This window comes from Phodopus roborovskii, unplaced genomic scaffold (genome assembly GCF_943737965.1).
Source record: "Phodopus roborovskii unplaced genomic scaffold, PHOROB, whole genome shotgun sequence".
NCBI classification, from domain to species: Eukaryota; Metazoa; Chordata; class Mammalia; order Rodentia; family Cricetidae; genus Phodopus; species Phodopus roborovskii.
Genome location: NW_026126409.1, coordinates 21308093 through 21369025, shown reverse-complemented (window position 1 = coordinate 21369025; position 60933 = coordinate 21308093). Strand labels below are relative to the sequence as shown.

The 60933-nt window shown below is 41.1% G+C and overlaps 1 protein-coding gene across 1 annotated transcript; it reads right to left on the bottom strand.

Annotated features, from left to right (window-relative positions):
* Window positions 1-5779: 5779 nt before the first annotated feature.
* Window positions 5780-59788, bottom strand: Kcnu1 (potassium calcium-activated channel subfamily U member 1). The gene is made up of 29 exons (XM_051182081.1): window positions 59574-59788; window positions 57479-57598; window positions 55232-55293; window positions 54118-54208; window positions 52757-52868; window positions 51695-51770; window positions 48884-48959; window positions 48240-48410; window positions 46678-46769; window positions 45657-45767; window positions 42749-42854; window positions 40250-40332; window positions 37314-37383; window positions 36563-36715; window positions 34182-34294; window positions 33546-33614; window positions 31450-31539; window positions 31171-31327; window positions 29031-29229; window positions 26236-26353; window positions 22499-22625; window positions 20404-20628; window positions 16986-17172; window positions 15050-15124; window positions 13351-13490; window positions 10255-10449; window positions 8304-8420; window positions 6558-6595; window positions 5780-6104 (listed from the first exon to the last, which is right to left on the bottom strand). The coding sequence occupies exons 1-29, from the start codon at window positions 59766-59768 to the stop codon at window positions 5780-5782; spliced, it is 3693 nt and encodes a 1230-aa protein (XP_051038038.1). The 5' UTR covers window positions 59769-59788.
* Between the last annotated feature and the right edge of the window lie 1145 nt (window positions 59789-60933).

Genomic DNA, 60933 nt, shown 5'->3' with positions numbered 1-60933 from the left:
TTCCTTTGGTGTCTGTTGTGATGTTTCACTGTTTGTTTCTGAGTCCGTTAATTTGGGTCATCTCTTTCTTTCAGCTAGTTGGGCCAAGAATCTGTCAACCTTATCTTCTCAAAGAACTAGCTCTTAGGTTAGTGATTCTTTGCATCGGTTTTTGTCTGTTTGTTTTGTTTTTTGTTTTTTTTCATTGGATTGATTTATGACTTTTATTATTTCTCAGAATTTCCTGTGTTTGGATTTGGTTTGTTCTTGTTTTTTCCAACTTTTAAAGTTACATTATTAAGCCACTTATTTAATCAGGCTCTGATTTTTTTAATGTAGGCACATAGAGCTATAAATTTTCCTCATAGGACTGATTTCAATGTGTCCCAAAAGTTTGGTGTTGTGTTTTCATTTTCGTTTAACTCCTGGAATTACTGTTATTATTTTTCTTGATTTCTTCTCTGACCCATTCATCATTTAGTAATGAGATGTCTCATCTCCACGAATATGTGTATTTACTAGAAGTTTGTTAGTTGTAAATTTTAAGTTTTATTACATTGTAGTAAGATTAGACAGAAGGCGGCATCTCAATCTTTTTGAGTTTGTAATATCTGTTTCATGTCTCATGATGTTATTTTAGAAAAGTTGCCATGTGCTGCTGGATAGAATGTGTATTCTTTTTGCATTTGTATAGAATATTCTGGAGATATCTCTTTAAATACAACTGATGTATGCCACTGCTATGAGGACCAGTCCCCTAAAGTCAATTGCCATCTGCTACTCCTCTAACATGACCACCACTAAGATGTATGGTGTCCATTAATTATGGTGTTTCTCCGTTATTTGTTGTCTGGGTGACCTGCCTATTGAAGAAAGTAGGGTACTGAAGTCACTACTACTAATGGATTGATGCTAATCTGTGTCTTTAATTTCAATAGTAGATTTGTTATGAAATTGGATGCCCCAAGTTTGGTGCAGATTTATTTAAAATAGCAATGCTGGGACTGGAGAGGTAGCTTTTAAAAGTACGTGTTGCTCTTACAAAGGTCCTGGATTTAGTTCCCAGCTTCCACAAAGTGGATCACAAACCTCTGTATTCCAGTCCCATGGGATCTCTAAACCTCTTCTGACCTTAGAGGGCACTAGGCACATACATGGTGCACATCCATGTATGCAGGCAAAACACTCATATACATAAAAAAATCTAAAATTAAAATTTAAAAAATTAATTTGAAAAAGAGTTATGTTTTCTTAGTTAACTGACCCCTTGATTAGAATGAAGTGTCCCCATTTATCTCTTCTTATTGTTTTTATAGTTTATTTTGCCAGGTATTAGGATAGAGACATCTGCTTACTTCTTGGATCCACTTGATTGGAGTATTTTTGTCCATCCTTTTACTCTGATCTTTAAAACTAAGATGTCTTGAAAGCAGTAGATAGGTTGGTTTTGTTTCTTGATCCATTCAGTCAGTCTGTCCTTTGGTTGGAGAATTGAGGCTATTGAAATATTAGTTGTGATCATCATGCTATGGATTTTTGGTGTTGTATTCTCAGTGGTACTTTGTGTTTTAATAATTAAGCTTCCTATTTCTTTCCAAGGTCTCTTTACTATGTTAACTCCTCTCTTCATCCAGAAATAATGCTTTCTGATTTTTCCTTAGGTTTGGTTTGTTGGATATAATTTGTTTAGGCTGTTTATATCATAGAAAGTTTTTCTTTCTCCTTCAAACATGCGAGATAGTTTTGCTGGGTATATTATTCTATGTTTGCTATCATAGTTTGTGTACTTCTTGTATGTGAATGGGTGTGTGTATAGCTTTTCTTTCCATATCTGACCATGTGGCTGGATGGCTGGCCTCTTTTCTTGCTCCTTCATCTCCTCTCCCAGATTTTTCCTATGTATTGTCTCTGCCTACTAACCCTGCCTATCCATTCTCTTGCCTTGCTATTGACTATTAAGCTCTTTATTAGACCAATCAGGTATTTTAGACAGGAAAAGTAACACAGCGTCACAGAGTTAAGCAAATGCAACATAAAAGAATGCACTATATCTTTGTATCATTAAACAAATGTTCAATTGCATAAACAAATGTAACACATCTTAAAATAATATTCCACAACAGATGTGTCTTTCCTTGGCTTGGGGAAGTTTTCTTCTATGATCATATTGAAGAGCTGGTCTATGCCATTAACTTGGGGTTCTTCTCTCTTATCTATGCCTGAAATTCAAAGGCTTGTCTCTCTTCCTTCCTTCCCTTTCTTTCTTCTCTCTGTCTCCCTCGCTCTCTGTTTCTTTCTGTGTGTCCTATGTATCCTGTGTGTTTCTTACTTGTGATTTTTTTTCCATATTCCTTGCTTATTTGGTCTAGATCTCCACTTCTATTTTTGAGACCTGATATCTATTTCTGCTTGATTCATTATACTTGTAAGGCTTTCCTTTGAGTTTTCTATTGGGTTTTTCAATTGTCTTCATTTCGGTTTGAGTTGTCTTCAGTATTTCTACCTCTTTATTGAATTGCTTTTTCACGTACTGGATTGTCTTTGTCATTTTCATCAGTCTTTCTGTTTGTGTTTCCTTGGGCATCGCTTAGGCATTTATTTTCCTTTAGCTTTTTCTCCTTATTTCATTGAGCTGTTTCTTTGTGACTTCTTTAAATTCTTTGACTTGAAGACTTTTATAATTGTTCTTTTAATTTCTGTATCCTGGAGGTCAGTTCACATTGGCAAGCATTTCTACAGGAATGATTGTTATGTTTTAGAAAGAATATTCTGGCTTTCATACTGTTATTTCTGCAATGAGATCTTGCCTGTGAAATTCCGTTGTTAGTTTTGAGTTTGTAATCAATGGAGCGGGGAAGGGGAGATGAGAGGATGTGGGGGTGATTTTGGTCTAGAGATGGCTTGGGTGGAATGAAATCGGGTGGGCAGAGGGGACTCTGGTGGTACCTGGCATGTGCTTCCTGTTCTAAACCAGGAGTGTGGGGGCAGATATATGTGGAGAGCTTGGATATGACATTGGAGAGTCCTATGGGATGACACATGGTAGGAATGATACTGGCCTATGTCAGTGGTTTGAAAGAAAATGGTCCCCAAAGGGAATGGCACTATTAGGGGGTGTGGCTCATTGAAGTAGGTGTGCCTTTGTTGGAGGATGTGTGTCACTGGGAGGGCAGCCTTTGAGATCTCCAATGCTCAAGATACAGCCCAGTGTGACAGACCACTTCCTGTTGTCTATGAATCAAGATGTAAGAACTCTCAGCTCCTTCCCTAGCACCATGTCTAGCACCTGCGTGCTGCCTTGCTTCCCACCATGATGATAATGGACTGAGCCTCTGAAACTGTGAGTGAGCCAATTAAATAATTTCCTTTATAAGAGTTTCTGTGGTCACGGTGCCTTTCTGCAGCACTAGAAACCCTAAGACACTCACCCTAGAACTCCCTTAAAGGGAAGGCAAGGGAGGCCAGACCAGGTTGGAGAACTGGTTGTGGTACTCAGGCTAAATATGGTAGATTTTAGAAAATACCTGGATGAAGAGGTCAGGGGTGCTCCAGGGCTAGATACAAGAGGAGGATATGGGATGTCTGGTGGATATGGAGTGGGGTGGAGGAGATGACTCAAAAGGTCCTGTGGGTAGTGCAGGTCCTGGTGGAAGCCTAGATGTTGGGTACCTTGCAGAAGGTGGTGATGGAGCTAAGCTGGAGTACGGGATGTGGGACTCTGACAAAGGATAGAGGCCCCCTGCTGCAAGGTGCTAGTGGCCAGCCTGTGCAAGGGGACTGTTTGTGGGAGCTGGGTTAGATCCAGTAGGATATAGAAAAAAGTGTTGGGGGATGGGAATACTCACCAGCTAGTCCTCAGACAAAGATGTGGAAAGTGTGGGCATGGAGTGGAATGGAAGAGATGGAACAAAGGGTTCTGTCCGTGGGGAACATTTTAAACTTTGTGTCATGGTTTCTGATTTAGGGGGTTGAAACATTGCCTATTTGAAGCTACTGGGATTCACACAGAAGCAGTGTGTCCTGCTTAAGTTTTTGTTTGCTTGTTTGTTTTGTCAGTTTGATACAAGCTAGAGTCATGTGGGAAGAGGGGACCTCAATTGAGAGGATGCCTCCTTCAGACTGGCCTGCAGTGGGTCTGTGGGGGCAGTTTCTTGCTCAGTGATTGATGTGAAAAGATCCAGCCCAATATGAGCACTGTCAGTCTTGACCAGATGGTCCTGAGAGGTGTAAGAAAGCAGTCTTAGTGAGCAAGACTTGGGAGCAAGCCAGTAAGCAGCAGTCCTCTGTGACCTCTGCATCAGCTCCTGCCTCCAGGTCTCTCCTGCCTTGACTTCCCTCCTTGATGAACATAATCTATAAGCCAAAGTAAATCTGTTCTTCCCTGAGTTGCTTTTGGTCCTGCTGTCTATCACAGCAGTAGAAATCTTGATAGGACTTAAATGATGGGCAGGCACCTAGGGGTACTGCTGAGTTTGTTCTGTGGGGCAGACAAAGAACTATACATCCTGGAAAGTAGATCCATTTAGATAGAAAGTCAAGTGACAGAGAAGACCGGTGACAGAGAGATGGCTCAAGATCTGTGGTGGGGGACAGGAAAGTTGCAGCTGTCTCAAAGTACAAGGAGCAGAAATCATGAGCATCCCTGACAAAAAGGATGGTTACAGAGCCGAGGACAGCTGACATAGGAAGGAAATATAGACTGAGGCAGAACTTAGAACACCAGCCACAGAGAGAAAAAAAAACAAAATTTATGTCATTAGAGCAGAAAAACATCAAGGGGGCATGGGAGGGCCCAGAGGTAAGAGTATGCCTAGGTTCTGGGTGAGACTTTATTATTATTATTATTATTATTATTATTATTATTATTATTATTATTATTATTATTATTACATACAATATATTTTGATCATGCTTTCCCCTCCATTAACTCCTCCTAGAACTTCTTTCCTCCTTCCCCAGCCAAATTTATTTTATTCCTCTTTCTTTTAATAAAACAAAACTCAAAAATGAAAATCAGAACAAACAACCAAAAAAAAAATTCAGTAAGACAAAAAATGCCAAAACAAACCAAGTGTCTTCCGGCTACAACAAGACCAGTTGTCATGGGCTCACAGACACTGTGGCAGCATATGGAAGACCTGCACGGGTTCAAGCTCTATGGAGATGCAGTGCTAAGAGAGGGGAGTGCACTTGGGCTCTCAACCCCAATGAAGAAGCATCTGTAAGTGATGCCCTGTGACAAAGGGAAAACGAGTTTGCACCAATGGAGTCTCGCTGGGTATATTAACCAGACTGCAGGGCAGGCCCCATGTTCAGGAATAGTTGACCAACACAAAATGGATAGGACCTTTTATATTCTCCCTGGCCTTAGCGGTTTGAAACAGCTGTAAAGCCCAGGAGCAAGGAGTGGTCCTTCTAAAAAGAACCCATCCCTCTCACTCATGTCTGCATAAATTCTGCAGATTCCCTGCTTCAACATGGTGCCAGAATTTCCCTAATACTTGTTTTAATAAACATCTGCCTTGTCCATGGCATGTACCTAGGTCTTATTCATAGACAAGTTAGCTCTGGTTCCTATCAGCCATCTTTCCATGAGGAGGACTTCTTAATTCAGCTCAAAGGAACCCATGTCTTGCTCAAGAGAAAGACAGCAGTGGACTTTCCTTTATTGCCATTTGTCATGTGCATCTTTATTCAGCACACCAGATCCAGTGGGATAAGATGGTCTGTTCCACAGCAGCATGAGCTTTCCAACTCATCAACCACTCAGCAATGGGCACAAAACAGCACACGTCTGTTCTTATCTTCCTTGATCACTGGTAGCAAATGGCTCCAAAGGATAGACTCGGGAGTTGGAGCGTCGAGATGGGTTCTCTACCCCTGTGCTGACTTCGGGATGATGCTGTATGCTCTGATGTGTCTCTGGGGACCCTGACATCACATCTGTAATGCCATCGAGAATTTGAGTTGAAACATTTTCTGTTTTGTAACAGGTGGTGCTAAATGGGATGGCGCAAAACACGAGATCTGAAGGCAGCAGGTGGCACTCATTAGCTGGCCTGGTAATTACAAACCTGTAGGGAGGGCCAAAGACAAATTCTGAAACCACCATTTGGACAGTGTGGCTACAAGCAATGCCCCAAAGCAAGATGACTTTTTTTTTTTTTTTTTTTTTTTTTTTTTTTATCTTTCTGTCATTAACACACTGTAACAGGAGGGGTCCTAGAAGTCGCTCTTCACTTCTCTACAGCACACCCACTTGGGTATGGCATCCCAGCTCTCTGGGAGCAGCTATTGTCATTATTTGAGAGAGAAACAAGAGTGTGTCTGGGGGAGCTCACCTCTATTGGCTTATCTGGCTCTGGGTTTACCTGTTTTTAGAATACACAGACCAATATCTTCAGTTAGCACAGTCCTGAGCACTGGGGCATGAGCCAGGAAGTCAGGTCAATGCTAGACATGTGCCTCACATGTGCAAGGCCCTGGGTCCCTCCCCTAGAACTGTAAACACACAAGTTTGCTTGCTACAACATGCCAGGGTCCAAGATATTTCCATATAGATTTATATCTATCTTAACCTGATGTGTCTGTCACAAAGTTTTACACAGAATGCAGCCTGACCAAAGAATAAATGAATTTGACACCTAAATTTCTATTAAAAATAAATCCAAAACAACACCCACACTCTGGGGTTCCATGAGAAGACTTTTTAGGAAAGCAAGGCACCTCAATAAGATGTCAAGTTCAGAGGAAACCTCAAGCGGTATGAATTAATAATAGAATGTAGGTAGGTTGACCTTGTGTGACTTTCATCTGCCCTTCTTAACAGCTGCCCCTCGTCTTAAATATGCAGGCTTGGCCTCACTTCAGCCAATAATCTACTCATCATCATTTCCCATGGGTCCTGTGGGGCCCTGATTGGCTCTAATTAACATTTGGTACAATCACACATTCCTTTTAGAGGAAAGATACCATTCCCTTCCTTGAGGACCTCTCTAATATATGCTGCACATCTTCCAAAACCCATACTCTACAGATTTTCCAGACCTGTTGGGGCAGGGTGTAGAGCTGAGGGAGAGTGGGGCAGGGGAACATGTTTTACATAGAAATTATGTACTTTCTGGTGCAAAACTCAGAGCCCTGCTCCTCCCCACTGACCTAAAAGTGAGTGTTTTAAAGCCAGTTAGCCCTCCCTACTAATCTGTCAGTGTCACCTATAGAAGTCTGTGTTTACTTAGGTAAATGAGTCTCTACACAACCTCCGCCATCCTTTCTCTCCCACTCTTACTCTGGGTACATCTCCTCTCTATTCACCATTTCCAGTCCTCATCCTTTGACTCTACAGTCTATCACTGTTCCCTGTATCCAATGACAACCTTGCTTTCACACCACCCAGCAGCCCATCTGAACTTTTACCTCTTCTCAAATCTGCATCACCCTTCTGTCTTCTGTCTGCACTGTCTGACTCCTCCCATCTCCTCTCTGCACTGTGTGACTCCTCTCATCTCTTCTGTCTGCACTGGCTATATTTACACTAAGAAATGTTCATGCTAAGAACCCACACACAGCTACCCTTACCTTATCTTGTTCATTTACCCCTTGTCTTGCTAATATAATGTTCTTCCTTCTCTTCTTCCTCTCCTCCCCATCTTTCTCCTTGAGTCTGCTATTTTGAGTAATTTTATTTGTTCCCTGACTGGAATGGGTTCCATCAATATATTTCTACTCTTCAATTTTTTTTTTTCATTTCTCCCTGGCTACTAACTGCTTTCATTCCCATGGTGATAGTCCTGGCATGGAGCTGCATGATTGTGCTGTTCTAGATTGCACCCTGTCTTTTTCCTTTGATCCAGACAGATATTCTCTCTTTATCACAGCTAGCAGAATGATCTCCTTTTAATACAACTGGAGTCTGAACACAGTACACTGATGACTTAAGAATACAAACCACCATGACTAGAAGGCAGCATCCATTAAACATTTCCCAGTGAATCCAGCAGGAAGCCAGGGAATCTCTCTGATGTAGCAGCAGCCTCATGGATGGAGGTACACCATACAAGAACTCTTATTTAAAGCTTATGCTTTAGCTTCCAATAGGGGCAGAATCTCTATTCTCCTTACAATGCCAGTGTTCATGGAATTCTGGTGACATGCTTCCCATTGTTTGGACCCAGTCTTATGTTTTTTTTTTTTTTTTGTCTTCCATATTCTTACATCAGTATCTAGCCCCCTGCTTCCTGCTGTACAATAACTGGTCTGGAGCTCTGGACTTGGCCTTGGTTCTCACACTTAAAAGGTAGCTAGCACTTTCCAAATCAGCATACTCCCCTTTTTTGTTCTGGGTTGCACTCCTCGTCATCCATCATACGGTATAAGCCAACACATAGGATCCCATAATTATCTAATGAGCCACAGAAGAGTTGTCCAAAGGTGGTTCTTGGCTGGGAAGAGAGCAGAGCAAGAGGGCTTTGTAAGCACAGTCGTAAGAACTTACTTGAGTGTTGTTTGCTGGCTCTTTGCTGCAGACACCTAGGAGACCTACCAGCCCTTCATGTGCTTATGATGGCAGTGAAAAGTGGACTGTCAGAGAAGTTTGTGATTAGTTACCCTTTATCGTTCTGGTTCCCTCAAGAGCTTGTGGTGGGTGTAGTGTGGCACATTCTCTTGCATTCCTTTACTGTGCTAGTTTTGGCCACCATTAAGATGAGCAGCAGGTTCAAAATTAATCATGAGGAACAGGTTCAAAAATTCAGTTTTAGGGTAAACTTTAGAGGATCTCAAGCATTCCTGCTCTAGAGCTATGGTCAATAAGGTCACAGTTCAAAGGCACTGGCAGATAGGTTAGAAGCATCTGGAAAGATGAGGTCAACAGCTGCTCAGTTATTTGCTTCCTTAGGGAAAGATCAAATTGAGGACAGAAACGCAGGACAACCTGCTGTTGCCTGGGAGATCCACAGTAGGTGCTCATAGCAGCTTTCTGGGCTTATCCCTTTCTAGGCAACTGCAGGTGAGGGTCCCAGAATCACATACATGCAGATGATATTTGCACCTGGAATTCACAAGCACAGAATACACAGGTCCTGCTCAGTTGGGCAGTATGTGTTGAGCCATGTGCAGCACAGAGGTCTACAGAGCAATGCCTTTGAAGGGCCCTGCTGATATCTACTGACTTTACAAAGGTGTCTCCTTGTTCATGTGCATCCTCACTATAACACTGAACAGGGGGATTTCAATCAAAATAAAAATAAAAAGCACAATACTGAGAAGTAGATGGCTTGTGACCAGAGTGCACTCTACTCCAGCTCCTAAGGAATGATGCCCCACTGGAAGATGCCCACGCACAGTGTTATCTTGTTATAGTCTGCCTTTTCCTGCTCTCTGGGCCAAGAAAGTGTCAGCATATTCTGTGAACCAGTGACATTGTTAGACCCAGATCCAGAGTTCTGCCTGACTACAGATGGGCCTGACCAGAATTCTGTAGCATTGCAGGCACTGAGGCAATAGTAAGAACTTGGAACACATTCCTTAGCTTGTCCACTGCTATAATATGGTTGAAACTGTAGTGGCCTCAGATGAGCCTCAGTTCTTTGATCTGTTAAATGGGTTTAGTTACTTAACTCATGTCATCCTTGGACAGATTAAACACAAAGGACTGAAATAGATACAGAGGAGATTTAGGGCTTCTTGGAAGATTGAGGTCAAGGGGACTACAAATGACAACAACCTTACTGTCGTATGACAAAGTGAAAGGGCAAGAGAGGCCATGTGTAAACGAGATGGGAGGAGGCCAAGCCCATCCTTCTATTGATAACCCTACTCCTGCTAGTGACATTTAGTTCATCATACCCCATCAATCTTTTAATGGCTCGACCTTCAACACTGTTGCATTAGGGACTGAGTTTCCAAAACAAGATCTATAGGGGACACTTTCAGATATAGTGTTGAGCCTCTCTGATGTTGCTTGCAGATTTAGCTGAAGGAAGGAGAAAACAGTTTCTTTCTCTACCTCTTGAGATTGTTGCAAAGAATAAACACAACTGATGAAAATGTACTGTGCACCAAAAGCAATACAGAGAAACCCTGTCTCAAAACCAAAAGAAAGAAAGAAAGAAAGGAAGGAAGAAAATGTACTGTGCAGAGACACTGTAGCTGTAACACTGTATTGCATTAGTTTTTACTAGTTATTATTTCTGTGTTAAGTCATCTATGATCCAAAGCAGCCTAGACCAGAGAGTTAAAGAAGTAGGAAATGCATTATAGTAACAGTAGACTCACCTTAATGTCTGATAGAATGGTTTGGTCTAAAGAGAGAAGTCCCAGCTTACACCGTGCCCTCCCAGACAAGACTGTGGCACAGCCTTCATGTATCCCATAGTACTTCTCCTTAATCAAACACTGTTCCATCTGAGCACTGATACCTCCTGTCACCAACATCTGAAGTAATTCCAGGACATGATAGTTGTAGAAGGCCTGGAAAACAAAAGCAAGTGTGAAGTCAGAAGGGCCAGTGCATGAATGGTAAAGGAGTTGGAACACAGAGATTAAGTAGGCATCACCACGTGATGCTGGGTTATTTTGCCACTATCAAATTGGGTGCAAGTTGGCACTTGGGTAGAGCTCTGGGTTAGTGAAAGCAAGGAGAAAAAAAAAAAAAAAAAAGAAAAAGAAAAAGAAAAAAAAAAAAAAAACGTGAGGTCTTGTTCTTATAGTGCAGACACTGAAAAGTGAATAACAGTGCTGATATCCCAGAACCCTCTCCCTCCCATAAGTGACCAGAGTAGTGTGTCAAGCCACAATACCCTAAGCATCATCAATGTACATTTTTAAAAGTATATATAATTAATGAGATAGATTTTTTTTTCCTTGAGGTCACACTGACATTTTTGTCATCTATTCCTGAGTTTTGGGAATGTGAATTTACTTACAATCCTTTGAATAATGACAGTGATGTCACTCATAAATGCACAGGGCTCCCATAGTTCTTTCCACCACAGTAACAATTATAAGTGCCAGATAAATAAGTAGATTTTTAGAATCTTTGGTGTATTAGTCACTGATCTGTTGCTATGAAGAGACACCGTGACCAAGGCAACTCTTATAAAAGAAAGCATTTAATTGTGGGCTTGCTTACAGTTTCAGAGGTTAGTTCATTATCATCGTGGTCAGCCGTTGTTGTCATGTGCTTTGGTGGCCATTCTGCCTGGGGTGAGAGAATCTCAAAGCAGTTTAATCCTCATTTCCCTGATGCCTGGGGATTTTAGAATTCTTGGCGATGCACTACAGAAAGCTGTCTGGTGAACACGACACCCACATTCCCAAGAGGTGCAGTGGATATTTTCTGGTTATTCAGTGAATATTTGTCATTGTTTTATGGGTGTTGGTTGCAAGTTGCAAGTGGTCATTGTCAGGGAGGTAACTTAACAAAGTAGGTCATATTCGGGGATCTTTTTCCAAAAAGGATTGGGGGTTATTTTAAAGGGTAGATTATTTAATTTACTTATAAACTAAAAATATAAAAATAAATAAGCTACTAGTCTCAAAAAAAAAAAAAAAGAATTCTTGGTGATACTCTTTGGTGTACTTTTTTTTTCTTTCCTTTTTTTTTTTTTTTTTAATTTTGGGTTTTTGTTTTGTTTTTTCAAGACAGTGTCTCTCTGTGTAGCTTTGGAGCCTGTCCTGGTACTTACTCTGCACATGAGGCTGGCCTCAAACTCACAGAGATCCATCTACCTATCTCTGCCTCCCCAGTGCTGGGATTAAAGGTGTGCGCCATCACCACCCAGCCCTAATATTTTTTTTCACTTCCCACATTTCTATTGGGTTTTTCTTTAAAAGTGTAACTTTTCTTATTAAATTTTCTTTCATCTGGCTGACTTTTTGTTCATCTTTCTGGCTCTGGTCTCCATGTTGCTTCACTCTCAAGGGCCTAAGGTTGGATTCATCTGTTATTTGTGTCCTCCTTAGAGTCACTGACCTAGTTCTCACCTGGACTTTTACCCATTTGAATGTTGGAGTTCCGCAGTCGATGAATTCTGATGTTTCAGAGGCTTCATGCTGCCTTGCTCTCCTATGTTATGTTGCAGTTTGTGCATTTTTGGTTCCGATGCCTTTCCTGTTTGTCTGGCTCCCCTCACCAAACAGCCTCCTAACCCTGGAAAGCTCAGCTCCAGCACAGTATTAAGAGTCACCTCAGAAAAGTAGCTGACTTGATTCCCTTCCATGCAAACATCCCTGGCGTGGCCAGAGATTAATGTTGCTTACCCTTCAGTAACGTAGTGACCTGCCAGCTCTTTTAGCAGTGTTCTAGTGGTAAGGTAGAGCTATTTGTCTGAGAGCTCAGTAGGGTTTATGAGATATTCACTGTGACTATGGGAAACCATGCTCTGCTAATGTGCTGACTGTCTTTGAGGCAACCACACAGTTCAGGAATGATGCCTTCCTTCTCTACATGGAATTACAGAAAGCAGAATGCTAACCAAGCTTTCCTCAGAGCCTTGTGCATTTGGATTTGCACATTGATATTTGGTCTTTTTTTTGCAACCATCTCTTGAAAAACCCTCAGTGGGAGAAGTCTGGGCAGTGGATTGCATGATTTCCCTTCAGGGGTTCCTACAGTCATTCACAAATGGCTGCACACAGATTATTTGGGTCTTAGGCAAGTTCAAATTAGGCACCTTATTCCTGTTTGGGACATTCTTCCTAAAGACTCTCAGTGGCATCCACTCTCTTCCAGGTAATGGCTTGCAAGCATCCCCCTCAGAATCCCTTCCCCTGGTCATAATTGAAACCCCTTCCCCCAAGCTTCATATTCTCCTGTCTCCCCTGACCTTTGCCCTGTATGCATTCTTCCTGTTGCTAGTTATCCATGTTTAAGTGTCTCTGCTGTGCCCCAGTACAGTGACCAGCACAGTGTAGGTGTTCACTATTTCAGAGTGGATTCTGCTTGTGGGAATCCTATGATGGATGCCAGGGGTCTGCTTACAGCCAAAGAACCACTGAACCATCACCAGGAACTTAAAATGGATCCCAAGAGAGGAGAAATACAGAGGGAGATTTGGCTTTGATCTGAACAAACCACATGCTCCTCCCAAGACTAAGCCTTTCCTCTTGAAAGTCCTGGGTCCCCTTATGGTGATGCCTATAGGAACTACAGAGCTGACACTTGGTCTGTCCAGCTGAATGCAAAGATCCAAGTTTGGTGTCCATTCCCCCAGGCATTTGGGATCCCCTTCCAGGACTGCAAGGTTGTAATCTTGAAAATGTGAAAATTTGAAAAGATGAAAAAATGCCTTTTTAGGAAATTAAAAAGGTGGAGTAGTGGTCCCTCTCTGTGGGGCTTGCTCTGGGGAACTTTGGCTCATCTGTACCTACCGTGGCCAGAAGAGAATACAAGAAGTTGCCTGAAAAAACTGTGCCCATGGAGAAAGAAGTACTGAGATGCAGGCTCGTTCCTTTGAGTGTCCCATCCAGTTCTCCAATCTGCTCAATGAAGTGGATGTTGGAGGGATTCTCTGTAAGACAAGATGAAAAGGCAAGGCCAGCACACTTGGAAAAATGGAAGAGCACTGCCTGCATTCCTAAACTCAATTCTCTCTGGCCCAACAGAGCTCTACCAGGGAGAATGCCCCATGGGCTTTGTGTCACTCTGTCTAGCTAGCCAGTAAAGTGCTTGCCACACATGCAGGAAGAGCTGTTGGAGCCTAGAATTTATGTTTAAAAAAAAAAAAAAGCCATGGCGCTGAAAAAATGGCTCAGCAGTTAAGAGCACTGGCTGCTCTTCCAGAGGACCTGGGTTCATAACTAGATCTATTGTTCCATGAGTACTATAAGACACTCAGAAGCCTGTTTTGTTTCTTTGGGTTTTTTTTTTTGAGGGGGGCAGGGTTTCTCTGTATAGCTTTACAGACCAGCTGGTCTTAAACTCAGAGATCCACCTGCCTCTGCCTCCTGAGTGCTGGGATTAAAGGTGTAAGCCACCACCACCTGGCTATTTTTTTTTTTTTTTGACTCAGACTAACATAGGAAAACAACAATTTCTCCCCAGTCTAAAAAAAGCTACATACATTTAACTGATTTATAGCCTCAAAATAATTTCAGACTAGATGGAATGTCTCCTGTAAATGGATCACAGGTTAACAGCTTTGCAGATGTGCATGACAGAGTTACAGGTGTCTGATCCAAGGTTATTAGCACAAAGCAACCTAAAATACTATGTGAGTTTCTCTTGCCAAGTCTGGCTGATAAAGACCTACTACTTCCTGTGCAAATTCCTCAGCTGCTTGTCTCACCAGGCACTATGCCCTTCCTACCTACCCCCCACTCCCATCTCAGGTCACAGCCTGTACACCAAGAACCTTGAAACCAGGCATTGCCCTGGCTACTCTCTCCCCTCAGATGTAGCTTTTGTGACCTTTTTAATTGAAAGGAGTTTGTTGTTGAACACACACACACACACACACGGTGAACAAAGGAGCTAGAGAAGTGGAGCTAGATGAAGAGCTGGAAATAAAAAGCCCATGACCCTCAGATTATGTATGTGAGACTTTTTCTTTGGGTAGACAGGACATTTTCCTAAGTCCCCGCTGCAACCCTGGGTGCAATTCTGGGAGCTGGACTCCCAAGAGCAAAGACTGAGGCTGCAGCAGGTAACTTGTAAGTTAATGTGACACTGGGTGTCTGTTTCCAGAAGGGCTTTGGCTGAACAAAGCCTGCCGTTCCTGCCGAGTGCTAGAATATGCCTTATGTCCTCCCCACCACTTTAATTTGCCATTTCTTCTAATTATATACTTAATCTTGAGAGTCAGAGATGATTAAAGGGAAGAAACAGTTAAGACATACATTAAACTTGCAGTCATCTAAGATTCAAGGTGGTTGCAAGTAGACTGCCAGGTGCTGGTTCAGATGCTTGAAACAGGCTTCTCCTGTTAGGAAAAGCCTCAAATAGCTCCAAAAGATTTCTGGAAACTATTCTGTTTCCTTAGTCCTCTGACTGTGGATTCTAGAAGGAACTTGAGGTGTCAACTATGCACAATAAAACTCCCTTGAATATTCCACTTACAAGGCAACTTACTCAGTTCAGTGAGAACGGGGATCTGCTGGTATCTTCTTTGACTATATTTATTGAAGGGAGATGTAGTACTTGCTTCTACAGACAATAAAGAGATGACAAGAACAAATAAACAGCTTGTAAAACTTGGCTGAAAATACAGTAACACTACATGACCCAATGTTTTAGCTCAACAAAATTTCTTTCTGGTCCATAGCTCAAGTTCATTTCTGTATTTAGAAAAAAAAAAAAAAAAAAAACCTATTATATTTGTCCCTTGATATCTACAGGGAGCTGAGTCCCTGTAAGTTCCAATCCTTGGAAACTCAAGACCTTCCTCTGAAAAAGCCAGTTATTTGTGTATCACTGATGTACATTCTCTCAAATACCTTACCATACCTCATATGGCTGATAATACCTAATACAATGTAATAATGACTATAATAATGTTTACAAAACAATGATGTAAGGTCTGTAAATGTTTAGCTGTTTGATATAGATGGCATTTCCGCTGGAATACCTTCTGTGTGTGGTTGGAAATGAATCCACAGATGCAGAAGCCACAGTACAGGAGGTTGACTGTATTTAATGTCTACTCTTTTAAGGGATGGTACATGGTGTGTATGTGTGTGTGTGCACATGTGTGTTGTGTGTATGTGTGCATGTGTCACAAAAGTTTCTGAGTAGTAGTGTTTTAAGTAATATCTGAGCCATTTGTAGCGCTTCTAGGAAACTACTAATGAGTCACTGCTACTGTTTCATGTGTGCTTCTGGAGACCCTGCAATGGGCTTCTGTCCCCTAATACTATCTGCCACTTCAAGGTCCTCTAGAGTATATGGCTTGTGTCTTCTTTCTGTTCCTCATAACCAAGCGGCACCCCACTCTGAGAACTCTGCCTCTACCTGGAACACCTTGGGAGCCTGTGAAGAATGATGTGGAGGAGGTAACAACCAGAGGCCTGCACTGTCTAGGTTTGCCAACTTTGTCCTTGCAGTATGGCCAGATAGCAATCAGCATGACTGAAAACCCTTCACGCTTCCCACAGACAGGTGCAGGAGGTGCTCTTGGGATCCTTAGGCAAGTCTCAATCTCTCAGGCTGACCTTTAGTGTGGAGCTGCCCTGTGCACTGAAAGCTGTTGAACAGACAGCATGTGTGACCTTACCAAGAGATGGCAGCATCTCTCCAGTTATGACAACCAAAACTGTCACCACTGACCTAGAGAAATACAATGAAGACTGTCTGCCATCAATTGATGCATCATGGGCCAACCTCCAGCCCTGATAGAGAACCTAATACATCAGAGAACATTGGCATCTTTCTGCTGAATTAATAAAAGGTAGAAAATCACTAGCTATAAAAAAGAAAAAACACCAAAAACCAAACAAAACGACGTTTGGCTGAGTGTGATGGACACACCTTTAACCTCAGCACTTAGGAGGCAGTGTCAGGTGTATCTCTGTGAGTTCAAAGCCACCCTGGTCTACATAGTGTGTTCCAGGACACAGTTGCGACCCTGTCTCAAAAAAAAAAAAAAAATAGAATCAATTTTTAAAATCTTTCTATTCTATAAAATAAGTTAATGTTTTAAAACAATAACTGAATAACATCTGTAAGAGTCAATGAGAATTGATTAATATCTCTTGTCATAATACTGAAGTTGTTATGCTTTCCAATGTTAGAAGCAAAATAAGGCTTCTTACATTTCAGTGCTTTTCTCTTTAAAATGGAGAACCAGTGTATATGAATTCTACCTTGAAGGTGGATATGTGTTTTCATATGACTTAGAATTCCAGAGGAAATAGCTGGGTTGTTCCTACCGTAATATTGTCAGAGCCAGAAAAACTGTGACATCTGTCCCAGTTCTCCTCCCTCTTCATAGAAAAGTTGCTTGGGGAGAATTTCATTAACTTCCTCACCCCACCCTCCCCAGGCTCGTCCCGTACGGGATTGTTCTGACCTGGCACAGGAGGCGTCTGGATAGGGTAGCTGACCCGGAGGGATTGGATGTTGAGGGTGGCCATGATAGTCTCAGTGTCCACCAGAATCTGGCTGCTCAGTGGCTTGGACGGGGAGGCTAAGATAGCACACATAGAGCACTGCTCTATGTTGACTGCATGCAGATCTCCAGTGTAGAGTGCGGATCCCTGGGGAGAGAATTCCACGTTGTGAAGGGATCTTCAGATGGGAGGGTATGAGATCACAATTCATGGTGGCCTGTGTGCAGGTTTTTAGCTAACGCCTCTACTGACTTGACTAACATGTCATTATCAGTTGTCTGATACATTGTCCTGATCAATAGTTAATATCTTACTATGAACTGGCTTCACAGATCCCTCTCAGAGAAAAGTTTGGATGAGACAAAGGGGAGTGAAGGGGAGCAAAAATCCATTTTGATAACTTAAGAGAAAAGAAAGCAAAAGGTAACCATGGTGATGAAAAAGTCAAAGAAAGGAGGCATCATGGAGCTAGAGGTTAATTCTACATCTCTCTCACCCCACTTGTGTTCTTCAAATAGCTGGTAATGTAACCCCACCTTTAGGAAGTTTGGGGTGTGTCCTAGTTAGCATTTCTATTGCTATGGTGAAACACCATGACCAAAAGCAACCTGGGGAGGAAAGGTTTTAATTCAGCTTAAACTTACACATCACAGTTCATCATAGAGGGAAGTCAAGGCAGGAACTAAGGTAGAGCAGGAACCCAGAGGCTGGAACAGCAGCAGAGGCCATGGAGGAGTGCTTCTTATTGGTTTACTCCTCAGGGCTTACACAACCAGCTTTTTTTTTTTTTTTTTTTTAATAGTACCCAGAAGTACCAGCTCAGGGGTAGTACTACCCACAGTGACTTGTGCCCTACCATTATCAATTATCAACCAAAAAAAAAAAAAAAAATGTACCACGGGCCAATCTGGTGGGTTTTTTCTCAGTTGAGGTCCCCTCTTCCCAAACGACTCTAGCTTGTGTGAAGATGATATAAAACTAGCCAGCACAACTGATCCCTTGTCAATTTGACACACAGACACCTCATTTTTTAACCCATAACCTTTCCTTTTTTGTTGATCTCCACAATCTCATATTAGTGTCGAACATAAAACATAAATAAATTTTAAAGTCCCACAGTCTTCAAAAAAATTTCAGTCTCTTTTTTAAAAATCTATAGTTTCTAGCAATGCTCAAAGCCTCTTCAAAATATGTAAAATCTTTCTAAATTATCAAAAGTCTCTTAACCCTATGAAATAAAAAAGTTAAGTACTTTCTTACTCCAAGAAGAATCATGATATAGACTCAGATCAAAATAAAACAAAGTCTAACAGTATACATTTCAGTCTCAGACTTCTGGGAGTCAATCACAATATTGTAGGCTCCAAAGTGCCTGCGAGAGCACACAGCGCATCGCATAGGCTCAGGCCAGCTCCATACCTCAGCTGCTCTTGTACTTGGTTGCTATCCCGGGTAATAGAATTTCCACTCTGGAATCTCCTATGGCAACTGGGTTGCACTTCTGCCAAGAGCCTCTCACAGGCTCACCTTTCTCTCTTACCCCTTCAATCCTGAATCTTCTGCTTCAACCGAGGTTATCACCTTCACTAACAGCCTCTCCTGGCCTCTCCCAGTGTCAACTATCAGGTGCTCTCCATGACTCCTTGACACCTCCAAACCAGTGCCATGAAGGAGGCGCTTTCACATTACCAAGTTCAGCTGCCAGCATAAGGTGCAGCCTTGAGCTCCTCAGCTTCTACATGCTGAGCCTAAGGAAGCCTTCCCAGACTTAGGATCCTCAATGATGCTGGTGTCTTCTTAACCACCACTCATTTCTTACCGCCAGCAAATCAGCATCAATTGTCCTAATAATAAAGCAAAAGTCTCACCTTATCGGTTCAAATCTCCTCCTAACCACAGCCCATTCTTCATCCCCACCTGACCAGAACCACAGATTCTTGAAGCTCAAGGTATTAAACAGTGCTCACTGAGTCTTTAAGGGACTCTCCACATTTCCTTCTGAAATCCACAAGCCTCCACTGTCTGCACTGCTCTCGGCATCATCTTCAAAGTTCAAACAACAATTCATTAAGCTCTCAACACTCCATGGCTTCTCCAGCCCAAAGCTCCAAGGCCCTTCCACAATCCTATCCAAAACTTGGTCAGGTCTATCACAGAAATACCCTGTGGAAGGGCTTAACATTGAGTATTCCCAACACCAGCTAAGCCTGGGGAGTGCAAAAGGTCTTCTCTCCTGCTGTGTAGAGTGAAGCAGGGAAGATGAGGCACAGAGGGCTTCATGGTGGCTTTTTAAAGAACAGCAAATTCAATTTGCTTTTTAGAGAATCAATAGCTCTTACACACTGTCAGTATTATTTCATTAAATATTCAAGTGCTTTGGTGCATTTCACAGTGCATATAATGGGCTTTTCATCCAAGAAAATGGTAGCATAGTATGGAGTATAAACCTATGAAAGTTAAATGTAAATAAAATGTCAGCTAGAATGCTACACACACTGTATTGTGTCTTAACCTGTTCTGCTTCTGTAACAGAATGCCACAGACTGGATACTTTATGAAGAAAAAAAATTCATTTCCCAAAATTCTACAGTTTAGGGAATCCAGGAGTGAAGGGGCATATCTATGAAGACCTTCCTGCTGCATCTTAGTGTGGTGGAGGGATGGGGACCTGGCAAGAGTACACACACTGGATAGAGCATGAGATGAACTTCCCCTTTCATCAGGAACCCACTCCCAGAGTAGCTAGCCCTGTTCTCATGGTAACAGCATTAACATTCACTGGAGCAGAGTCCTCATGCCTGATCACTTCCTCTAGGTCCCACCTCTCAGCACAGTCACAATGGAAAAATGGCATTTCAGCCACAGGTCCATTTCAGCAGGGTAGATGGAGCCCCTCCTCCCCATATCCTCCCTGTGAGGGCCCATGAGTGGCTGTGTGTTCCATGGAAGATGTGACCAGAAAAGACGAGAAAGCCAGAGCCCAAAGGCCCAGCCAGCACCAGCTTAGGTTTAATTAGTAAGGGAGGAGCAGACTGGAAAACACAGAAAAATTCTCATTTGTGCACAGCCCATATAATATACTGGTCTGAATACAAACTCAGGAGCCTTAATGTCTGGATTTAAATCTTACTCTTTCCACTCACCTGTTCTGTGATCTTAGACAAGCTACCTACTTGGAAACCCACTGTTCATCCACCTATGGTTCAGCATTTTTATAGCCTACCCCATATGATTATTTAGAGGAGTAAATGAAGTAATACAGGCAAACTGTTTAGCTGATCTCTGTCACACATCAGGTGCCTTGCAACTGCAAACTATAACTATCATCACTATTGTTACAAATCTAGTACCACATTATTGTCCTCATGTAATGCTTACAGGCATGATGTATATCTGGGGAAAGTTCCGGAGAAATCGCCATTCTCTCTGGAAGTATTCCAGAGCCCCGATAAACACAATGTCCTTCAGCTCATGCCGGGTATAGTTGCTGGCTCTCAAAGGCATCACAAAGTTCCGAAGCCCCACCAGGGCTGAGTGGGCATCTCCAAACACACATGCTACAATGTGGTTCCGAAACTCATGTTTTGGCTTGTCAGTTCGTTTCTAAGGAGATAATGCCAGACTCAGGTCAGTTTCACAAATAGTTAAGAGTTCTGAGATGAGCCCCTCCCCCAACTCTCTAGATGTCTCCCAAGCAGTACTTTTATAGTACTAATACAATCGTTCAACTGCTCATACAAAAATGGAACTTATATATAGCTGTCATGTAGTGTGTGTGTGTATTGAGATAAGATCTTATGGTGTAGCCTTGGCTGACCTAGAACTCATTATATAGACCAAGATGGCCTCCGATTCACAGAGATCTGCCTGTTAGTTTTCTTAAGTGCTGGGGTTAAAGGTGTGCACCACTACACCCCACCCAAAGACTTGAGAATGTTAAAGGAGGACACAGGAATGCTGGTAGAGATAGTTACAAGTATTTACATTTCACAGGAGTGAGCTCTACAGCCTATATCCATAAAAATTAGAATATTTCAAATGGACATACATAATAATAAGAATTAACACTTGCCACAGCTGCTTATTTGATGAAATCACTGGAGAAGACTCTTCAGGGATTACCTTCTGTGGGATATAAAACTACTTTTCTCCAGAACTGCTTAGAGACTGGCAACACGTGCTAACAAAATCATTAAATGGTTGTCTATTTAATCTGATCAGTTTTAACTCGAAGCCTCTAAGTAAATCTCATGCAACATCCCTACAGTCTAATAGTTGCTCTGCTGAGATGTTAGAAACAATATCCGTGGCAGAACGCATCTGTGAACACAGCTAGGGAAGCCATTTCCTCCAGCCCACTATGGTAAAACCTATCTCTCACTTAAGAAAAATGGTGGCTTCACAGAGTGCCCTTTGTTCAAAGTAGAGCAAAGTGAGCATCCTTCTGCAAGCAAAATCAAGTTCAAAGGCTCTGAGTTTCTGAAATCTGGACTTTTCATTCCTGAGGACAAAAATTTCAAAACCCTAAGCATTATAAAAACCAGAGCACCTTCTTAATTCAACAAGTGACTCAATGTTCACTTTGAGCTACAGACATTCTACAACCAGTATTTTAAGGGAAGTTCCAAGACTTCTTTGCATGCTTAAGAAACTCAATCTAACAAACCCCTCTCTCCCAATGCCCTCTTTGCCTGTCTTGAGTGTGTCAGTCTGGGTCCAGCGTTTCTTAAGATCTGCTTCCCGCTGAAAACACACTTGCCTTCCTGCTCAGCGGATATTTATCTCGCATGGGCAGAAACCCTGAAACAGTTGTTTGTAAGCTGATATGTCTCCTAGCTGATACACCAGCTCTGAGAAATTAATGATGCTGATCAAAAGAATGGTCGTGTTTTATAAATATTGGAACATATTCTGTCAGGATACTAACTGGCACTGAACCCAAAGGTAGGGTATAAGAGGAATGATATGTGTACTAAAATGCTTTTGAAAAGCAAGAAAATATTTGTTATTATTAAATGGTCATAGATGGGAAAATTATCTGCTTGAGAGAAGAGGAAGGGACAGAACTATAATGTCTACAAGACTTGGTTAACAGATACCTTTCTTAATGTGTTAAATGGAAGCATAAGGGAGTCAAATTTTAACCAATAAATTAGGGACATCTTTATTTTAAAAGAAAAGAATGCAGAGTTCTTGTAGATCGTTTATCTGGCAGCTTTAGGTCTGTTAGGTCTCTGGAAAGCATTGTTGAGGAGGATTATTCAGATAAGCTGCTCAGAGAAGGAGCTCATAGGTGATGTCACCTACATTTTAAATCCCAGCATGTTGCCCACAGTCTTTGTTACATGCCATATGGCTCATGGCCTGCGATGTGTATGGCTAATGTATCTTTCATTCCAAACTTGTGGTTTACAGAGCAGCTAGTGCTTCTTGTGACTCGCAGGTCATTCCTCACCCTGGTGTGGTCACCTACCAGAACCACCTTGTCCAAGGGCGTTGATTTGCACCAGTGAAACATGCCATTGCTGTCCAGCTGCTCATCATCATCCACTGTGTCATTTACCATGTTCCTGAGCAGACAGAAGGGAGAGTCAATCGTTCAGGGAGCTACTACGACAACACAGAGTTATTTGTTTTCACAGCTATATTTAAGAATGGGGAGAGCTGGTGAAACCAAATGGCTAAAACTACACTTAGGGGTTTTCTGTGGATCTGGCTTGCCCATAGCAAGTCAACCCTTTTTCATAGAACCCAGAAAAGAATCCATGAAGGCCCAGTCATGGCTGCATCTCACTATGCACCATCACATATGTGGTCTTCTCAAGTGTAAATCATGCCTTTTAGCAGGAATGTAACCATGGTGTATGCTGTCATGCACATGTAGGCATAATACCAAAAGCCAAGAATGTGCTCTTGAGAGATCAGGGATGTCATTTCTCACAACACTCTGGTTGGGATGGCTATCTGATGCACAGAGGCACCACATTTCTCCTGGGCTTGTCCATATCACGTTCTTCCCACCTTTTCAAACCCCTCTTCTCACATGACACTTTCTGGAGAACTCCATGCAATGTCTTCCTATGACTTTTCTGCTGGACCCTTCAGTGAGACCTGAGGAGATGCTTTCTCACTTGACCTTTGATTTATTCCTACATCTTGTTTATCCAAGGGTGTTGCTTATAGTGTGCTTTCTATATCCAGACATGATGCCTACATATCACAGATAGTTCTCTACAAACACCTATTTACCAACTATCTTTAAAGAGTGAAATACCCACATCCAAATGGTATTCTGTAGCTGTCTGGTTGTTGGAAACAGTAATATCAAACCTGAATGCCAGAAATGTCCCAGTACCTTTCCTTCATCTAACCCCAGCCCTTTCTCATTGGTTATATAATCCAGTTTCAGAAAAAGCATAGACTAGAAGGCAAGAAAGTTCCCACTGCCTTGAATTTCTCTTAGAAGATGACATCTTTTGGCATCTGAAGCATATGAAACCTTGCCCCACCTTATTACTCATTCAGACTCATTCACATATTTTCCCAAATATAAAACTACACCAAGTCTGATGACACAAGCCAGTAATCCCAGCTACTTGAGAGTCTAAGGTATTAGGACTATGAGGCCAACACCAGCCAGGAGAACTTAGTGAGAAACTGTCTCAAATGTGTTTCTTAAAACGGGGCCAGGAATATAGCTAAGTGGTAAAGCACACAAGACCCTGGGTTCCATCCCTGGTACCACAAAGGAAAACAATGTCTTATAACATGTCTTACTCAGGATTTCTATTGCTGCAGCAAAACACCGTGATCAAACAGCAGGTTGCCTTACACTTCAACACTGCTGTTCATCACTGAAGGAAGTCAGGACAGCAACTAAAACAGGGCAGAATCCTAGAAGAAGGAGCTGATTCAGAGGCCATGTGGGGAGCTGCTTACTGGCTTGCTTCCCATGGCTTGTTCAGCCCAGCTTCTTATAAAACCCAAGACCACCAGCTCAGGGATAAAACCACCCGCCATGGGTTGCGCCCTCCACCATTGATAACTAAACGAGAAAGTGCCTTACAGCTGGATCTCAAGGAGGCAGTTCCTCAGTTGAGGCTCCTTCCTTTGATGACTCTTGTTTGTGTCAAGTTGACTCATAAAACCACCAAGTATACAACACTAAGGAATATTTAGTGAGAATTGTACTTATGTGCTGTTTTCTTGTTACTGTTGTACACTTGGCCAGTACCTCCTTATTCTGCCATAGTCCAATGGCTGGCAAACATCTTCTGGTTTTCCATGAGGTCTGCTTTAGGTTTGATGTGTATGTGAGCATTCGTTGCTCTGCCCTTGACTTTCTTCACACCACACCTCCTTGAGGTACCTCCATTTCCCCCCAAAAGGGCAGGATTGCCTTCTTTATAAAATGTGAAGCTCCCTGGGTGTGTGGCATACACCTTTAATTGCTGCACTTCAGGGGAGCAGAGGCAAGCAGATCTCTATGAACTCAGGGTCACTCTGGTCTACATACTGAGTTCCAGGAGAGTCAAAGCTACATAATGAAACCCCATCACAAAAAACAAAAACCAAAACCAGCCAAACAAAAGAAACATGAAAATGTATGAATCTATTTTAGTGTAGATATATAAAGATATATGCCACATTTTCTTTGTCCTTCCATCTTTTATCACAGACCCCACAGCTTACCTATTGTGATGAATGCTGCAAACAAAGGGTGAATCATTTTAAGATATATTAATTCATTCTCTTTAGCTAAATATTCAGAAATTGAATTATTGGATCACATATTGTGGTGATTTGAAAGAAAATGGCCCCCAAAGAGAGTAGCACTATTAGGAGGTGTGGCTTTGTTGGCAAAGTGTGTCATTGTGTGAACAGACTTTGAGGTCTCTTTTCTCAAACTTCCCTCGGTGTGACAGTCAGTCAACTTCCTGCTACCTTCTGATCCTGCATGCTGACATGCTTCCTGTCATGATGATAATGGACTGAATCTCTGAAACTATAAACTGCCATGTCAATTAAATCTTTTCTTTGTAAGAGTTACTATAGTCATGGTGTCTCTAGACAGCAATTTAAAAAAAAAAAAAACCCAAGACACATGTATATTTTTTGAGAAACTTTCATACTGCTTTATATAAAGGTTATACTAGTGAAGTTCTTGTATAGTTAATGTCATTCAATCATTAAAAATATCTGCCATACTGTCATTTTATATAATGTCATCATAACAGTTTATGTTCCATTGATAATATATTTACCTCTAGGTAATCAAAATTCTCAGTCTTCCTAGATTTTCTTCCTAAATGGAAATATTGCTTACATATTACATAGATGTTTTCATTAAAATTAGGAATGATAAATATTTTAGATTAGCCTATTTTGTTTTGTTTTGTATTTTAGAATTAACTAAGCAAATCATCTGCACCATGCTTTCTGGTTAGTAAATTTTTTTCCTTTGTTCTTGAGACAGGGTCTCATGTAGTCAGGTTGGCTCACATTCATTGTAGAGGCAAGTCCTGAGATTATATTACAAGCGAATGCCAACAGTTCCAGTTTTATGTGGAGCTAGAAACCAAGCCCAGGTTTTGTACATGCTAGAGCAATTGACCAACTCAGCTGCATCTTCATCTCCAGGTAATAATTTTAATTTAATAAACTGAAGAACTGGAGAGGAAAAAGAGCTGGGTAGGGAGAATTCTTTGGTCCATTTTGCAAATTCAAAAACTTAGGCAATCTCAGCTGGGTGTAGTGGCTCACACCTTTAACTACAGCAGAGGCAGGTGGGTCTTTAGAGTTTGAGGCCAGCCTGATCTACAGAGCAAGTTCCAGGACAGCCAGGGCTACATAGGGAGACCCTGTCTCAAAAAAACAACCCCCCCCAAAAAAAAAGGAAGGAAAGAAAAGAAAAAAGGGCAACCTCATTATCAATTTTTAATAACCAAAAGCTATTTGGGGCTAGCTAAAAATTAGCTCTTTTATTCATAGAGTACCTGAAAGAAAATTGGATACACAGTGTTATTAGTGGCACAGAGATCTGAGCAATGGTGGGAAAGAGTATGTGCTATGGGGCCAAAGTAGGGATGAATGTATGTGGTTAACAGTGATTCCATTGGTCTGTAGAGATGCCAATAAACCAGATGTTTTAATCTAAGTCGAGTTTTTAGTGCTGAGTGACGTAAGATGCTGCCATTCTGTGGTTCTTACCTATTCTTAAGGCTTGTGATGGTGATCAAACTTTCCTGTTCTCTTGAAATAAGATCCTGATTTTCTGAACTGCTGCTGGTTTTACTGCTGTTCTTCTTCATCACCACGATGTCTGGTGCTGCAAGTGCACAGCAACCCCAGTGAGTCACAAGCCATCTGTTGTCTCCTTACAGCAACCCCAGTGAGTCATATAGCAGCTGGACCTCCTTAGCAGGGTCTTTTGTACCATTTCCATTGTCTAGGAAGAGTCTGGGAATCCTTAGCTACTGCTACTCTGAGAAGATGGATTATACCAAAGTCTTTAGTTTCCATCCATACCAGTGCTTCTCAACCTTCCTAATACTGCAATCCTTTAATACAGTTTCTCATGTCCTGGTGACCCCAACCATAAAATTGTTTTTGTTGCTACTTTGTAACTGTAATTTTGCTGCTGTTATGAATCATAAATATCTACTATGCTGGATATCTGATATGCAACCCCCAAGGGGGTCGCAACCCAAAGGTTGAGGACCACTACCCTATAGGATTAGACTGCAGAGGATACAAATCCATCTGGCATGTGGAAGGAAATATCTCTGAGGCACTTCTGCACCTTCTCATGTCTTCCAAGAGGCAGAAGCTGGAGTTACCTTCAGACCTGGAAACCCTATGCTTTCTGCACATGCCGGTCAGGCTCCAATTCACTGTTGTCAGAAGTCACTAGCTTATATTTGATCTTCCCTTTGGGGGTACTATTATTACTAATTTAGACTTTTAAAGAATCGCCAAGGGTATGTCTCAAACCTCTTAGGAATTTCCACATATTGAAATAACATAGAAATTAATAACTTTCTCTTTTGCAAAAATGAGAATGAACACACCGTGACTTTCAAAGATGTTCATAAGGGAAAATGCAAGAATATTTGAAATCAGTACATGTTGACCAATACTGAGATGCTGTAAGGTGATACATGAAACATTATTTCTTCCTGCACACACATACTGTTACTCAGTCATGCCAATCTCCTCCTGACATTCAGTTCAACTTTATTAATTTCTGTTACTTACTTTTCTGTCCAACTATCTATCTGTCTATTTGCCTTCCTATGCTTATAGTATACAAGTAATAATTTTCTCACAATTTAGGACAGAAATGGCAGAATGGCTTCATGCTTTTTTAAAAGATTTATTTATTAATTATGTATACAGTGTTCTGTCTGCATGTATCCCTGCAGGCAAGAAGAGGGCATCAAATCTCATTACAGATGGTTGTGAGCCACCATGTGGTTGCTGGGAATTGAACTCAGGACCTCTGGAAGTGCTCTTAACCCCTGAGTCATCTCTTCAATCCATGATTTCACTCTTTCAAGGCAAATTATTAATATCATGACACAGTTTAGTAGAGTTTTCCAGTGGGTACCATAAGGAAGCTTTCATTATAAACAATTGTGGTGGTTTGAATAAGAATGCCCCATAAATTCATATATTTGAATGCTTGGCCACCAGGGAGTAGCACTATTAGATGTGGCTTTGTTGGGGTAGCTGTGACTATGTTGGAGGAAGTGTGTCACTCGGGCTGGGCTTTGAGATTTCAAAGGCTCAAGACAGGCCCAGTGTTACTCTCTCTTCCTGCTGCCTGCAGATCCAGTTGTAGAACTCTCAGTCCTTCTCCAGTACCATGTCTGCCTGCATGCTACCATGCTTCCCACAATGACAATAATGGACTAAACCTCTGAACTGTAAGCCAGCCCCAGTTAAATGGTTTCTTTTATAAGAGTTGCTGTTGTCATGGTGTCTCTTCACAGCAACAAAACCCTAAGACAACAATTAAACTTCAAAAACAGATAAGTAGACCCTAAACCTGTGAAGACTGAAAGAAATTAAGGTCCCACCATTTATGACCAACATTTTAATATTTTTCTTTTTTTTTCATCGAGAAATGGCTTTATAAGAGTTTCAAAAGAGAAAAATTGAATTTCCTAATTTCAGTAGAATCTAGAATCACCTAAGAAACATGGCTGTAGACTTACGTGAGGAATTATATAGATTAGGCTAACTGAGATGGCAAGACCTACCTTAACTGTGTGTGGTCCCTAATCCATGGGCTGGGGTTGTGGAGTAATTAGAAAGGAGAAAGCAAGCTGAATGTAAGCATCCATCATCTATTTCCTCACTACAAACTCACTGGTCCCGAAGCCAAAACATCCCCACCATGATGAACTGTATCCTTGACTGGTGACCCCAAATAAACTCTTCCTTCCTTTCTGCCTTCCCTCCTCCCTTCTGTTGCTTTTGTCACAGCAATAAGTTACTAACAGGGAAAACTGGTACCAAGAAGTTGAGTCATTGGTAGGATAAATCTGATTATGCATGTTTTAGACCTTTGGAATGGGTTTTGGGTGGGTGGGGAGAATGTGGGTATTTTTTTTAACTTTGGGCCAAAAAAGTCCTTGAATACTGAAAATATAGCTTAATGGGAACTTCTGGTGGGTGACTAGAAGACAAGAATGCAGAGAAATGTGGACAGTGGAGGCCAGATCATGATTCAGAAGGAACACAGGCTTTAGAAGGGACTAAAACAAGGGCCACTTATGTGATATTCTAGCAAAAAAAAAAAAAAAAATTCAAGCTACATTCGCTGCCTGTGTCCTGAAAACTTGAGAGAAGTTGAATTAAGTAAGGGTCTCATTTGTTTGGTGGAAGAAATGTCAAGAGAATTGAGCATTCAGGCTATGTAAGTTACTGCTCACTGATCTCATGTAGGTCTACAATAAGAAAGAGAAGATGCAGAACAGAATGATGTTAAAGACAAGTACGCTGCCAAGGAAAAGAGCTGCAGAAATTTAAAGCTGCAGCCAGGTCATATGCCAGAAAGGCTACAACTGTTAGAGAAACCTCCTTTGTCTGCACTGAGATAATAGGAAAGCCTTGAAGACCCTTGTCATCAAAGGCTCCAGTGTATAACAAAGCTAACTTGCTTGAAAGGCCCCAGGGAACAGCTAGGAAAGCCATTCCCTAGAGTCAGTATACAGAAGCTGATGCAACTGTGGTCCTGCATAGGGTACTGGGTTTGTATTCAGGAAAGAAGTGAGATTGAGGGAGTTGTGGAGTCTTGTGCTGTGGTTGAAGAGAGCCACTGGAACCAGGCAATGTGTAGCAGGCTCAGAGTCCCTGCAAGCATGCCTTGAAAGCCACTGTGTGGTTTGGGACTGCCCAAAATACCCACTCTTGTCATAATTGCTTGGGAATCTCACATGGAGACTTCCTTGAATCCTGTTAAATGCTCATAAATAATTTTCATGTAAGTATTTATCCTTTCATCTCCTGACCAGGAGATGATATTCATGATAATGTTTAAATATAATTGCTTTATATATTGTTTTACATCCCAAGACAGATCTTAATAATAAAGCTCATAGCCCTTTCACTTATACATCTTCTAAAACTTATTGATCATTGCTGTTAACATGTGCCTAATTTTAAGATATAGGTATGTGTGTCCAGGTAGACATGTATGCATATATAAATATTTTAGGATGAATTCTGACCACTAAAAAGTTGTGCTGGCTAAATGTGAGGATTAATTTTTCAAGGCTTTTGTCTTGTTAAGCTGAGATAAAATACAATACAAAGTTGGGGGATGAGGTGATCATTGGGGGAAAAGAGATGAGGAGTCTGGAGAGACAGAAGGCTCTGTGGGTAAGAGTTTGTGCTGTTCTCCAGGGAATCCAAGTTTGCTTCCCAGCACTCATATTAGGTACCTCACAACTACCCGTAACACTGGCTCCCAGGGGATCTGACACTCTCCTCTGGCCTTCCACAGACCCCTGCACACACATGGCATATACTCATACAGACACAGACCCATGCATATAAGAAAGCTAAAGCACTTGTAAAAACATTAACTTGTTTAAAGATATACAAAGACATTTAAGATTTACAGGTGAGCCCAGTTTGCTTCATTGCATTATAAATAAAATTTCTCTTGCATAATGTTTTTGGGACAACACCCTATCTCTGTGCTTTCAGGGTTAGCATGTTTAACTCATGCCTGGGCACCACCTTCCATGTGCTGGGCCCTCCCACATCAATCAATAATTAAGACAGTGCTCCACAGACCTGCCTACAGGCCAGTCTTATGGAGGTATTTCTCATCAGTGATTCACGCCTCTCAGATGATTCTAGCTTGGGTCTTGACATGAAACTAGCCAGTGCATGCCGTTTCACTTCATATAATTCGTTTTGCTGAGAAAAACGTCTCTCAAGAATTGTGTAGGTTAATAAAATGAAGGGAAAACATCAGATCAGGGGGGAAAAAGAGAGAGAGATAGTATTTTAATCTATAATATGTATTTTTTCCAGGAAAGCCATATTTGGAACTGATCATTAAGATACTGGAATTTTATCCAAAGACTATGGAAGTATCTGGAAAAGACTAACTGTGAAAGTAGATGTGATAAACTTATCATGGATATTTAGGGTTACTTTTTCTTTTCCTGCATTAAAGTGGAAAGAGTTACTAGTGAGGCATTGGGTTCAACTAGACAAAAGACAGAGTTTCATTCTCATATCACCATGTCAGACTAAGCTCCCCACTGTCCACAAGGGAAAAAATGCTCAAGGATTAGGCAGAAGATAGTAATTTCATGGACATCTACCAGTCTAGCAGTTCATATGGGGAGGGTTTTCAGGCTGAAGTTGGGGAAATTGGTGTGTCATAGGGAAAGCTCAGTGGCTGGAAGTCAGCATGGATGAGGTGGAGTTTGAAGATGCTATGTCACCAATTACTAAATCTCCTTGGAGTTCATTCTGCTGGCCTGCAAGAGAGATGAACTGGGCAACCACAAAGGTGGTGGTGTTGTTTTACTGTGGAAGATCAGCTATCAGGGCTTGGATCCCCAATGGGAAGCACATGCCTTGCTATGACCAAGTTCAAATGGTCTCGGTGCTGGCAGCCTCTTTCCTTGACCAGACCCCCAGAAAACAGGCAAAGGACAGAGATGATATGTAATTACCTGTGAGCTGTTGCTGGCTCCTGTTTTTGCAGCCACATTTTTCAATTAGCTCAGGGGTGTGCACATCATAGTGACAGGTGGAACAATAAAAGAAGGCCCTAGACAAGGAGAGTAAATCAAGAATGACGTAAGTAACAGCTAACACCAGGGAGACATGATGCTGATGCCGTCTACTTGGTTTAGTGTGCCCTCTCCGTAAATGAATTGGAAAGAGAAGTACCTTTTGACAGCTTGTGAGGATTCAGCAATAAAGAACCCAAGGGTGTCCTTATTCAGCTTCACTTGTGCTGGGGGATTTAGCATAAGACTACTGGAAATGGAAGGATAAAGACAATAAGTTCTCTGTTAATATCTGTTAGCAACATGCTTCATGCTGTCATTAACAAGGGAGTCTCTAAGTTGATGTACTAATAGAATTAAGTCTATTTTATTTACTGCTAAACACGGTGGTTAAAGTGAATTTGCCTACACTTAATCTGTTATGTGATTGCTATTAAATAACACTCAAGGGCTGGAGAGGTGGCTCAGAGGTTAAGAGCATTGACTACTCTTCCAGACATCCTGAGTTCAATTCCCAGCAACCACATGGTGGCTCACAACCATCTGTCATGAGATCTGGCGCCCTCTTCTGGTATGTAGGCAAATATGCAGACAGAACACTGTATATGCAATAAAAATAAGTAAATAAAAAAAAAAAAACCACTCAAGGAGGCAGAGAAGAGCTTGACTACTGAGCAGAGAAGAAGCTCCTCCTTTGGAATAGTCATGAGTCTGAGATGGCTTGACTAATCCAAGTACTTGATGTCTTGTTGTCTTAGGCAGCCATGACAAAGGGGGCACAACCATACAGTAGGCAACCTTCTGGAAATGGTAGTGGTGCCCATTCCTGAACCACCTGACTTTAAAATGAACTACATCTAATTAGGTCTGGGCTGTAGCTCAGTGGAGTAGCACTGGCCCTGCACACACTGGGTCCAGGCTTAGGTCTTCAGAAAATAAAAGTATTCTAGATGAACATTCTCTGATAGGAATATAGGACAGTGCCAGTCTGCTTGAGCAGCTGGGTCTCTGGAACAACAATAAAACCAAAAAGATGATATTGTCACAGAAGTAGAACTAGTTATCAAGGTGAATTCCAACATTCCTTTTCTTTTTCAATGGCTTGTATGCTTGGAAACTGTCATAAATTTTACCCATGGTTTTCCTTGATGCAGCACTATGCCAGTTACTCTATTCCTGTTTTCCTCATCTCTCCTGTCATCAGAATGTCCTGTCTTTGGTTTCTTTGATCCACGCATACACTATGATGAAGTCCTTGACTTTCTAATCCTCCTCATTTATTTCACTTCTGATAATGTATTCCTTTCTGTCTCTAAATGTTACTTTTTGCCAAGCATGGTGACACTTGCCTTAAATCCCAGCTCTTGGGAGGCAGAGGCAGAAGGAGCTCTCTGAGCTCAGGGCCCGCCTGGTCTGTATACATAGCAAGTTCCAGGCCAGGCAAGTAAGAGTCTATCTCAGACAATGAAAACAAATAAACAAATAAGCAGATTTATTTTGGAATGAAGTTAAGTCCTGATTCTGGCTTATTCTGTTGTCAAGATAGGTTAGAGTATTGAGAGCATGAGAGCATCCTTATGAATAGACATAGACTTCAAAACAAAAGCTTTTTACTTTTTGGTAGATCTTTACCTAAGACAATGTAGGGCATTTGGCAAATGTTTAAATGAGAATATTAATGAGGGATGTGATTGGTTCTGACCCTCAAAAGGAATAAGATGGACATGTGACAAGCACATGTCTAATGTGTCTAGGGACTGTTAAATAGCTTTGCAGGAGAGCAGAGGATCTCTGAGTTCATGTTAAACATCCACTTATCTCTTCTTGACCCTTGGCAAAGGTCAGTGTAAATATCTAGTTATAAAAATTTTGTCAGGAAAGAAAAGGTATTGGCACAAAATATGTAGATACTTGGTCTGAACCAAAACTTGAGAAGTGGCACAATTACAATGACATGCCTGACTGTATTTGTGAGAATTTATAAACTTAGTTTGGTTTTTGTTTTTGAGGATGGATCTTACTATGCAGCCCAGCCTGGCCTCAGACTATCAGTGATCTTCCTGCCTCAACTTCCTGGGTGCTTAGGTTGCAAGTCAATGCTACCATATCCAGTTATAAATTCTTAACTTACAAGCTCTTGAGAAATTATTATTATTATCCCCCTCTCTCCTTCATCTACTCTACCAACAAAGTCAAACTCCCCTCAACAACAGAAACCAAAAACACCCTTGAGACAACGAAAAGCTTTATCTGTACCAACAGTTGTGAAAGAGGGACTTGTGCTGGATGGCGATCAGCATGAGATGCATCTTCACAAAGCAAAGCCTGGGGAGGGAAACAAAAGAGTTATGAGGAGAGAGACAAGCAGCAGGCTGGGCTCCATGAACCCTTTATGCTCTGTGCAGGGAAGAAAATCAACTACTCAATGAAGAAAGCACCTCCTAAATACAGATTTCCACTTGAAATTGAATCCACCCAACATAAATTTTAGCAAAAGTGCCCCCTGGGATGGAGGTGAAACTGTACCACATGCTCTGTAAAGTGCTGGGATCTATAGTGGCTCCCATCCTGTGGGTCGTGACCCCTTTGGGGGTCGAATATTAGATATACTGCATATCAGATTTTTTACATTATGAATCATAAAAGTAGCAAAATTACAGTTATGAAGTAGCAACAAAAAGAATTTTATGGTTGGGGGTGACCATGAGATGAGGAGCTGTATTAAAGGGTTGTGGCATTAGGAAGGTTGAGGACTGCTGATCTAGAGGCTCTGACCTAACTGGTCTTTCATCTCCAGAATTTGTACTGGAGCCTACCTACAGCGAACCCTCATTGGCAGTGTGAGATGAGGGCATTGCACGAAAAACGGGGTAAAGGCTTTCCTTAACATACCGGGAGACCTCAGGAAATGTCATCCCAACAAAGTCATCAGAGAGGCGCTGCGTCAGAATTTTGTTCTGCAAGCTATTCAAGAAATATTTTTGCCAGGGATACTTAGGAAAAACCTACAAAATATAATTATACCATATATACAGTTACATCTATATTGGTACTTATACATACATGCATATACATATATTAAATATGTACAGTATATTAATAAGAAAATTTGATGTTATACTATAGATTACATAGACTGTCAAGTACCCAATTATTTTCAACTACATGTGTATCACAGAGAGGAGATACAGCCTAGTGTTCTGTGGAACAACGTTAAAGGAGGAACCTAAACTTATCTGTTTTCCATGGAATCCAAGCTGATGTGGGCACCTCACCACTCAGTTTCTTCCCAGAAGGCATTGTGAAGGAGAATTCCTGGAAAGAAGCTGTGTCTGCATAGGCTGATTGACTAATTAAAACGTCAATGCCTGTGGTGAGTTTGGAAAATTGCAGGTCCAGAGTCTAATTACAGTTTCCCATAATCCCCCTAAATAGCTATGCCTTACTTATCCCTGTCTGACCCAACTTCCTGATAAATAAATAAGAACCTTTGGAATGTATTAATTTAAAAATCCCTTTTCTCCGCCAATCAAAGGGCTCAGGATGCAATCAGATAGTAGCAGAGGCTTATAGCTGAGATTTCTCTGCATGGCTGTAACTGCCTTTCAGATGTATCTGCTGATGTGTTTTTAAAAGTCTTATGACTTTCCTTGCTCTATTACTATAAACACTCCATAAAACTGCTTCCATATGGAAACATGGGATTTGGGGTAATCTAAATCTGTGTTCCCAAGCCCTAGTCACTCAAATACACTATTTTATTTCTTTTGAAGTAAGAGCATTTGTAAGTTAACAACCTCCAAGTTTCCTTGTCAGGTCTAGAATTATTTTCTCTGGCCCATTGCTACCTTTAGCACAGAAGCCTTACTGTTTTTCGAGACACTAACAGTAATGTGGGAGGGGCAATGTGGAATCTAAGTTGTTCTCTGGATATGATGGTTTAGGATTGACGTTGATTAATCTTACTTTTAACTGAAAAATCTCATACCACAAAGAAAAAAAATATCTGTGACTTCCACCAAGAATGAGAAACCTTCTCAGGTTTATAGAAACCCAAGATGGTGTTGGTCAGGACTGACAGTAATGTGAAGCCCAAGGCCAGAAGTAGGTCTCTAGAGAAGTGAGAGGGCCAAAGGTGGCTCTGGTGCTACAGTGGAACCCAGGACCTGGCACGTGCAACATCCAGCTCTTGAATGAACATTCTTAACAAGGCAACTCCTCACCTTCCTTGTGAGCCCTACAGTGATGCCACCACAGAGTAGGACATAAGCCAGAACATGGATGAAGATGGAAATTTCTAGATTCTCTAGAGCAACTCTTACTATGGAGATAACAGTGACCTCAGACACTCTCCTCAAACCATTTTGTGGTTTGAAAATTGCCCTGCTAAAACCAGTCACCTATTCCTGATCATTTGGCTCCCTTTCTTATTCCTTTCCTCCACACTGAGATAAAGTGCATCTCTTGTTCTTTCTCAGTCTCTCAGATAGCACCTGTCACAAGGAGGGCTAATCTCTGCAGGATCTTCAGTAAAGGACAACAGAGCCTGCCACCTAGCCCCAGGAACACTCATGGAAAACACACTAGATGGCCACCAGTAGGATTACAAAGCAGCACTACTCTTTGCCCCTTATTTTGTCCCACACAAAGGCTCTATGATCTATAAAGACTGTGACCCAAATGATGTGCTGTTCACCAGCTTACTATACATAAAACCTTTTTGTTAGTGTTCCCACTCCAGCTGGGGACTGCCTAGACACACCACTGGGAGGCAGCATGTGACCACTATTAATTTATGAGCATCATTCCTGTTCCTGGGTGGATTTGCCCCAAAGCAATCTAGAAACTGGTTAGATTTTAGCTATTATTTGTATTATTTCTATGTGATTAATATGATAATTATTATACTAATTATCTGTTTAAATTTAAATACTGTTAAGACTAAAGCTGTTTACATCTCTACACTTAATAACTTAAAATATTTCTGAATTTATGAAAATACTTACATTTACAGTATCCTGGGACACAGGCAGAAACAGAATTACAACCTCTGTTTTGCAAATTGATGCTGCAAATGTTTTAACAATGACTTCTACAAGGCCTGGGAAACACCTGGAACTTGAATCCAGATCTCTACATCCTTCCCTGCCCAAGAGACTTCTTGCATTCTTTGATTTTTATTTTTATTTATTTATTTATTTATTTATTTGGTTCTACTTCGGATCACATTGTGTGGGACACAGCCAAGACTCAATATCACTGTATAAAGTTACCTTTTGGTTTTGCTCAATAAACAGAGTCGTAAGAAAGGTACACAGGCCTGGCACCAAGCAGCCTTGGGCAATAAATCCAAGCTTTAGTTCTGCAAAACAGATGATATTGTCTCCGGCACTCCAGTTCCAGGTGGGGATTTTTGACAGAAAAACCTATTTCATGATAGAAAGTCGGGCATTAAGAAAGCAGACACCACAAGAAACCTCTTATGGGTGCATGTTTTCTTTAAATAATTTCCCCTTCACTACTGAGAATAAAGGTAGCACCAAGTCAGTGGACATGATTAGAACACAGTCTGCATTTGAAAGTGTCAGTGTGCTTCCTGTGCTGCTACTTTCAAACAAACAAACAAAAAACCTGAAGTTGTACAAATCAGGTCAAATTATCTCAAAATTACTAAACTGAACAGTATTTGTTTGCAAATTCTATGTTTTATCAATTTGTACAATTTTAATGTTTATTGATGATTTTTTAATCTAAAGTTTTTGTACTAATTTCCTTTTCCAAAGTTCCTCAATTTTAGTCCAGATTTAAAGTTGGACTAAAGTATATCTTATTAAACTGATATTTTTTTAAAAATCAGGTCAAATGGCTGCACTCACTAATTCTGTCCCTTGTTTGCATCCCTAAGTGATCTACCATTTTAAAGAGACTCTAAATTCCATCTATTGCTGATTTTTTAAAAATATGTAGATCTATAAGGAAACCTGAAGATGAGAAAACCAAATGCACTCAACTGCCATATAATACCTTGTTGTGGGACTGAAGGATCTGAATGATGACTCTGATCTGGGAATTGTAGTTCTTGATAGAAAGCACCCTGAAAAAAAATCACAATATGCTCAAAAGTCATACTGGCTTTGTGATATAATCAATTCAGAGTTAAATCTATTTGTGAATAAGTGTGGGAGGGACTCAGCACATTACAAAATTCATTGTTAGCCTGTTTCTACATTCTGTGTTAATAGTTATGTTTTCCTTTTTAAGATTTATTTGTTTTTATTTTATGTATAGCAGTGTTCCCTCAAACATATGTGGGTGTACTACAAGTCCAGAAGAATGTACCAGAGTCCCTGGGACGGGAGTTACAGGAACTGAACCTGAGTCCTGTAAAAGTGCAGAGAGTGCTCCTAACTGCTGAGGCACCTCTAGCGCTACTACATTGCTTTCTGAAAAGTATTTACAGTGATGTGACCAGTGAAGCAACATGCTTTAAGTGACCAAGTAACCAAATCTACAGGCAGGCCAGGTTTTAGTAGTTGAAAATGAATCCATTGACAAGGAAGACATAAACAGTTTCAAATATCTTAGCCTTGCACCTTTATATAGCATATAAAATGTCTCATTTCATAGATTAAGAGACTAAAATATATCTACTGTTCAATGAAACATACATGATGTAATTTCTCAACTATTTCTCACTCTGCATATCTTCAACACATATTTATTTTGCCCCAGGAACAGAGCCAACAAGAAAATTTTCTGTCACCACAAGAAAATTTTCTGCTCATAGATACCTAATAGTTAAAGTTGGGAACACTACCTCCTTTCATCTTGAGAACACTTTCCAGGGTGCACAGACACATCACACTCAACCATGTGTACTCTTTTCCTAGAACTACTAAAGAAAAATTCCAATAAATAAAGAATATAAATGGGATTTGTGGAATATTCCACTACACTGTGAATATATGTCACTGTGATTGGGTTAAAAAAAAATCTGACTGGCCAGTAGCAGGCCAGGTAGAGGTTAGGTGGGACTCATAGACAAAAAGGGAGCACGGAGAGGAAGAGAAGTATCAGAAGCACAAGGAGACACAGAGAGGAGGAGGTGAATTTGCTGTAATGAGAAAAGGTACCAAGCCACATGGCAGATATATGGTTAGTTTAAAAATGTAAGAGTTGGGCTGGAGAGATGGCTCAGCCGTTAAAGGCTAGGCTCACAACCAAAAACATAAAAATGTAAGAGTTGGCTAGTAACAAGCCTGAGCTATTGGCCGAGCATTTACAATTACTAATAAGAGTCTGTGTGCTTATTTGGGAACTGGCTGGCAGGAAAGGAAAGTCTGACTACAAGGATTCACAAATGTCATCTATGTTTTTTAACAGAGGAGGATCTTACTCATAATAACACTTTCTGAACACCAACCTGGAGTTACAGCTGGGAATGTAGCTCGGTTGGTAGAGTTAATGCATGATGTCCTGGGTTTGATCCTTACCACCAAAAAAAGGGGAGAGGGTGTTGGTATGATTGCTTTTAAAATGTATATAGCTCTTATCTGTAGGAAATTGGAGGTAAATATGGAGAAAGCCATACACAATTAAGGTGTTCTATTTTCTAATGGAATCTTGAAATTCGCAGGCAAGTGGATGACACTTGAAGAAATCATCCTGAATGAGGTAACCCAGTCACAAAAAGAGAAACATGGTATGTACTTGCTCATATATGGATTTTAGACCTAGAGCAAAGGATCACCAGCCTATAATTCACACCACCAGAGGAACTAGGATACAAGGTGTATTCTAAGAGATTCATATAAAGTGCCTCACAGAAGGGGGAAGGGACAAGTCCCCCAGAGCACAGGGGAAGTGGGGAGGGCAGTGAATGGAGAGAGAAGTAGGAGAAAGAGAGGGGGAGGAGAGTAAAACACTTGTGACCAGGAAGATTGAGTCAGGCTAGGAATAGAAGACAGGAGAGAGAGAGAGAGAGAGAGAGAGAGAGAGAGAGAGAGAGAGAGAGAGAGAGAGAGAGGGAGGGAGAGAGAGGACATAAAAGAGGGAGCCAATATTGGTTTGAAGAGAAAACTGAACCTAAAGAAAGGTCTAGAGACCTACAAAACCACCGCCAACTAACAATTTGAGCAACCATGGAAAGGCTACTATAAATGCTCTTCCCAGATAGAGAGATCAACAACTAACTTATCCATGGAGCCCTCATCTAATACCTGTTGGAAACAGAAGCAAACACCTAAACACTGAGTGGAACTAGAACCCAGATGCAGAGGGAGAGGAAAGACCAGGTTGCCGAAACACAGAGAGACACCTGACCTGAACAAGCAGGAGCTAATGGGCCCCCAGACTGATAGCTGGGAATCCAGCATGGGACTGACTCAGACCCCCTGAATATGGGTCTCAGCCAGAAGGACTGAGCAGTCTAAAGAACCTCAGACAGTGGAACCAGGATGTATCCCTGGTGCACAAAAGGACCTTGCGGACACATCCCCCATGGAGGGATAACTGCCTTAACCTAGAGACAGGAGAGCAGCCCTAGTCCCTACTTCACATGACCTGTCAGATCTACATGACCCCAACTGGATGGCATTGCCCTACATGTGGAATTGGGGTGGGGGGATGGGAGGGGATGGTGGTGGTCAGGGTGCATGTGAGAGGGCAGAGAGGGTAAGAGGGAGGGAGGGAGAGGGAACTGGGATCGACATGTAAAATAATAAATTAAATTTAAAAAAAGATGTTCTATTTTTATTTCCCTTTGCACTCACTGTTTTGGGGTACATGTGAGGAAAACAGGCTGAAACCTGGCAAATGATGAACCTACTGAATCAGAGATGACATCTCCCCTCAGTTGTTGATGAGTGATAAGCTTTTTTTTTTTTTTTTTTTTTTTTGGTATATAAAGGAGAACATCAATGGAACATTCAAGAACAAACAGAGCAACACCAGCTTCTCACCTCATGATGTTTGAGTTGTCTTCCGCATGCGAGTCACTGCACAAAGGGTCGGCTAGGATCAGGCAAGCTTCTGCAGACTCCACCTATTCTTCAGATTAAACAGCAGCCGTCAGGTTAATGACAAGGGGAATGTTCTAGTGCTCCCTCTTTGAGGCTTTCTTATGGTTTCATCGAACTATCACCAACAAGAAGAGCACATGTAGGAAGGAGTCATGGACCAGACATCTCCGTATCAAGGCCACAGTCCTACAAATGTTGCCAGGGCTCTGAGGGCTGCAGATGATGGAGCATGGCACGGGGTCTCATACAGAAACCAAAAGTTCATTTACAATGAACGGGTACAGTTTCAAGTTGTACTTTCCCGTACTGTATATCACCATTACTTATGTCTGCCAATGTGCAATAAGACCTTCTTCAGCAACTGCCATTACACTTATCCACCTTAAGGACACCAAACAGTGGGAGAATTGGGAATATAGTTGTCTACAATGAAGAGTCACTCGATATTTGGGTTCTGAATCTTAAAGTGCCAGAGAACTATAACTCCTACAGTATCAAATTATAAGTCAGAAAAAAGATTATGCTGAGTCTGTTATTTTCTGTGTGAGTCTACATTAGCTCTATAAACCAGCGGTTCTCAATTCTTCCTACTGCTGCAACCCTTTAATACAGTTTGTGTTGTACTGGAACTAGAGACCTTACTGAACCTCAAACTATAGAATTATTTTCATTGCTATTTCATAACTGTAATTTTGCTACTGTTATGAATCATAATGTAAATATCTGTGTTTTCCAATGGTCTTAGGCAACTCCTGTGAAAAGGTCATTTGACACCTCCCCCAAAGTGGTTGCAACCCACAGGTTGAAAACCACTGCTGTAGACTTTTGCTTTAAACTGAAATATTCAGGTTTGTTACTTAGATACCAGGAAACCTGTTTTTATCTAATACCAAATTTACTATCCACTTGGCCATTGTTTATTATTTTTAGCCTTGGTTTTGCTGGGATTTCTACTATTTTTCTTAATGTTTATCTTATCAAAGGCATACCAGTATTTAAGAAGGGAAGTTGATGAGACCCAATGAGTCCATGGTTAAGACCATATTCAGCTATGTAGCCTGCTGGAGGAGAAAAGTCATCAATGGAAGTCTTACCCAGCTGTGAATTTTGCAAGCTACAATAATAACTAGCCTAACAATGGATGTAATAGTGGCATAAATACTATAGGACTAACAAACTATGGTTGGATTTAGGGGCTGGGAGTAGAAAGAAACTCAGTCCTGTACTGTAAACCCAAACCCATGACTGGGAAGCTCATAAGCACTAGGAGAGAATCCGCTAATATTACTTTGATAAATGTACATACTTTCAAACCACCTTCTAAAATACAGTGTCTATATCCATAGATAAGTGTAGCTTCTCCCTACAGAAGCTTCTTTATGTAGTGGACAGCAGTCAAAACAGAGACTAACAATTAGTCACAGTGCAAAGATTAAGTGTCTGTTAAGTGATTAGCCACAAAGTGGACATCTGTATCACATCCCTTCCCTCCAAGGTTCAGAGAACATAGACAGATTGTGTGGTGGAAAGATTCTTAGAGCCAAAGGTTGAAATGTTTGGAGATAAAACAGTATATTCTGGACATGATAGGACTATTTCACCTATGAACTAATAGTAGCTTTGCTTGCCTGTGTAAGACCTGTACAAGATCAAGCCAGTCAACATTCCCAAATGGACTGGGGAGGGGCATAAAAGCCAATAGTTGAGGAGCTGTTGTCAGTTAATGGCTACTAGTGTAGGGAGTCAGTATTTTTTAGGAGTGTGGTATCTAATAGGTTGACCATGCTCCAGTAAGGAGTCTCACACCCATGACCCATGTGTATATGGGCATCACTAATCGGACTCAGTGGGTTACAAAAAAATAAAACAAGATCCAGAGAGAGAAAAGAAGACAGACAGGCAGAGATAGACAGATAGATAGACAGACAGACAGACAGAGAAATATTACATTGGATGGGGGTCATGGAGGAACCCAGAAGGAGCTGGATGGGAAGAGGAGTGAATATAAGTAAAACAAGTGGTATGAATATACAAAATTCTCAAGGAATAAATAAAAATAAAGGGTGGGGGAAGATTTTATCATATACTATGCAAATTAATGTTTTTGAATTAAATATTTTAAAAATAAAAGACATAAAAGAACACACAGTTTTATTATCTATAACTTTTTCCAAATTCCTTAAGTAATATAATAAAATCTCAAAGAGAATTTGATGGAAGAAAAATTTTAAATGTAGATCAACATTGAAATCGACTTGTTATGAGTCAAGGATTTGGAAGCCAGTTATTACACCATTTTTCTGATCAGTGTTTAAAAGTATGGAAGTTGTGTTTTCCTCCAGTCAAAGGACTTGGGCTAGCGTCTGATCCAGCAACACAACCTATTGTTTTCACTCTTGGTTTAGGGAAGGAACAAACAGAAAAAGAGGTAGATCTTACTGCAGCTCGCTTTAGATCCTCGAACTTCAGTGCAGAGCCACAGACAAATGTCGTGCAGGACAAGTAGCACTTCAGTATGGTCTCCAGTTCCATGGACGGGGGAACCCTAGATGAAAGAGTTCAGTGGCAAAGACAGAAACCCAAAGTTGGTTCTGCTTGGTAGTTGTTAGCTGACTTAATGCATTTATTAAATCCTTAATTCCATCAGAAGCCATCTCTATTCCATTATACATCCATATAGCTAGAGGATGTTGCCACAACTAACCTAATCCAAAATGGGTCTGTACACCAGGCCTGAGCAGTCTTAGTGATACAAAACCAAAACAATTCAGAAACCATGAATCAAATAATGCCTTGTAATAATCAATTACTACTTAAAAACATTTCAATCATTCAGAGAGATACAGCATTTCAAGGCCAAAGAGATGGCACAGTAGAGTTAAGAGCATTGACTGCTCTTAGGGAGGACCAGACTTCAGTTCCAGATCTACACAAGGTGGCTCACAGCCACCTGCCAATTCCAGCTCCAGGTGAACCAATATCCTCCTCTGGGTTCCACAGGCACCAACACTCAACTGCATATATCCACAAACATATACACATAATTGAAAATAAAATCTTAAATATAAAAAGATAAAACATTTGCAGGCATGATTTAACAAGATGGCTTCTAAATATATGAAGTGAATGCAGACAGAATGTGAGAGCTGATCTTGTCTCTGACCTGAGCAATTTTAACACACCTATAAATGATAACAAGTATTTTAAACATGGGTTTAGTTCTCATTAATTCTTTAGTCAAAATTTAGAAAACCTAATTTCTTTGAAGAAGGCAAAATATCTAGTAAAGTAATAATTTACTCCTCTAAAAAACTCATATTGCAAAAAATAGGTACAGTGCTGGGTTCAAAGGCATGCACCACCATGCCTGGCTCAAAGCATTAATTTTAAGTATCTTAGTGGGAATAAGGGAGGGGGGAGGATAAATCTGATTTGACTACAAAACTCAAGTCACACTCTGAAAGAAAAACTAACTCAAATCCTTCAAGAATTATTCAGAAAATAGAAAATTGGTTTCCAAATTTATTTTATAAAGTTAGTATTACACTGACACCCAAATCACATAAAGACAACAACAAAACAATCTCCCTGGTGAAAAGAGAAACAAAAATTCTCAATAAAATTCTTACAAATCTAATTCAAGAACATATCAAAACAGATCACTCACCATGATCAAATTGACTTCATTGCAGGGGTGTAGGAATTGTTCAACATATGTAAATAAATTTGCTTACTTCAGAACATCATTGGACTTCAATTCCAGAAATCATATACTTTGACAAAACCTAATATCTTTTCATGATAGAAGTCCTGGGGAAATTAGGGATTGGGCCATGTCTCAACATAACAAAAGCTAGACACAATAAGCCTATAGCCAACATCACACTAACACAACAAACCTACAGCCAACATAATGCTAATTACAGAAATGCCCAGAGCATTACCACTAAAAATCAGACAACAATGCCCACTCTTCCACTCCTACATAAACTCTTAGCTACACCAAGAAGATAGAAGAGGAACTAAAAGGAATACAATCAGGAGAAGTCAAAGAATCCCAGTTTGCAGATGATACTATAGTGCACATAAGACCCCTAAAGACCCCACCATAAAACCCCAAACTGACCCTTTCATCAACATGGCAGGCTACAGAATTCACACACACACACACACACACACACACACACACACACACACACACACACATATATGCACACACGCACACATGCACGCACACACACACACACACAGAGTGTAGCTTTTCTATGTCAATGACAAATAAACTAAACAAGAAATCAGAGAAACAACCCCATTTCACAATATCCTTCAAAACAAACAAAAAAGGTTGGCATAAACCTGACAAAGGACAGGAAAGATTTCTACAAGGACAATTTTAAAGCACTGAAGAAAAAAATTGAGGAAGAAACTAAATCCATGTTCATGGATTTCAAAAAAAATGACTATTTTAGGCCAGGCATGGTAGCACACACCTTTAGTCCTAGCACTAGGGAGACAGTAGCAGGCAGATCTCTGAGATAAAGGCCAGCCTAGACTACACAGTGAGTTCCAGGACAGTCAGGGCTCCATAGAAAAACCTGTCTCAACAAATTAAATATAAATAAACAAACAATATGGCCATCCTACCAAAAGCAATTTACAGAGTCAATATTATCTCCATCAAAATTACAGTACCATTCTCCACAGGGTGGGGGGGGGGGCAGAATCTTAGATTTCTTATAGAAACATAAAGACTCTAGATTACCAAAGCAATCCTGAACAATGATAATAATGAAGGAAGTTTCACTGTGTGTGATTTCAGGTTATACAACAGAGCTAAGGTAAAAAAAACACTGATACACAGGTATGGACTACCTCTCTTTGAGCCATTGATCAAAAGAGTCCCAAAGACTTCCAAAAGTATACAGGCAAATGCCATTGTTCTTGGTCACTCATTAGAACTGAAGGTAAGACTCTATTGCTGAAGACACCACACACCTGAGTCATGAGACATGGACAAATCAAGCTGGTCCTGACTTGGAAGCTTCATCCCTACTGCTAGCTTTCATAGTACCTAAGTGTCCAGTAACTGAGTCGCTTAAATAATGTCAGTAGATATGCAGAAAAGCATATGGAAAGTGATTCCAAGAGTTTTTGCACTGGTTAGGTCTGAACATGAAGTTACTTTTCTTTTTCTACACTTGATCTTAAAGTAATTCTTTTTCTATTTTGTTTACTATTGTTTCCTAAAATTCCTATAAATTTTGCAAGTGTAATTCTCTTCCATTAAAAACTAAATAAATAGTTCACTATTCATTTAGAACCCATTGAGCCATAATGGTGTGCTTACTCTCCGAGGAACACAATCTCAGTGTTGACTACTCCTGACTTATGGCGGAGAAAATTCCTCAGAAAGGCAGTCACACTGTCAACTGTGATGTTTCCACAGACCACGATGAACCTAGGCAGCAAGATAGGGGAAGAGGTGCATCTGAGGAACAAAGGGACCACTCTCTCACGATATCTGAGGGAATGGACTCCCAAAAGTCACCCCCCCACCCCTGCAAATAATCAAAACCTACAGATGCTTGATGTCCTCATTTAAAATGTACTTGTGTGTACCTACACACATCCCCAGTCTATTTTAAGTCATCTCAAGGTTACTTGTAAAATCTAACACAATATGTTAGTATTTGTCATAGTGTTGTTTGTGGGATAATGACAAGAAAAACAGTGTACACAAGTTCAGTCATGATGCAAATTGTTTTTAATGTTTTCTATCTGAGGCTGGTTGAACTCCCAGAATCCGATATCTTCCTGTCAAACTTATAGAAGGGAAATTAGCTCAAACTTCAGTAAGTTTTGTCTAGGAATCCTTTCTTTAGATTTCAGCAATGCAAAACTGAACTTCAAAGAGCAAAGGAAGCATCCAGTTTTGTAGTCTTTTGCCTCATCTCAAAACATGCATGTCTCCAAACAGTCACATTATATTGAGATTTCTAGGAAAGCTACCATTATTGTTACAATTGACATAGTGATTTATCATGTAATAGACTTTCTACCCCCTATGCTTGCAAAACTGCTATTCACAAATGTTGTTATTTGAGGGACTATCTCTCTCCTCCCTATTATTTAGTTGACATAAGTTGACTAAATACTCTTGTGAATAGATCTACATTGCAATTTGTACCAAGCAGTAAGCATCCTGTTGATATGGCATTCATTCTAACACTATTCTCTTCTGGGAATGAAAAGCTTTGGCAATGTATTTCCTCGGGTCTATAGCTATGGCAGGCACTATGTGTCTAGAACAAGATATGTGACCAACAAAATGTCTTAAACTGTAGGAACTATAAGGAAAAGCTAATTACTTCTTTCCTCTGACTACTTCATAGGGCTTGGTGTATTTCTTCCTGTTGGTAAGAAGCTCCACCATTTCTGGGATGTAGTTTGCAAATAGAACCTAAAATAAATAAGTAAAAAGAAAAATTCTGGGCTCATTACTTTGACAGATGTCCCAAATTACAAAAATATAAAGAAAAAGACAAGTATACATAAATGTCTTTCATCTAGCACAGTGGTTCTCTGTTCTCCTTTTCTTAAAATTTAAATTAGAAAAAAAGCTTGTTTTACATGTCAATCCCAGTTCCCTCTCTTTTCCCTCCTCCCCTGCCCCCCATCAACCCTCTATCCCATCCCCTTTCTGCTCCCCAGGGAGGGTGAGGCCTTCCATGGGGGAATCTTCAAAGTCTATCATATCATTTGGAGCAGGGCTAGGCCCTCCCAGATGTGTCTAGGCTGAGAGAGTATCCGTCTATGTGGAATGGGCTCCCAAAGTCCATTCATAACCTAGGGATAAATACTGATCCACTACCAGAGGCCCCATAGACGGCCTGGGCCTCCTAACTGACACCCACATACAGGGGTCTGGATTGGTCCTATGCTGGTTTCACAGCTATCAGACTGGGGTCCATGAGCTTCCCCTTATTCGGTTCAGCTGTTTCTGCGAGTTTCCCAAGCCTGTTCCTGACCTTTGCTCCTCACTCCTCCCTGTCTGCAACTGGATTCCAAGAGTTCAGCTCAGTGTTTAGCTGTAGCACAGTGGCTCAACCTTCCTACTGCTGTGACCCTTTAACACAGTCCTCATGTTGTGGTTACCCCTAACCATAAAATTATTTTGTTAACTAACCATTAGGCCAAGCTCCTGGAGTACAATCAAAGTGAGGGACGAGTGATAATATGAACAAAGGAGTCAAGACCATGATGGGGAAACCCACAGAATCAGCTGACTTGAGCTAGTGAGAGATCACCGACTCAGGTCTGACTGAACTAGACTCCCTTAATATAGGTGACAATGGTGTGACTGAGGCAGTATATGAGGTCACTGGCAGTAAGTCTAAGATCTAACACTAATGCACAAACTGACTTAGTGGAGCCCATTCTATATGGAGAAGTACCTTGCTCAGCCTAGTCACAAGGGTGTGAGGGTTGTGGAGGTGCCTTGTTCTGGCCTCAAGTAGATGATGGGACAGACTTAGTAGACTTCCTAAGGGAGACCTTACTCTGGCCGAGGAGTAGATGGGAGGTGGTGTGGGGGGGGGGGGGAGTGAGAGGAGAGGAGGGAGGGGAAACTGGGATTGGAATGTAAAAAGTAAATTAATAAAAAAAATTTTACCACTTCATAACTGTAACTTTGTTACTGTTATGAATTGTAATGTAAATATTTTTGGAATTCTGCTTCCTTTCATCCCTGGAAAGCAAGCAAATGCACTCTAGGGTCCAGGTTACATGGTTTGGAAATGGCAGGATCTGTGCATCTTTTCATTTTCACTTACACTGAATTAAGCAACATTCACTTTCAAATCTATATTGATTTCTCACTGTTAACAGCATGCTTTATTTTTGTACTTGAGATAATAAAAATATTCCTCACCAAACTTCCAAGGGTGAAGAAAACAATGAAAGTCCGTCCTAGGGATGTCTTGGCTACCACATCCCCAAAGCCAACAGTTGACATTGTTGCTGTTACCAGGTAAATGGACTCAAAATATGACATACTCTGTGAATTTCTACCATTGAGCCAGGGATCACCAGAATTTTCCACCTGTCCAAAGAGAGATGACAAAGGAAAAAGGGTCTGTGAATAGAAGGGAGGGAGAGGGCAAACAAAACATCCATTTCCCCCAGTTCAATCCAAAGACAAGAGCAAATGACTGTAGCTGCTAAGAGGGGCCTACCAATTGTTTGTGGTGATCAGACAGCCTTATTCCCACAATTAACAATTATGATTACCATTGAGATCTGATGAGGGCACAGGGCTTGCACTGAAATTTGGAATACTCAATTTGGAATTGCTGCCTGCTTCCCCTGAGCCAGGGGTCTCCAGCAATCACCATTCATTTTCATTTTCATTTTCTAAGAAGATGGTGAAAATGAAGCTGGGCCTAGGTTTCAGTGAGCCTAAGCACATGACCTTAACATCTAAGGAATGGGGTAGCACCAGTTTGCTTTTAGTCATGGGACTGCAAGGATGCTCACACTGGCGGATGCCACTGGGGACTGCAGTGATCTACTTACCAGATGAAGGAATCCTGCAGCTGTGAACCAGGTACTGAGAACTATTGACAAGAGTTTGGAAAGCTTCACTGAATTACTAAAAGGACAAGGACAAGGAACTATTAGGTATCTGCAGGTAGGTTCTCAATCAACACAAACACATTGTGCCCAAGGGCCCAGATTTCTGCTCACAGCATGGGACACAGTCAGGAAGCTGGTGCTCTGCCCTCACCTACCAGTCTGCATGGTTACCCGGCCTCTGTATCATCCGTGTATGCTTTAAAAGTCTGAGAAACACTGCTGGAAACTCACCCAGTGTTACTTATTTCTTCAAACACTACAGATTTTACTGTGTCATTTATTAGCCTGTAGTCTTTTTGTTTTTGTTTATTTTTTGTTTTGTTTTTCAAGACAAGGTTTCTCTGTGTGTCTTTGGAGCCTGTCCTGGAAGTAGCTCTGTAGACTAGGCTGGCTTTAAACTCACAAAGATCCATTTGCCTCTGCCTCCTAAGTGCTGGAATTAAAGGCATGGGCCACCCCCCAGCTGGCTTGCCTGGTGTTTTAAAGGTGTACATGTGATCAGTACTCAATAATTTTGTAAGATTATATATAACTTTGTCTAAAGTAGTAGAACAAAATGGCAGGAGTTCAGTGTGGATTTGTAAAATAAATGAGGTGTCATACTACACACCAGGATTGTTGAGGCTTAAGTCTATCAAGAAAAGCCTAGAGTTAGTTGAAATAGCTGTGGTTTCTGACCTGGCCATTTGTCATGTAAAAATAATCTTTCTGGCATTGACTTCATCACAATGCATATTAAACACTGAGATGTACTTAGACTATAGCATTGATATTTCTAATAAGAATGTAGCAGTGTGTTGAAAGAGATAGCTTGCACTTTTATCATTGTCTTTGGAGATATTTAAGCTGCACTATTTTTATTTGCCTGTCATGCTGGGGTTTGAACCCAGGACCTTGTATATGCCAAGTAAGTGCTCTCTCATTAAGCCACACCCTAAGTTCATGGCTTTACTTCTCTAAGCAATAGTTCACTGCTGCTGACAAATATTTCCCATGCTCAGGAGAACTGTTACACCTCTAAACCTGAAGAAATGTTTATTAGCCAATAAGAGATGATTCTTTTCTTAATTGATCACCTTTGTTCTTTCATAATTGTATGCATGCATAAAATACATTCTGATTACTCTGTCCTGCAATCCTTACTTACCATCCTGTCAATCCCCACCTTTCCCTGATTCATGACTCTGTGCTTGTCCTTGTAACCCCCTTAGTTGAACCAGAGCCATCTTCTGAGCAGTGGATTGGAACTGTCCATTGGAACCTAGTGGCATCACCACTGGGCACACAATTGACCCTCCAGCTCTGTGAATTTATCAGTATACAATGGTGCATCAGTGAGGGGGAGTGCCCTCTGAGCCCCTCCCTCTACCCATGCCTGATTGGCAGTGGGTGTGTTATTGTGCAGACCCAGGGCAGACATCAGTGGCTACTGTGAGATCACAATCGCAATGGCTGTGTCTCGCAAAAATGGCATTTGAAGAGTTTTTCCCTGTCTTCTGGCTTTTACATTCATTCTTTCTGCCTCCTCTCCTTCAGCATCCCTTGAACCTTAGAGGGGATGGAATATGTGTCTTGCTTAGGACTGTGCACTCATATACCATTTATTATCAGCACTCTGTACAGCCTGAGTCTCTGCACTCACCCTGATCACTAGGAAAAAATGGTGTCTGATTAAGGCTGAGAGCAGCATTTGTCTATGGGTATGAGTATAAGTGTTTAGAAGGCAGTTTTACATTATGAAGTATAAAAAGGTATTCCACCCATGTACCCTTTGCCCGCCTTAGTGTGTATGATAACCCTGGCACAGACTTTTAACCAGGTTCACAGTACCAAGCATGGATTCCCTCCCATGGAGCAGGTCTCAAATCCAAGCGGAGAGCAGTGTTGTCCCCGAGATAATAGTGCCATTGTTGCACAAGTGGGTACAACTCGTCTGGCAAGTTGGTGTTATAGTCTGTCAGGTTCACAGCTGGGTAAGACCATTGATGCCTTTTCTGCCTCAGCAGCTTGCCCAGCATCTTCAGGGAGGGACTATAAAAGCTAGTTAGCAGGGAGGAAGCTTTCGGCCCAGTTCCAGTTGATTTCTCTATATTCTACAACTAAGGTGTGTGGTGTCTTCAGCAACTGGGTCTTATTATCTAGTACTTGTGGGAAACCAGAAGTGACAAGAAGCTGTGTTTGGGGGCCTGTGGTCCTGACCACAAATTCTATGGGAGGTATCCCACCTCTGGCACTGGGGTACATTTAACAATCCCTGGCCTCCAGGAACAACTTTTTCTAGCCACACAGAGAGAGGTGATTCTTAATAACAAATGTATTAAGTCCAAACCTCTGTATTGGCTGACTACTTTTGTTTTGGGCAGAGAGATCTGGAATTAAAATTAAAGCAGACTTATATACTGTAATTTTGCAAAACAAGGAACAAGCAATCTCTTTACAAGGACTGCCATGTTTTCAGCCAGGGCACTAAATGCTACATGGAGGAAGGGGGTGTGTGGAAGCCCAGGTGAGGAACAGAAAGGGAAGGAGGGAGGGAGGGAGGAGGAAGGGAGGAAGGCAGGAGGGTGGGAGGGAGGATATAGAAGAGGAAGAGAAGAGGGGGGGGGAAGGAGGGAGGACACAGATACTGAAGGATTTCCCCCATTTTCATATTGGAATCCTGGTAGGACATGGGGAGCTTGCGGATCTGTTAATGTTATAATTTCCCAAAACAAACAGCGGAGCTAGCATGCCAGGCAGCACTGCAGTTACCTGCTCTTGATGATTTGGAGGATATTTAAGATTTTAGGGAGTTCAAGCAATCGCAAAGCTCTTAGAAACCTTAAACCTGCAAAACAACCGGGAGAAAGCAGCCTGAAATATATCAGTTTTGGGATATACACACTTTACTTTCCTGAAACCCTTAAATATAATGTGCTGTAATGTCACAGGTTTAAGGACATGGAATCCTGGTCCTAAAAGTTAACTACAGTTACCTAGGGTACTCTCATGTATAGTTAATTCCTCATCCAAAAAGTGAGGACTATTATAGGACCCACCTTACAGCACAGTAGACCTGATCTCAAGCATGTAGATGCCAGCCTTGCATGTAACAAGCAGTATTCATTGTTCTCTAATTCTACTTTAGAATTTATAGGAAACTTTGCACTGGTTCATAAAGCACCTGATTATTCAACTTTTCAGTACTCCTAGTTTTACTTTATATAGCAAGAAATAGAACTGTTGTGTATTTTATAAACAATAAATAAAACAAAATTTTATAAAAACCAATTTTTAAAAGCCCATGCATTCTCACTACACCCACCTTAAAGACAAAACAAATAACGAACAATTTCCAAATATGTTACAACATATCCGAATGTGATAGTTGACCTTGAGAGAGCAGGGGAGGTCACTGCTTGAGTCCATATGAGACCCCAGCATAAGGGTTCATGGATGCTGGAGCCCTGCCCCTTCTGGTTATAGATATAGTTATCCCATCAAAAACTATTAGACACCTGCTGTGTACCAGGTGCATTGCTACATGCTGGGAGCAAGAAATGATTTCTGGTCATTCTGCTGGGGACACATCCCAGCATTCATGAGACAGAGGCAGGCAGGTCTCTGTGAGTTCATGACCAGCCAGAGAAACACAGTGAGATCCTATCTCAAAGTAAAGCAACAAAACAAAAATGTTTCTGCAAATATAGTACAAATCTCTACAGTCAAGAGAGGGTTGCCATATTTAAAAAGATAAATATTCTAAATGAATGTTGAGTGGTTTGGGGTTAAAACAACATTGACACTGATTACTGACTGCCACAGCACACTTACCTAGCCAATTACTCTTCAAATAATAAGAAACAAAGGTTGGTGGGATGGTAAAAATGTCTACAATTGAATTCATCTCCAACCAGAACTTGATCTTGTCTTCAGCTGCCCAAAACTGAAATGGAAACAAAACACCCAAATTATATTACATTGGGATTTTTAAAAAAAGATTTAAAAATTATTTTATGTACATAAGTGTATTTGTATGCATATAGACCTGTATGCAGCCTGGCAGTGGTGGCACGTGCCTTTAATCCCAGCACTTGGGAAGCAGAGGCAGGCGGATCTCTGTGAGTTCGAGACCAGCCTGGTCTACAAGAGCGAGTTCCAGGACAGTCTCCAAAGTCACAGAGAAACCCTGTCCCGAAAACCCAAATAAGTAAATAAACCTTTATGCTTGTATGTGTACCATGTACAATCCTGGTGCCCACAAAGGCCAGAAGAGAGCATCAAATCCTTAGGATCTGAAATGACAGAAAGTTGTAAGCGGCCACATAGGAGCAGGTAAGTGAATGCAGGGCCTCCTCTACAAAGCATCAAGTGCTCCTAACTGATGAGCTATTCTCCATCTCCTACCTACTATGGAGAATTTTAAAGTGACTGGGAAGGCTGATAATAATTCAGCTATGTATTTCATTCATTAACTGAAGTTTTAATCTCATGCTTTTTAACACAATATAAATACATACATTTATGCAAATACACAAATGCATACATATTACATAAAGAGGTTGTACCTTGGGCTGAGCATGGTGATACACAACTTTAATCCCAGCACTTGGAAGGCAGAGGCAGGTGGGTCCCTGTGGGTTTGAGGCCATCTGGTCTCAAACCCAGGTTAGGTTCCCAGCACCCACATGGTGACTCACAACCATGTCTAACTTCAGTTAGAGTTCCAAAGGATCCCATGCCCTCTTCTGGCCTCTGTGGGCTTCACAGCCAAGTGGTGCACAGACTGTCATGAAGACACTTGAACAGAAAAACACTTGAGAAACAAATCAAAAACAAATATAAGCTGGCACACATGTCACTAGCATAGCAATGACATTCAGGGTTCACTAGCTTCTGATGGCTAGTAAAGCTTCCCCAGTGGAAGGCAGAATCCAGTAGGGACTGCAGACATGCTTTTAACAATGGGATGTTTTCAGTTGTGTTGGAATTCTGGACCTGGCTTACACTTTCAAGCCCCGGAGATGCAGGTTTTAGGTTTCATTAACTATTTAACAATTTAGGGCACAGATCTACCTTTGGAGCCTGAGACCTGAGGGAGAGAGATTGAATAACCCAAGGAACAAACTGGTCTCTTAACATTGCTTCTGAGTGTATGAGGGGCATGGTTATTGTCATTTTATCTAGGTACTTACCCTCAACCCAAAATAGAAGCTAAAGAAAGCATTGAAACCCAGATCAACAGGGATGGTTTTGTCTTCATAGGAAGTACACCTTCCGATGGGACTGGAAAGAAATGGTAACATTTCGCAAAGATGAACATTTTAAAACCTATGTCTACAGAGGAGAGATTATGGTGGGGTAGGCAATGTACATGTCCAGTATGAGCTGTTCAAGACTCGTGTTCACACCTGAATGGAATTCTCTTCCTTTGGGGAGTGGAACTATGAATAAGTGAAGCCACTAGTTCATACACAGAGCTGAGAGCAGGAGGAGAAAGGCCCACCATGCCATTACAGAGCCTATTGGTTCCACTTCAGATTTGTAAGTGGGTATCCAAAGCCTCAGAAATTTTACTGTCCTTTGTGGTTGAAAAACCATCTATCTAGTCAGGGTTTTGCAGCTTTGCTATCCCTTTGAGATTAAACGAATGGATCTGAAACAAGTTCAAAGATGTATCCTAAAAGATGTGTCAGGAATTTACAAAGCAAAGACTACCATTTGCCTGTGGTTTTCTGAAGTAGTTTGGCTTTTGTGGCCTGAAATTCTTAATTTTTATCCCAGCTGGGTATTTAATATAATTCTCGGAGGCTTGGCATGGAGTGTGAATTAGAGTGGGTTTAGTTTTTGAAAAATATTTTTCTAGCCTTGAGATCTTTAAGAGGAGCATGACTTCAAAGAATCGATTGAAGACTAAGACCACACAAAGGTCTCTGAAGCATAAGAGAGGCGCTGAAATACCCCAGAACTTCTCTTTCAACTCTTGAGAAATTCAAGAACCTTCCTAAGTGGCCCAGTGTTAGGAAGTGACAGCTAGAAGTTTAGAGTCCCAGCAGCACAGCTGTACACCCCACCCTAACACGAGCAATGGAGGAGGCAAAATACAGGGCAAATTGCATGCACTTATCACAGAAAAATGGAGTTAGTGTTCACTGGGGTGAGGGGGAGGAGACAGTTACATGGTTACCAGTTTGAATGGCCCGGTGTGGGTGTGTACACACATGCAAGCAAAACTCTATTTGACATCCTTGAAGAGAAAGTCTAATGTTACTACTAAAGCAGACAAGAATGACTAGGGTTGTTACTCACTCCGTTGAATTGATGAAATAGATTACAAGAGAGCCGATGCTTAGTACAAAGACAAGGATCACCTAAAAACAGGAAAGGGCAGGGACACGATGCTATTTTATTGACATGGAATAAATAAGCCCACAAAATTGTGTTTTCTGTTTTAAATGAAGTAATTATTATTGTATATCTTTATTACTGTGTGCAGGGAAGTGGAGGAGGAAATGGGTTTTCCCTACATTCAACATTCATTTATGCCAGTATTCATGCATGCATGCATTCATTCATCATCCATTATAGAAGTGGATGAAGCTTTACACTAAGCCAACATGTGCCCATTTTACTTAACTTTAGCTCTCACATGCTTCAGAATAATCAGAGGACACTTCCTGCTCCTCCTAGAGTTTAGCAAATCCTTGTATTATGCTTAGTATGTGTCACGTGCTTCATTTCATGATAGAAATGAGAGCTAGTAAATAACAATCTTGAACTTGAACTGCCAGTGATGTGTCCTTAGGGACATTTCCCTACCATGAGAAGGAAGTGAGCACTTCTACTGTGCAGGTTTGTCTGGTACGTGAAGCACACCCGTCCCATGGGACACAACAGCCAGGAAGCTGCCGCTTGCTCAGTGCCCCAGTGGAGCTGGGTGAGGTCTTCGGCAGCCTCTGTGATTCTTCCCAGGCCAGCTTTAGATAATTAAGCTCTCTAATCATTTCTAATTTCCAAACCACCAGGTTTTTGCCTGACTTGGTGGTTCACACCTTTAATCCTAGCATTTAGAAGGTAGAAGGAGGCAGATCTCTCTGAGTTTAAGGCCTGGTCTACAAAGAGGCCAGCCAGGGGTAATTAGTGAGATCCTGTCTTGAAAAACAAACAGATTTTCAATGTGTTTAGTTCAATGTAGTTTAGTTCAATGATCAAATTCAGAATTTTATTTATAAAGAAATTTTCACTCCCTTTCAACTCAAATATTGCTTGGGTAGGCCTCTTAGGTTCTTTTCTCTTAACCATTTGTGTTTGTGTTGATAGATATTTTTACTGGCAAGGCTCACTCTGGCTGTTGGGTAGGAGACATGGAGGTCTTTGTGCTCACAAAGAGAACCTGGAATGTTAAGGAAAGCTGGAAGTGGATGCACCCTCTAGCCTGGTGACCTTTGCTCTATCTGTGTGGCCAAAGACTTTTCCAGCACCAGCTCCTCCCTCAGACCCTTACTATAAATTTTCTCAAGGAATTCTATAGAGCCTATCCTTATGAACTTTACAGTTTTGATGTGATCACATCTCATCTGTATTTAGCTTACTTTATTCCTCAAGGCAATTTATGTCATTTTTTTGTTGTGCACATGGGACTGAATTAATCATTACCAGAATATTTTTCAGTGCTCAAATATGCCTAAACTTAACCACTTGGTGCCAAACTCTTGAAGTTTTAACCAACACTGGCTCCTGAGCTATGTTGAGAGGAACTGCCTTCTTGCCTCTGTGATCTCTCTGTGCAGCTGTTAAGGCCACAGAAGCCCCACAAGAGTGCTCCTAACCTGATTGGTGTTTGATCATGACACCCCTGCCCAGGAGCACCTCAGCATATAGAGTATTTAGTGTTTACTCTTGTGAGGTGAGGTTGGGGGGTGGTGCACAGTGAGGTCGAATACTGTATAAGGCCGATTGATTAGAGCCTTGTGATTACAGAGGCATGGAATCCAGAGTGAAAATGGTCTTAGGCACCAGTTTCTGCAGCTGACCTAACATCTGAGTCCAGTATTAGCAGATAACTTGCTTTCACCAACTAAAAGCTCAGATATGACCTGAAACCAACCTAAAGCAAAGATTTAACCTCTTTTGCTATAACCTTCCTACCTGGTGTCCCCACCAGTGTATTTGGGAAAAGCTTTGATTTATGACTGTTTTTTTTAAAATTCATTTTACATTCCAAACACAGTTCCCCCTACCTTTCCTCCTTCTTCCCCCCACCTTCCCCCAACACACCCCATCCACTTCTCAGAAAGAGTAAGGCCTCCCATGGGGAGTCAACAAAGCCTGGCACATTCAGTTGAGGCAGGACCAAGCCCCCCTCTCCCCAACATCCCACCATATGGAAGGGACTTCAAAATACCAGCTCATGTACTAGGGAGACACAGTGCTTTAGCATAGCCAAGTGCACCATGGAAGAGAAGACACCTACCTGTGTAATAAGAGTACAGAGGGGATTACAGTCATATTTATGGCTACAGTTCATTGGCATGAGAATAGTAGAAGTGAACTCACCAACATTTGCCCCACGATGGTCTGTGCAGAAAGCAGCATTTCTACACGATTACGAAATAATCTATAAAAGTAAACTCTTCTTAAAGGGTTAAGGTCAATTCTCCCTGATGTGAACAGTTCCTGCGAGCAAGAAGAAGGAATGGCCAGTGAGCTGCAGCTCAGGAGAGAGAACTCCGCTTTAGGTGGAGGACACGCTTGTCATTGGTATTGGTCAGAAATCATTCTACGCCACCCAAACCAGGCAATGAACACTAGGAAGACGAGACATTGCCTGGAGCAGTCAACTAAAGACATTTCTAAATGCTACAGACTCTACACACACACACACACACACACACACACACACACACACACACACAAACACACACACACACACCATGTCTACCATGCCATTAATCCAGAGATCCAAAGAATATCAGAATTCTTTCCCCAATAAATTTATAACATTGTTTAAAGTCTTGTCTTCAAAAGTTTTGTTTATTTTTATTAAAGTATATGGGTGTTTTTCCTGAATGTAAGATCTGTGCAACATGTGTGCCTGTGTCCAGGGAAGCCAGAAGAGGGTATCAGATCCCTTGGAACTGGAAATATAGACAGTTGTGAGTTTCCATGTGGGTGCTGGGAATTGAACCCCGGTCCTTTGGAAGAGCAACCAGTTCTTTTAACCCCTGAACCATCCCTTCAGCTCTGTTTAAAGACTTTAAAGTAGAAACAATTGCAGAGTAAACTGGCTTATCATTAAAATCTATGAGTTTCAATATTAGACATTCTCAAATACAGAAATATAAAATCCACTCCAAAGCCACACAAGAAAAACCCTGTCTCAAAAAAAACTATATATATATATATGTGTGTGTGTGTGTGTGTGTGTGTGTGTGTGTATTTATATATATGTATATAATCCATATTATGAATAACCTTAAATTTTTACTCTTATTTCAAACTTATTTTATGCCACCATAACATTAAGAGATATATTTAAGCAAAATTTGCATATTATGATACACAAGTTAAAATTATTTATTACAAAAAACTACTATAATCTATTTTAGGAAGAAACAGAGTTGAAGAAATGAAAATGAATCAGGCTTTGGTGGTGCACACCTTTAATCCCAGCACTTGGGAAGCAGAGGCAGGTGGATCTCTGAGCTTGAGGCCAGCCTGATCTACAGAGTGAGTTTCAGGGTAGGTTCCAAATCTACACAGAGAAACCCTATCTGGGGGTGTCTGGGAGGGGTGGGAGAGAAAGAAAGAAATGAAAATGAAAACAAACTACAAAGGGCTTGATAAAATTCTTCTATTGAGCTGATTGTTGTAGCACATGCCTTTAATCCCAGGATACAGGAGGCAAATGCAGATGAGTTAGAAGCCAGCTTGGTCTACATAGCAAGTTCCAGGCCATCCAGGGCTACATTGGGAGACTCTGTCTCAAAACAAACAACAACAACAACAAAAATATACAACAGTCATGTGGAATTGAAGAGAGGTATTTCAAACTATTAATATGTCATCATTATTTATTCCTATTGTCATCATTTTTGCCACCTAATCACATCAAACTTTGCAAATCGAGTTAGGCTACAAAAAAAAAAAAAAAAAAAAAAAAAAAAAGCCAGGTGTTTGGGGCTGGTGTACATTACACATAAAAACAAAAACACATAAGTATGTGCATACAAATCATGCACAAAGGATATTTGAAAGTAAGGCTGAGTTGATGTCTTGTGCCTTTGTTGCTCCCTTATGGTGGCTAGCAAAACTCTCTCTGAAACAGGGTCTCATGTAGCCTAGGCTGACCCTAAACTCACAACAATCTTCCTGCCTCAAGTGATGGGATCAGTCCATTGAGTACCACATTTGGCTGTAACTGTCAATGTTTATGAAAGTTTTTTTGGAACAGGGACTTTAGTACACTCATCATCATCCATGCTCACCAAACTGTACACTGATGGTCTTGGGCCTTATTTCCTGCCCTTTATGAAGCATCAGGCTCATTAGCCTGAAAATCAAGGAAGGCCTGAACTGCTTGCTAAACACAGACATGTGCCAAACTTAGTTCCAATCTTCACATACAAATGACCCAAGGAAGGAAACTGACCAAGATTATTCCTGTATACTTGATGCTTCGACATCTTTTTGAGACTCTCAAGATTAATCTGAAAGCGAATAAAATGATGAGTCCCCCGAAGAAAGTCACAAAGGAGGAGAGAATAAATGCTGCTTGAATTTCAATTGTGCAGAACTTTTTCTCCAATTCTTTATCAGTTAAATCTTTTAGCGACGCTTGATACATCTTGAGACCACACTGCTGGGCTAGTCTATGATGTCATGGTCACCTGGCAACAGTTCCAGGAGGTACACTTCCTGGTATTGCATCATCTTAGGTGTGGATGTGAAAGCCAATGAGAAGTTGGAGGGACAAGAATCTCCAACCACTTTGGTGAAACCTAAACTGCACTTAACCTCTAGAAAATGGTAGGGCCTACCAAGGGTAATCAGCAGATGGGGATTCTAGACACCATCGTTACTGTATCTGTGACCTTGAGTGATTAAGGGTCTGTGAGCAGCTGGCTGGCTACCCATTTCAATTGATTTGTTTAATCAAACAACTTCAAATTTTGTTTTTGATGAAATACATCCAATGATCTCAATACTGGATCTGTATCTTTCCAAGGCAACACTACATTCTCGATAATTTCAGGAAAAAAGAAATTCTTAAGATTTGGATTTTGTTTATTCTTTTAAAAAGTTGTAAATAAACAGTAAATTAATCTAAATATCTAAGTTATAACATGAAGATGGGTTATTAATACTGAAATTTGTAAATGTTTCTCGAGAGAGTAGAAGAGTAGATCCTGGGTGTTCTGGACATGCATACATGTGTCACAGGCATACACACACACACACACACACACAGTAACTATGAAATTGTAGGTGTGTTTCATTATAATTAACCATTTAAATATGCATAAATTGTGTGATATTTTGATTGTGGTCTGACAAGTAAAGCTTGCTTGGAGTAAGAGGGCAGAGCTAGCCACTAGCTGATCAAAATTAATCATAGAGATTTGGAGGACTGTAGACAGATAGGAGACAGGAAGTAGTAAGGCAGGGCTGAGAGAGGATCTCAGCCATTTTGGAGAAAGGAATGAAGGGGTAGGAAGTCACTGGTGGCTGCTCCCCTGCTTCTCTACCCTAATATCCGGCTCCTGATTTCTTATTGATAAAGAATAATTAGTTAAGGCTTCACCTGGCATTCCACTTGGCACAAATTCACCAGATAGCTGCTTGCCCCAGCTTTGCAGTTGTCGGCAACCACCAGAGCTGGGCCTGCTGGAGCCACCATGCTACCCCCTGTCTTTTCCCTTCCTTCTCCAAGCCCTCTGAGTGAGTGAGTTTGGGATTCTCCTGTTGCAGCCTCTTTGCAATAGCCTCTGGCTGCCACCCAAACTCCACAG

Bases quoted from the DNA above. Each gene is read 5' to 3' on its own strand.
- Kcnu1 (XM_051182081.1), bottom strand. From the start codon at position 59,768: ATGTATCAAGCGTCGCTAAAAGATTTAACTGATAAAGAATTGGAGAAA. The intron at 31,540-33,545 runs GTACAGATAAAG...TTCCATTTCCAG, and splicing joins TCCCTCTTTCACAACTGTTG to TAGTCTTATGCTAAATCCCC. The intron at 26,354-29,030 runs GTACTTGTCTTT...GTGCACTTGCAG, and splicing joins CAGCTCTTTTCCTTGGCAGC to CACCAGACATCGTGGTGATG.